The 70,938-nt window shown below is 47.3% G+C and overlaps 3 protein-coding genes across 6 annotated transcripts; 2 read left to right on the top strand and 1 right to left on the bottom strand.

The window, feature by feature from the left end:
• Positions 1–23,553: 23,553 nt before the first annotated feature.
• LOC125543931 (metal transporter Nramp4) lies at positions 23,554–53,909 on the bottom strand. 3 transcript variants are annotated; one of them, XM_048707434.2, is made up of 13 exons: positions 53,593–53,909; positions 53,122–53,200; positions 52,877–52,917; positions 52,713–52,791; positions 52,356–52,460; positions 39,709–39,818; positions 39,038–39,219; positions 37,638–37,707; positions 37,035–37,205; positions 36,689–36,793; positions 35,756–35,881; positions 35,574–35,669; positions 23,554–24,203 (listed from the first exon to the last, which is right to left on the bottom strand). In XM_048707434.2, the coding sequence occupies exons 1-13, from the start codon at positions 53,761–53,763 to the stop codon at positions 23,907–23,909; spliced, it is 1,632 nt and encodes a 543-aa protein (XP_048563391.1). In that variant the 5' UTR covers positions 53,764–53,909; the 3' UTR covers positions 23,554–23,906. The 3 variants fall into 3 exon arrangements, with proteins under 3 accessions (XP_048563391.1, XP_048563394.1, XP_048563392.1); XM_048707437.2 differs by lacking the exon at positions 37,035–37,205; XM_048707435.2 differs by lacking the exon at positions 52,356–52,460.
• Positions 40,344–49,630, top strand: LOC125543932 (uncharacterized). Of its 2 annotated transcripts, XM_087546913.1 has the most exons (6): positions 40,344–40,430; positions 40,503–40,664; positions 40,741–40,916; positions 41,022–41,120; positions 41,340–41,430; positions 41,560–41,641. In XM_087546913.1, the coding sequence occupies exons 2-5, from the start codon at positions 40,640–40,642 to the stop codon at positions 41,412–41,414; spliced, it is 375 nt and encodes a 124-aa protein (XP_087403039.1). In that variant the 5' UTR covers positions 40,344–40,430; positions 40,503–40,639; the 3' UTR covers positions 41,415–41,430; positions 41,560–41,641. The 2 variants fall into 2 exon arrangements, with proteins under 2 accessions (XP_087403039.1, XP_087403040.1); XM_087546914.1 differs by lacking the exon at positions 41,560–41,641 and adding an exon at positions 49,229–49,630 and having other exon boundaries at positions 40,360–40,664.
• A 168-nt stretch (positions 53,910–54,077) lies between the features above and the next one.
• On the top strand, positions 54,078–59,843 carry LOC147979448 (uncharacterized). The gene is made up of 12 exons (XM_087546915.1): positions 54,078–54,372; positions 55,153–55,381; positions 55,792–56,221; positions 56,389–56,556; positions 56,658–56,858; positions 56,951–57,818; positions 57,924–58,149; positions 58,318–58,492; positions 58,596–58,694; positions 58,790–58,924; positions 59,115–59,436; positions 59,750–59,843. The coding sequence occupies exons 6-11, from the start codon at positions 57,470–57,472 to the stop codon at positions 59,331–59,333; spliced, it is 1,203 nt and encodes a 400-aa protein (XP_087403041.1). The 5' UTR covers positions 54,078–54,372; positions 55,153–55,381; positions 55,792–56,221; positions 56,389–56,556; positions 56,658–56,858; positions 56,951–57,469; the 3' UTR covers positions 59,334–59,436; positions 59,750–59,843.
• The last annotated feature ends 11,095 nt before the right edge of the window (positions 59,844–70,938 follow it).

Raw genomic sequence — 70,938 nt, 5'->3', positions numbered from 1 at the left:
TTGCTATGCCTAATGCTTGTCACTAGGGCCCGAGTGCCATGATTTCAGATCTGAACCTATTATGTTTTCATGAATATATGTGAGTTCTTGATCCTATCTTGCAAGTCTATAGTCACCTACTATGTGTTATGATCCGGCAACCCCGAAGTGACAATAATCGGGACCACTCCCGGTGATGACCATAGTTTGAGGAGTTTATGTATTCACTATGTGCTAATGCTTTGTTCTGGTTCTCTATTAAAAGGAGGCCTTAATATCCCTTAGTTTCCAATAGGACCCCGCTGCCACGGGAGGGTAGGACAAAAGATGTCATGCAAGTTCTTTTCCATAAGCACGTATGACTATATACGGAATACATGCCTACATTACATTGATGAATTGGAGCTAGTTCTGTGTCACCCTATGTTATGACTGTTACATGATGAACCGCATCCGGCATAATTGTCCATCACTGATCCGGTGCCTACGAGTTTTCCATATACTGGTTTACGCTTATTTACTTTTCCGCTGCTACTGTTACAATCACTACAAAATACCAAAAATATTTACTTTTGCTTGCATTGCTATTTTGTTACTGTTACCACCACTATCATATTACTTTGCTACTAAACACTTTGCTGCAGATACTAAGTTTCCAGGTGTGGTTGAATTGACAACTCGATTGCTAATACTTGAGAATATTATTTGGCTCCCCTTGTGTCGAATCAATAAATTTGGGTTGAATACTCTACCCTCGAAAGCTGTTGCGATTCCCTACACTTGTGGGTTATCAAGCACTCCAGGTGACCCGTGTGTGAGTTCCATGGGGAGAACTGCTTCTGCCCCGTAAACGAGGGAGAAGGGTGTCTGACCGGTGTTTCTATTTGGCGTCGTTCTGATTGACCAAAGAACTGCCAGCAATTCATCAATCCAGCATCGTCCACACCTACGTAGCCTGTCGAAAGTCCTTGTCCAGAGGCCTCGCAATACTTTAGCATTTGCCCTCTCAGCCTGGCCGTTGCTCCGTGGATGTGCAACAGAAGCAAAACAGACCTTGCTGCCGAGGTCCTGGACGTACTGCATGAAGGCGTGGCTCGTGAACAGTGTGCTGTTGTCGGTGATGATTCTGTTTGGCACACCGAAACGGCAGACTAGCCCCTTGAAGAATTTGACGGCTGATTGTGCTGTCATCTTTCTCACTGTCTCCACCTCCGGCCACTTTGTGAACTTGTCGATTGCAGCATACAAGTACTCAAAGCCCCCGACAGCACGGGGAAAGGGTCCAGTATGTCAAGCCCCCAGACCGAGAATGGCCAAGAGAGAGGGATTGTTTGGAGCGCGTGAGCTGGTTGATGAAGCTTCTTCGAATGGAACTGACACGCTTCACACTTGGTTACTAGTGATGTTGCATCCTGGAGGGCAGTGGGCCAGAAGAAACCTTGCCAGAATGCCTTGCCGGCAAGGGCCCTTGACCCTATGTGGGAGCCACATATGCCTCCGTGTATCTTTGCCAACAACTCCAGTCCTTCCTCCCGGAGAATGCACTTCAATTTCACACTGTTTGGTATTTTTCTGTACAGGACGTCGTCGACGAACTGATACATGGCAGACCGACGGCCTACTTTCTCCTCTTCTTCCTGCTCCTTAGGGAGTTCCCCTGTTTGGAGGAATCGGACGGTATGTTGTGCCCATGCCGGAGCCGGAGGCTCGATGACAAGGACTAAAGGCACTTCCCCTACCATGGGAGTAGCTCTCTCTACAGCTAGGACTTGACGCCCCGTCGGAGTCGGTTGCCCCATGGCTGGCTCAGTGTCCATGGCAACATCCTTGCCGGTGGCTCCTGGGAGCTCGGCGGGAAAGTACTTGCCGGGGCCTGATTTCCTTCGCTTGTTCTACTTTGTTGATGGTTCAACAGATGGTTGAGTCAGCCGAAGCACAAAAGTACCTGGTTCCATAGGTAGTTTGAAGGTAGCGCGCTTCGATAGGTAGTCGGCGATGTCGTTCTCCACTCGGGGAACATGCTCCGCCTGTATACCGTCAAAGCGCTCCTCCAGCTTCCTCACCTCATCCATGTAGGCCTCCATCAATGGGCTTTGATAATCTTTGTTGACTTGCCTGACAACAAGCTGCGAATCACCCCTGACGATGAGCTTCTTGATCCCGAGGTCTGCCGCGATCCTAAGACCGGCAAGCAACCCCTCGTATTCAGCAGTGTTGTTTGTGGACATCTCCCTGGGAAAGTGCATCTGGATTACATACTTGAGGTGCTCTCCGGTGGGTGCGACGAGCAGCACACCAGCACCGGCACCTTGCAGCGAGAAAGCCCTGTCAAAGTACATAATCCAGTTGCGACTTGCCTCCTTGCCAGGGAGGGTGGTCTCCTGGATCTCTTCGCCTGGCGTTGAGGTCCACTCGGCAATGAACTCTGCCAAGACTCCGCTCTGTATTGTCGAAGTGCTTTCAAACTTCAAACCAAAGCTCGACACCTCCATGGCCCACTCCACAATCCTCCCGGTTGCGTCTGGGTTATGCAATATCCGTTGCAACGGGAGGCGGGTGACAACGGTGATCTTGTGTGCTTGGAAGTAATGACGCAGCTTCCTCGAGGCCATAAGGAGGTCGAAGAGCAATTTCTGCACACCGGAGTACCTTGATCTAGCCCCCTGCAAGAGGGAGCTGACAAAGTAAACCGGGTGCTGCATCATTTTCTTCTTCTACAGCACTTCGTCTGGTTGTGCAGGCCCTACCCCGCCAGCGTCGGACCCTGCCGGGGGCCTTGCCTCTTCGTCGACCTCCCTCTACGCCACTAGTGCGGCACTGACCACTTGGTTCGTTGCCGCCAGGTATAGCAGCAACGGTTCTTGTGGTTTGGGCGCAACCAGTATCAGTGTAGAGGAGAGGTATTTCTTCAAATCCTGCAGTGCTGCTTCGGCCTCTGGGGTCCATTCCATGGGGCCCGCCTTTTTCAATATTTTGAAAAAGGGAAGGGCATGCTCAGCAGACCTGGAGATGAATCTGCTCATGGCGGCAACGCAACCAATGAGCCGACGCACGTCCTTGATTCGCTTGGGTGCCCTAATCTGCTCAATAGCATTGATCTTGTCTGGATTCGCCTCGATCCCATGCTGTGACACAAAGAACCCGAGAAGTTTGCCAGACGGAACACCGAATACACACTTCTCAGGGTTCAACTTGAGGTTGATCTTGCGCAGATTCGCAAACGTCTCTTCCAAATCTTGTACAAGTGTCGCCTTGTCTTTGGTTTTGACCACTATGTCATCTATATAAGCTTCCATATTTCTATGTAGCTAGGGCTCAAAACCAATCTGGACTGCCCTCGCAAATGTCGAGCCAGCACTCTTCAACCCGAAAGGCATCCCTAAAAAGCAATACGTGCCACATGGGGTGATGAACGCTATCTTCTCTTCGTCTTCTCTCGCCATGAAGATTTGGTGGTACCCCGAGTAGGCATCAAGGAATGATAACAGATCACACCCGGCTGTGGAGTCAAAAATTTGGCCAATGCGCGACAACGGGAAAGGGTCCTTGGCACAAGCCTTATTGATATCTGTGTAATCAATACACAGCCTCCACTTCACATTCGCCTTGCACACCACCACGAATTGGCCAACCATGTCGGATGGAGTACTCCTCTCACCAAGCCTGCCGCTTCCAACTTCCTGATCTCCTCCGTAATGAACTCATGTCGTTCCAAAGCTTGCTTCCTGACCTTCTTCTTGATGGGTCGCGCACGAGGACAGACAGCAAGATGGTGCTCAATCACCTCCCTGGGAACGCCCGGGATGTCGGATGCTTGCCATGCAAACACGTCGACATTCACCCGCAGGAAGGTGATGAGCGCGCTTTCCTATTTGCTGTCTAGGGTGGAGCTTATGGTGAAAGCCCCTCCCGTGCCATCCTCCTCGACGGACACCCTCTTGGTCTCTGGTGCCGCAGCTCTGTATTTCTTGCTCTTGCCGGTGGAACTCTCTGGCACGTCCTCGATGGGAGCACAACACTCCGAAGAGGTGCGCTTGCTGGAGTGGGTGCGAGAGGTCTTGCTGGTCTTCTTCTCTGTCAGGGCTCCAGCGGCAGGAGCGGGTGCCTTGGCGGCAGTCACCGCAACTGCTTCCCGGTAGAGTTGGTCGGCGCAGATCAGTGCATCCTTCTTGTCGGAGGGGACGGTGATGATGGTCATCGGCCCCGGCATCTTCAGCGTATTGTAGGCGTAATGCGACGCCGCCATGAACTTGGCTAGTGCCGGGCGGCCGAGAATCCCGTTGTAGGGCAAGGGGATCTCAGCTACATCGAAAACAATCATCTCCGTCCTGTAGTTTAACTTGCCTCCAAACGTCACGCGCAGTGTGACCTACCCTTCGGCTGATGCTACCTCTTGAGCACTGCGTTGGTTTTCCCTTGAAGAGGAAAGGGTGGTGCAGTAAAGCAGCGTAAGTATTTCCCTCAGTTTTTGAGAACCAAGGTATCAATCCAGTAGGAGACCACGCGCGAGTCACCTCGTACCTACACAAACAAATAAGAACCTCGCAACCAACGCGATAAAGGGGTTGTCAATCCCTTCACAGCCACTTGCAAGAGTGAGATCTGATAGAGATGATAATAATAAGATGAGTATTTTTGGTATTTTTATGATATAGATTGAAAGTAAAGATTACAAAACAAAATAGATTGGAAACTTCTATGCTGGAAAATAGACCCGGGGGCCATAGGTTTCACTACTGACTTCTCTCAGGATAGCATAAGTATTATGGTGGGTGAACAAATTACTGTCGAGCAATTGATAGAAAAGCGAATAATTATGAGAATATCTAGGCATGATCATGTATATAGGCATCACATCTGAGACAAGTAGACCGAAACGATTCTGCATCTACTACTATTACTCCACACATCGACCGCTATCCAGCATGCATCTAGAGTATTAAGTTCATAAGAACAAAGTAACGCCTTAAGAAAGATGACATGATGTAGAGGGATAAACTCATGCAATATGATATTAACCCCATCTTTTTATCCTCGATGGCAACAATACAATACGTGTCGTTTCCCTTTCTGTCACTGGGATCGAGCACCGCAAGATTGAACCCAAAACTAAGCACTTCTCCCATTGCAAGAAAGATCAATCTAGTAGGCCAAACCAAACTGATAATTCAAAGAGACTTGCAAAGATAAACCAATCATACATAAAAGAATTCAGAGAAGATTCAAATTTTTTCATAGATAGACTTGATCATAAACCCACAATTCATCGGATCTCCACAAACACACCGCAAAAGAAGGTTACATCGAATAGATCTCCAAGAGAATCGAGGAGAACCTTGTATTGAGATCCAAAGAGAGAGAGGAAGCCATCTAGCTACCATCTATGGACCCAAAGGTCTGAGGTAAACTACTCACACATCATCGGAGGGGCCATGGAGTTGATGTAGAGGCCCTCCGTGATCAATGCCCCCTCCGATGGAGCTCCGGAAAAGGCCCCAAGATGGGATCTCTTGGGTACAGAAGGTTGCCGCGGTGGAAATAGGGTTTTGTGGTGCTCTTGGATGTTTGCGGGGTACGTGGATATATATAGGAGGAAGAAGTAGGTCGGTGGAGCAACGAGGGGCCCACGAGGGTGGAGGGCGCGCCCAGGGGGTGGACGCGCCCCCTGCCTCGTGGCCGCCTCATTAATTGCTTGATGTCCACTCCAAGTCCTCTGGATCATGTTTGTTCCAAAAATCATGTTCCCGAAGGTTTCATTCCGTTTGGACTCCGTTTGATATTCCTTTCCTACGAAACACTGAAATAGGCAAAAAACAGCAATTTGGGCTGGGCCTCCGGTTAATAGGTTAGTCCCAAAAATAATATAAAAGTGTAAAATAAAGCCCATTAACATCCAAAACAGATAATATAATAGCATGGAACAATCAAAAATTATAGATGCATTGGAGACGTATCAGCATTCCCAAGCTTAATTCCTGCTTGTCCTTGAGTAGGTAAATGATAAAAACAGAATTTTTGATATGGAATGCTTCCTAACATATTTCTTAATGTAATTTTTCTCTATTGTGGCATGGATGTTTAGATCCGAAAGATTCAAGATAAAAGTTTATTGTTGACATAAAAATAGTAATACTCCAAGTATGATAGTCAAGCAATTATGTCTTATCAAAATACCATAGCCAAAGAAAACTTATCCCTACAAAGTCATATAGTTTGGCCATGCTTCATTTTCATCACACAAAATGCTCTCATCATGCACAACCCCGATGACAAGCCAAGCAATTGTTTCATACTTAGTCTTTTCAAACTCTTTTAACTTTTACGCAATATATGAGTGTGAGCCATGGACATAGCACTATGGGTGGAATAGAATATGATGATTGAGGTTGTGTGAGAAGACAAAAAGGGAGAAAGTCTCACATTGATGTGGATAATCAATGGGCTATGGAGATGCCCACCGATTGATGTCAATGCAAGGAGTAGGGATTGCCATGCAACGGATGCACTAGATCTATAATTATATGAAAACTCATAATGAAACTAAGTGGGTGTGCATCCAACTCGCTTGCTCATGAAGACCTAGGGCATTTGAGGAAGCTCATCATTGGAATATACAAGCCAAGTTCTATAATGAAAAATTCCCACTAGTATATGGAAGTGACAAAATAAGAGACTCTCTATCATGAAGATCATGGTGCTACTTTGAAGCACAAGTGTGGAAAAAGGATAGTAACATTGTCCCTTCTCTCTTTTTCTCTGATTTATTATTATTATTAATTTATTTGGGCCTTCTTTCTTTTTTCTTTTTTTGCCTCTTTTCTTTCTTTTTTTGTCCGGAGTCTCATCCCGACTTGTGGGGGAATCATAGTCTCCATCATCCTTTCCTCACATGGGACAATGCTCTAATGATGATCATCACACTTTTATTTTCTTGCAACTCAAGAATTACAACTTGATACTTAGAACAAAATATGACTCTATGTGAATGCCTCCGGCGGTGTACCGGGATTGCGATGAATCAAGAGTGACATGTATGAAAAAATTATGAACGGTGGCTTTGCCACAAATACGATGTCAACTACATGATCATGCAAAGCAATATGACAATGATGATGCGTGTCATAATAAATGGAACGGTGGAAAGTTGCATGGCAATATATCTCAGAATGGCTATGGAAATGCCATAATAGGTAGGTACGGTGGCTGTTTTGAGGAAGATATAAGGAGGCTTATGTATGATAGAGCGTATCATATCATGAGGTTTGAATGCACCGGCGAAGTTTGCACCAACTCTCAAGGTGAGAAAGGACAATGCATGGTACCGAAGAGGCTAGCAATGCTGGAAGGGTGAGAGTGCGTATAATCCATGGACTCAAAATTAGTTATAAAGAACTCACATACTTATTGCAAAAATCTACAAGTCATCAAAACCAAGCACTACGCGCATGCTCCTAGGGGGATAGATTGGTAGGAAAAGACCATCGCTCGTCCCCGACCGCCACTCATAAGGAAAGCAATCAAAGAACACTCCATGCTTTAAATTTGTCACATAACGTTCACCATACGTGCATGCTACGGGACTTGCCAACTTCAACACAAGTATTCATCAATTTCACAATTACTCAACTAGCACACTTCTAATATTACCACCTTTATATCTCAAAACCATCTATCAAGCATCCAACTTCTCTTAGCATTTAAAATTTATAACCAAAGTGAATTACCATGTTGTTCTAAAGGACTCTCAGAATGATATAAGTGAAGCATGAGAGATCAATTATTTCTATAAAACAAAACCACCGCTGTGCTCTAAAATATATAAGCGAAGCACTAGAGCAAAAACTATATAGCTCAAAAGATATAAGTGAAGCACATAGAGTATTCTAATAAATTCCAATTCATGTGTGTCTCTCCCAAAAGGTGTGTACAGAAAGTATGATTGTGGTAAACTAGAAAGCAAAGACTCAAATCATACAAGATTCTCCAAGCAAAACAGATATCATCTGGCGAATAAAAATATAGCTCCAAGTAAAGTTACCGATAGACGAAGACGAAAGAGGGGATGCCTTCCGGGGCATCCCCAAGATTAGGCTTTTTGGTGTCCTTGAATTTTACCTTGGGTTACCTTGGGCATCCCCAAACTTAGGCTCTTGCCACTCCTTGTTCCATAATCCATCAAATCCTTACCCAAAACATGAAAACTTTACAACACAAAACTTAAAAGAAAATCTTCGTGAGCTCCGTTAGTAAAAGAAAACAAACCACCACATCAAGGTACTGTAATGAACTCATTCTTGATTTGTATTGGTGTTAAACCTACTGTGTTCCAACTTTTATATGGTTCATAAACTCTATTACTAGCCATAGATTCATCAAAATAAGCAAAGAACACACGAAAAACAGAATCTGTCAAAAACAGAACAGTCTGTAGTAATCTGTAGGTTTCTACCACTTCTGGAGCCCCAAAAATTCTAAAATAAATTGATGGACGTGAGGAATTTATCTATTAATCATCTTCAAAAATAATTAACTAAATAGCACTCTCCAATAAAAATTGGCAGCAATTCTCGTGAGCGCTAAAGTTTCTGTTTTTTACAGCAAGATCAAAAAGACTTTCCCCAAGTCTTTCCAACAGTTCTACTTGGCGCAAACACTAATTAAACACAAAAAACACAATCAAAACAGAGGCTAGATAAATTATTTATTACTAAACAGGAGCAAAAAGCAAGGAATAAAAATAAATTTGGGTTGCCTCCCAACAAGCGCTATCGTTTAACGCCCCTAGCTAGGCATAAAAGCGAAGATAGATCTAGGTATTGCCATCTTTGGTAGGCAATCCATAAGTGGCTCTCATAATAGATTCATATGGTAATTTAATTTTGTTTCTACGGAAGTGTTCCATGCCTTTCCTTAACAGAAATTGGAATTTAATATTCCCTTCCTTCATATCAATAATTGCACCAATCGTTCTAAGGAAAGGCCTACCAAGAATAATAGGACATGAAGGATTGCAATCTATATCAAGAACAATGAAATCTATGAACACATAATTCCTATTTGCAACAATAAGAACATCATTAATCTTTCCCATAGGTTTCTTAATAGTGGAATCCGCAAGGTGCAAGTTTAAAGAACAATCATCAAATTCATGGAAACCTAGCAAATCACACAAAGTTTTTAGAATCGTGGAAACACTAGCACCCAAGTCACACAAAGCATAGCACTCATGATCTTTAATTTTAATTTTAATTGTAGGTTCCCATTCATCATAAAGTTTTCTAGGGATAGAAACTTCCAACTCAAGTTTTTCTTCATAAGATTGCATCAAAGCATCAACGATATGTTTAGTAAAAGCTTTATTTTGACTATAAGCATGAGGAGAATTTAGCATGGATTGCAAAAAGAAAATACAATCTATCAAAGAGCAATTATCATAATTAAATTCATTGAAATCCAAGATAGTGGGTTCATTGCTATCTAAAGTTTTGACCTCTTCAATCCCACTTTTATCAACTTTTGCATCAAGATCTAAAAACTCCGAATTTTTGGGACGCCTTCTAACTAAAGTTGACTCATCTCCAGTCCCATCATTATTAAGATTCATATTGCAAAACAAGGATTTAATAGGGGACACATCAATAACTTTTAGATCTTGATCTTTATTGTCATGAAAACTAGAAGAACACGCTTGCACAAAGCAATCTTTCTTAGCACGCATCCTAGCGGTTCTTTCTTTGCACTCATCAATGGAAATTCTCATGGCTTTGAGAGACTCATTGATATCATGCTTAGGTGGGATAGATCTAAGTTTCAAAGAATCAACATCAAGAGAAATTTTATCCACGTTCCTAGCCAACTCATCAATCTTAAGCAAAAAAAATTCAATCAAAGCATTGAAACTCTTTTGAGAAGTAATAAATTCTTTAATACTAGATTCAAAATTAGAGGGCATCTTATTATAATTTCCATAAGAATTGTTGTAGGAATTACCATAATTATTAGAGAAATTACTAGGAAACGGCCTAGAATTAAAATTACCTCTATACGTGTTATTACCAAAATTGTTCCTACCAACAAAATTCACATCCATAGATTCAGTATTATTCGCAATCAAAGTAGACAAAGGCATATCATTAGGATCAGTAGGAGCACTCTTATTAGCAAACAATTTCATAAGTTCATTCATCTTTGCACTCAAATGTAACATCCCAAATTTTCAATTTGGAATGTTATACATTAGATCATCATGCATATCATATTTTATTTTTGCTTTTGGTTTTGATCCTAGAAAATCCTAAGCTACTCAAGGACCCACGGAGAGAGTTGGGGATTTCGTTATTTACATATTTGAGTTTTCTCAAATTGTGTAAACAGGATCATTTGATTTTATTTATTTTATCGTCAATTATTTCTATTACAAAAATATGAGAGAGGGAATAAAATGACTTTCCCAAAATATAGAAATATTGAGGATTTAATAAAAAAATCAAATAAGTTTTATTTCGGAGTTTTTCGGTATTTTATTTGAATTTAGGAAAAATGCGCGTTTTCCAAAGTTGTAGTTTGGGCCTAGATAAATGTTCACTTTATCGGGCTTGATTTTAGGAATCCGGCAAAAATTATTTCGCGATTTTTGGAGTCCGTTTAGTATTTCTTTTTATTTTTCTTCCGAGCGGAATTATTTTAAAAAAACGGAAACCGACTCTGGGCCGTACCCGAGCGGGACTCCGCCCGGGGCGCCTTTATAAGCCGCCACCCCGGGGGCCCGAGAAGTCAGCCCACCCCACCGAACCCTAACCCTAGCCCCAGCCCCACCGCCGCCGCCGACTCGCCGGAGTTCGCGCCTTTCGAGGTTCGCCGACGCGCCTCGATTTCCGTGCCGAAAAAAAGAGAGGAAAAAAAATTCCCTTCTCTGTTCGTCGTGCGTCTTTTTCGTCGGATTTTCCGCGGTTATTTTCTGATCGCGATTTCTGATCCGATTTTCGTTTTAGTATAACTTTTCGCTTGTTTATCGGAATCAGGCGATTCAAGCGCCTGGAGTTTCGTCTCGAAACCCTCTTTCCGAATAATCAACTTAAACAAGTTTTTGCTACTGTAAAATTTGACATAGATCCAGATTACTAGAACGAAGTTGTTTTCTTTCGCCGTTTGATTTCTTTTGCTTCGTTCGATTTGATTCTTTTTGCAAACCAGGGTTCTTAAGTTGAACTTTCTGGTTAGATCTTCGATTTGAGTTTTACCTATGTATTAGATGAGTACTTATTGTATGCTTGTTTGTTTGTCTGCGATAGAATACCCGGAGTGCGCCGCCTGTTACTTCGAATCTCTAGGTTTCGCGGATCATCAGCAAGGCAAGTAACACTTTGATCATACCTTTTCTACTACCCAGTTTTATTGCATTAGATCCACCCTCACACATTGCATGATTAGGATCTAATTAAATTGTGGGATGGGAAGTAGATGAGGTAGTACCTATTACTTGTTTATTATGAAACCTTTGGGAGTTACTTCTACGTTTGCTTATTATGCCATGCTATGCTAGTAGACGTGGATTGGGTGAGTGATATCCATGACAGATGTGAGTTTGATAATTTTAATGGTTTACTTAAGGTGGCAACTTAAATACACATCTAGGTGGATTGAGGCACCTGGTTTCTATCAGGACTTGCCTGTTTTTCTTTTGGACCGCCACCCAGGCTCAAAGGGATCATGAGATTATTCATACTAGAAACTTCCGTGTGCAGCCGCAAGCTATTATGGGCTCTAGCATAGTTGACTAAGTTGTGCAAACTCTTACGGTGGTAGACTAGCAGATGTAGGGGATGTAGGTGGTACGGTCTACCCGATCGTAAGGTGCTAGCGCTTCTGAAAGACTATGTCTCGGTCATCCGTCTTCTCAAACACCATGTAGTGCGAGAAAACAAACGGAGGCGGTCGAGTCTTGTGGGGAAAAGTGCGCAAACCTCTGCAGAGTGTAATAAACTAATCATGGTTAGCCGTGTCCCCGGTTGTGGACATCTTGAGTATCTAGTACCTGGATTATCATGTGAATCTCAACATGTTACTCTAAAGTTAAGTTTGATGGGTTTGTTTAATGATGATGCTTAATTGGGATTGAGAATGCTGTCAACCATTCTCAATGTTTAACAACCACCATAATAGTAATTAAATTTATTCCTTTGAAGTAGGGAAAAATTGGCTTTACGCAAAACTGTAACCATAGAGCTTTACACCAGCCAAATATGCATATAGTATAGCTGTTGCATTTCATTACTCTCTATGTGTTACCTTGCCAGCATATTCCATGTGCTGACCCGTTCTCGGGCTACAACGTTAATGTTGCAGACTTTTCAGACGACGATTAAGGAGTTTTAGGTCGTGGTTCTATACTCAGTGATGCCGTTGGAGTTGATGGACTCACTTATCTTCCAAGCCTTCCACTGTTATCGTTATTAGATGGCCTTAAGCCATATTTATTGTAATAAGTTCTCTTTTGAGACATTCGATGTAATAAGTGTGTGATTGCTACTCTGCTATAAATCCTCCGAGTACTGTGTGGTGTCAGCATTACTGATCTAGGGATGACACCGGAGCACAGAGATCAGACTGTTTGAGGTCACATCAATAACTTTTAGATCTTGATCTTTATTGTCATGAAAACTAGAAGAACACGCTTGCACAAAGCAATCTTTCTTAGCACGCATCCTAGCGGTTCTTTCTTTGCACTCATCAATGGAAATTCTCATGGCTTTGAGAGACTCATTGATATCATGCTTAGGTGGGATAGATCTAAGTTTCAAAGAATCAACATCAGGAGAAATTTTATCCACGTTCCTAGCCAACTCATCAATCTTAAGCAAAAAAAATTCAATCAAAGCATTGAAACTCTTTTGAGAAGTAATAAATTCTTTAATACTAGATTCAAAATTAGAGGGCATCTTATTATAATTTCCATAAGAATTGTTGTAGGAATTACCATAATTATTAGAGAAATTACTAGGAAACGGCCTAGAATTAAAATTACCTCTATACGCGTTATTACCAAAATTGTTCCTACCAACAAAATTCACATCCATAGATTCAGTATTATTCGCAATCAAAGTAGACAAAGGCATATCATTAGGATCAGTAGGAGCACTCTTATTAGCAAACAATTTCATAAGTTCATTCATCTTTGCACTCAAAACATTAGTCCCTTCAATTGCATGCACCTTTTTACTAGTAGATCTTTCAGTGTGCCATTGAGAATAACTAACCATAATATTATCTAGGAGTTTGGTAGCTTCTCCTAAAGTGATTTCCATAAAAGTGCCTCCCGCGGCCGAATCTAAAAGATTTCTAGAAGCAAAATTCAATCCGGCATAAAAAATTTGTATAATCATCCATAAATTCAAACCATGTGCAGGGCAATTATGTATCATTAATTTCATTCTCTCCCAAGATTGTGCAACATGTTCATGATCAAGTTGCTTAAAATTCATAATATCGTTTCTAAAAGAGATGATCTTAGCGGAGGAAAATACTTAGAGATAAAAGCATCTTTGCACTTCTTCCATGAATCAATACTATTTTTAGGCACAGACGAAAACCAAGCTTTAGCACGATCTCTAAGCGAAAACGGAAATAGCTTAAGTTTAACAATATCGTTGTCCACATCTTTCTTCTTTTGCATGTCACACGAATCAACAAAGTTGTTTAGATGGGTAGCGGCATCTTCACTAGGAAGGCCAGAAAAGGGATCTTTCATGACAAGATTCAGCAAAGCAGTATTAATTCACAAGATTCAGCATCGGTAAGAGGAGCAATCGGAGTGCTAATAAAATCATTATTGTTGGTATTGGCAAAGTCACACAATTTACTATTATCTTGAGCCATCGTGACAAGCAAGCAACCCAACACACAAGCAAACAAGAAACAGGCAAAAGAGGCAAACGAAAAAGAGGCGAACAGAAAAGAGTGGGAGAATAAAACGGTAAGGGTGAAGTGGGGGAGAGGAAAACGAGAGGCAAATGGCAAATAATGTAATGCGAAGGATAAGAGTTGTGATGGGTACTTGGTATGTCTTGACTTGGCATAGATCTCCCCGGCAACGGCGCCAGAAATCCTTCTTGCTACCTCTTGAGCACTGCGTTGGTTTTCCCTTGAAGAGGAAAGGGTGGTGCAGTAAAGCAGCGTAAGTATTTCCCTCAGTTTTTGAGAACCAAGGTATCAATCCAGTAGGAGACCACGCGCGAGTCACCTCATACCTACACAAACAAATAAGAACCTCGCAACCAATGCGATAAAGGGGTTGTCAATCCCTTCACGGCCACTTGCAAGAGTGAGATCTGATAGAGATGATAATAATAAGATAAGTATTTTTGGTATTTTTATGATATAGATTGAAAGTAAATATTGCAAAATAAAATAGATTGGAAACTTGTATGATGGAAAATAGACCCGGGGGCCATAGGTTTCACTAGTGGCTTCTCTCAAGATAGCATAAGTATTACGGTGGGTGAACAAATTACTGTCGAGCAATTGATAGAAAATCAAATAATTATGAGAATATCTAGGCATGATCATGTATATAGGCATCACGTCCGAGACAAGTAGACCGAAACGATTCTGCATCTACTACTATTACTCCACACATCAACCGCTATCCAGCATGCATCTAGAGTATTAAGTTCATAAGAACAGAGTAATGCCTTAAGCAAGATGACATGATGTAGAGGGATAAACTCATGCAATATGATATAAACCCCATCTTTTTATCCTCGATGGCAACAATACAATACGTGTCGTTTCCCTTTCTGTCACTGGGATCGAGCACCGCAAGATTGAACCCAAAGCTAAGCACTTCTCCCATTGCAAGAAAGATCAATCTAGTAGGCCAAACCAAACTGATAATTCGAAGAGACTTGCAAAGATAAACTAATCATACATAAAAGGATTCAGAGAAGATTCAAATTTGTTCATAGATAGACTTGATCATAAACCCGCAATTCATCAGATCTCGACAAACACACCGCAAAAGAAGGTTACATCGAATAGATCTCCAAGAGAATCGAGGAGAACCTTGTATTGAGATCCAAAGAGAGAGAAGAAGCCATCTAGCTACCAGCTATGGACCTGAAGGTCTGAGGTAAACTACTCACACATCATCGGAGGGGCCATGGAGTTGATGTAGAGGCCCTCCATGATCAATGCCCCCTCCGGCGGAGCTCCGGAAAAGGCCCCAAGATGGGATCTCTTGGGTACAGAAGGTTGAGGCGGTGGAAATAGGGTTTCGTGGTGCTCTTGGATGTTTGCGGGGTACGTGGATATATATAGGAGGAAGAAGTAGGTCGGTGGAGCAACAAGGGGCCCATGAGGGTGGAGGGCGCGCCCAGGGGGTGGGCGCGCCCCCCTACCTCGTGGCCACCTCGTTGATTGCTTGACATCCACTCCAAGTCCTCTGGATCATGTTTGTTCCAAAAATCACGTTCCCGAAGGTTTCATTCCGTTTGGACTCCGTTTGATATTCCTTTTGTACGAAACACTGAAATAGACAAAAAACAGCAATTTAGGCTGGGCCTCCGGTTAATAGTTTAGTCCCAAAAATAATATAAAAGTCTAAAATAAAGCCCATTAACATCCAAAATAGATAATATAATAGCATGGAACAATCAAAAATTATAGATACGTTGGAGACGTATCAGCTGACTCCTCCCCGGGTTGACCCCTTGAAACGTGCTCGTCTCTTCGAGGTCTCCATCAGGAATTTGCAGCCTTTTGATCACGATGGGCGAGATCAAGTTCAGACCAGCCCCGCCGTCAACTAGCATCTTCGTCACCTTGATGTTGCGTATTGTTGGGGAGACCAACAACGGCAAACACCCGACCGCAGTTGTGCGATCAGGGTGGTCCTCGACGTCGAAAATGATAGGCGTGTTGGACCATTTCAGTGGCCTCTGAGTATCTAGTGATGGTTCAGTTGCTGTGATCTCACGCACCCACTGCTTGAGCTGGTGCTGAGAAGTGTGCAACGAGGCGCCACCATCGACGTACATGGCCTCCATAGCCTTCTGGAACTCATGCTCGCCGGACTCGTCATCTTCGTCATGGTCATCATCTCCTTGCTTCTTGTCGCGGCCCCGAGCGGGCCTCTCTTGCTGATTATCCTTTCCGCGACGGCCTCCTTGGCCGCCACGCTTCTTGCCAGAACCCTCGGCACCATCCTGGCCCTTCTCCTTGTCCCGCCTCTCATACTCAGCTTTTTGCTTCTCAGCAAGCAGCTCGACTTGCCGGCAGTTCTGGAGGTCGTGGCCCTTGGTGCGGTGGATCTTGCAATATTGCTTGTCGGAGGCTCCCGGCTTGTCGGCAACCGCCAAGGCCCGGCAAGCGGCGCATCCAGCAATTTCCTTGCCAGGGTCGTCTGCCTTGACCTTCTTGGAAGCGTCGGTGTCCTCGGATCCCTCAACGGCAAGCATGGTCTTGCCCTTGCGCTTCCTGTTGCGGCGTCGGCCCTTCTTCGTCGGGGTGGCCGTGTCTTCGTCTGTGGAGTCGGTTTCCGCGCCGGCGTCCTCGCCGGGGTACTTCCTCCCATCTTCTGCTCGATCGCTCCTATCGGCCAGAACATAAAGTTCGGACACATCTTTGACCTTGTTCATTGCCAGCTCTTCACGCATCTTGCGGTTGCGCACATTCTGATGGAATGCGCTGATCACGGCGACAGGATGAACATCTAGGATGTTGTACTGCACTCGGCTGAACCTCTGTATGTACTTGCGTAGGGTTTCACCTTCCTTCTGAGGGATGATATGCAAATCGCTCGCCTGGCCATGAGCCTGGTGGCCTCCGGTAAAGGCGCCAACGAACTCATGGCACAAGTCTGACCAAGAAGAAATAGAATCCGCCGGCAAGTGCATCAGCCATGACATGACATTGGGTTTGAGTGCGAGCGGGAAGTAATTGGCAAGCACCTTGTCATCGCGGGCTCCAGCAGCTTGCATCGCAATGGTGTAGATGCTGAGGAACTATGATGGGTGGGTCTTGTCGTTCTACTTATCGCCAATGTCTTGCTTGAACGGGCGGTGGGAGGGCCACTGGAACTGCCGCAGCTCACGGGTAAAGGCCAGGCAACCCACCTCATAGGGTAGGTCGCCAGAGCCCCCCGGTGTTGGGTGGTCCATAGTAGGCCCCGCCCACCTATTTGACTGGTGGCGTGCATCGCGCCGGTGCTCGATGGTGGTTCGAGCGTCTTCACGGGGGCGCTCCCGAAGAACTTGGCGCTGATCGCGGTGGGTCCGTGGGTCGGACGACACTATGGAAATGTTATCACAAGCGTCGTCACGACGGATCGACACCCACGGTGGCTAGCGTGGAGGAGGAGAGTGCACTGTGGCCGCAGTGCCCCCGATCCTTCCACCACTGGCATGTGGCGGCTCGATGGAGCGCCGACCAGAGGGCCCCGCTGGTCGTGGCTCATCTTTGTTGGCAACGCCGACGAGGCTTCGGATGGTGGCTCTCCACTCATCGAGTTTTTCCGCAGCAGGAGGAAAGTCGAGGAGCAACTACACGTGCCAAAGCTTCTACTGGCGTGGGTGGTGGCGAAAGCTACGTGGACCGTGATGCGCTTCGACTTCTAACACGTTAGAAGGAGCTCTATCACGGCCTGGCGGCTGTACGCCGTTTTCGCCAGCACCGCGGCGCGCGTGCTGGCCTTCTACGTCCCGCGAATGATGCACATGACTCTTCCCACGATGGTGCCCAGGGTCACCAGTGTGGTGACGCTGCTCGTCGCGCACAACCTGGGAAGAGCGCGTCGGGGGCACCGGCGTAGGCGCCTCGAAAGTCGCCTCGCCACCCATGGGTGGCACGACGCCTCCCCTGGAGGGCCCCGCGCCGCCAGGGAGGCCTGGCTCCGTCTTTGGATTTGGTGGTGTGTGGCCCGTCGTCTCGTGCACGAACGACGCCGCTCGCCAGGCTTTGGCTGCTAGAGCGATGCGGGTGTTCGCGAGCCGCGTCTCGGCTTCCGTCCGTGACCGCCCCACCACTCGCCCGTACTAGTACGGGCCGTTCGGCCCTCGACGAACCGACCGCTATGATCGTCTTCTTCTTGGGAGCCATGGCGATGAAGAACTGCTAAACTAACTGCTAGACCGGATTCTCACAACTGCGCACCCCCTACCTGACGCGCCAGAGATGTCGGTGGGAAACAACACCTATGGGGTCACTGGGATCCCTTCTACGGTTGGCGTATGCGGGGTTGTGCAAAGAGCGGGTCTGGCGGTCAACACACAAATCGTTTACCCAAGTTCGGGCTGCGGAGATGTGTAAAACCCTAGTCCTGCTTTAATGTATATTTCGGTGTTCTTGTGTTCTTGAACTAGCTGCGGTGGCTCTCTAGTCCAAAAGATCCGAATCCCCCTCCAGTACGCCTCGGGCCTCCTTTTATAGACAAAAAGGGGTCGCCACAGTGGCACACAGGAGGTGGAAAGGTGTACAGGGGCTGAGTCTATCCCCTGGCATCGTCTGACAAACGCATTTAATGTGCTGCTGACGTGCCCCTCTTGCTTTATTGGGGACGGCAAAGAAGCTCGTCCCAGCTGTCGTTGCCTCGCCTGCCTCCGACGCGCGTCCAAGATGACGAGGCGTTGTAGCGCCACGTTGGCTGGCTGCTGGGCTGGCGCGGTGATGGAGCCTTCACGAAGATCTACATGCCACCACGCAGGTGCTTGTTGAGTTGGTGTAGAGGCCGCGCGCTGTCATGCAGATGCCTGCCCAGCTGGTCGAGCTGGCAGCTGTATGGGAGCGGCGGCGGAGTCTTGGAAGACGCGGGCCTGGCTGCGGCCCCGCAGGCGTCCTCGACAAGGGTCTTGCCGAGGGCCCGGCAAGGGTCTCGCTGCGGCACCGCGGTCGTCCCCGGCAAGGATCTTGCCGGGGGTCTCGTGGATTTCCTCGGCAAGGATCTCGCCAAGGATCGTCGTCTTCTAGTTCTCATCTGATCTTGTGTATCTATAATCTCTACAAAGATCTGCATGCCAGCACGGAGGTGCCTCCCGAGCCTTGGTTCCAATATGGTTGATGGTGTTGGAACCCCTTGGGCTCAAGGGTGGCGCGCCCTGCTAGTGTCAGGCAAGTTGCCCCGGTAAGGATCTTGCCAAGGCTGCGGAAGCCACCCCGGCAAGGGTCTTGCCGCGGGAGTCCACCTCGCCCTCTTGCTCTCTTTGCGTCTCTGGTCTTGGCATTGCTTTGGTCGTCTTGTGCTCCGACTTCCCTCCTCTGCCTTGCTTAGTGTAGCCGTGGGCGCGGCTCTAACTGCCCGTGCACAAGTAAAGGGGTGCAAAAGGGGAGCCCCTACTTTTGTACACCGACAGAGTACATCCAGATGTCTAAGAGCACACATGTGGAGATGCCATGCTAAGGTTTGCTATTATAGTGGTCAAGGTGTTTGGACCTCATTACTTGAGAGCACCAATTGCCGCAAACACCAAAAGCCTCATGACAATGTCTGAAGCAAGAGGGTGACCAGGTATCCCCGGATCTCTTGATTGCATGCACTGGAGATGGAAGAATTGCCCAAAATATTTACAAGGGCAATATCAGGGCCATGTTACCACCATCATTCTTGAACCTATTGGATCACATGATCTCTGGATTGGGCACACTTTGTTTGGCATGCCCGGGTCTCATAATGACATCAATGTGCTACACCGATCTCCATTGCTTGCTAGGTTGACTTAAGGACAAGCTCTTCCGTGCAACTATATTGTCAATGGGCATGACTACAAGATGGAATACTATCTAATTGACGGTATCCATCCTCATGGATGACCTTCGTCAAGACTATCTCCAAGCCAGTTGGTCAGAAAAGAACTCACTTTTCCCAAAGACATCAAGGAGCTAGAATGGATGTGGAGAGGGCATTTGGAGTGCTCCAAGCCCATTTTGCTGTTGTTTGTGGACCCGCTAAACAATGGGATCCATAGACCTTTTGGAAGGTGATGACATGTTGTGTGATCGTGCACAACATGATCATGGAGGATGAGGGTGAAGATGTCACCGGAGGTCTAGAATTCAAGAACATGTGCGGTCCTATCCAACTTCCAAATCAGAATCCGTCCATGTTTGATGATTTTGTCGAAAGCATTAACAAATTGTGGAGAGGGCATTTGGAGTGCTCCAAGCCCATTTTGCTATTGTCTGTGAACCCGCTAAACAATGGGAACCATAGACCTTTTGGGAGGTGATGACATGTTGTGTGATCATGCGCAACATGATCGTGGAGAATGAGGGTGAAGATGCCACCGGAGGTCTAGAATTCAAGAACATGTGTGATCCTATCCAACTTCCAAATTAGAATCCGTCCATGTTTGATGATTTTGTCGAAATGCATCAACAAATTCGGCATTGAGCAACTCATGAACAACTTAAGAAAGATCTAATCGAGCATCTGTGGATCCTAAAAGAGAACAAGTAGAACATATGTGCGAGTTGAATTCAAGATTGAACTATTTTATTTCAAAACCTAGTTGGATTCTAATATTTGCATTTGAACTACTGTCGCATTTTAATATTTTCACTCGAAGATTTGATATACTATTATTTTGAGTGTCGCGGACTTCAGAAAAAAACAGGGGCAGACGTTTAGGGGATAGGGTTGGATGGCCGGCTCCCATATCTATGTCCACAGACGAGTCCGGATCAGTCCACTGACAAATAGCGTCTTTGCTTTTACGATCGGCGTTGGAGATGCCTTAGCAACCAAATGAAGCCTCAACGTTCAAGTTTGTCCATCTTTAACGTTGGCTCCTTGCCATGTTAAAACTTTTGCCATATCATAATTTGCAGCTGGGTCTTATTGGTCAAGTAGTGTCAACTCATGCTTAGAGGAAGTATAGTAAGTGACATTAGGCAGGTTGTATTTCCTTGCCATGTTAAAACTTATGCCATATTGTAATTTGCAGTTGGGTCTTACATTAGGCAGGTTGTAAGAGCATCTATGATTTGGAAAATCAGCGCCCCCCCCCCTAACGCCCGCGGACGCATCCAAGCGTGACCTAGGAGAGCGTGGGATGGCCCCTCAAAATCCTTGTTGGATAACCAAACTGCTCATGTCAAAATTCTTTGCAAATCCATGCACGTTGATGTCGGTCGCATAGCACAAATTCATCACCAATTTAACAATGAAACAAAGCAAAATAAACCACAATTCAAACACGCCAAAATGAAATTCAACATTCGGGTCACGTCTGGCCAACATGATGAATCACTCGTCAGGCACTAACCGAGTAGCGTTTGCTGCTGCTATGGCCGCCTTCGCCCCTTTGTACTCCCTGCGCAGGTTGATCTCCTTCTTCATCGCCTTAAGCCACTTTAGGCGGTAGACTATTATCGGTCATGGGCGGGGTGGGTGGTGGGTTCCTTGTCGGCAGCAGGGCGGATGCGTGCGAGGCGGGCGGCCGCAGCGGAGGGGACACATCGATGTCGATGTTGACCACCTCCTTGGACAACTTCCACTGCATCTCGCGTTGGTGGGCATGCCGCTCCCTCCGGTCGACATTCTTCGCCTTCCAGCTGACTGCCACATGCAGGGCGGAAATGGACTCCGCTGAGGCATCATCCATCTTGGCGGTGGGGGACGGAGTACTCAGCGATGATATCTACGACGGCGGACAAGGATGGCGTCGCGTATGGGGGAGCAAGGGTGGAGGATGACGATGGCCCGGACACGGATAATAGATGACGGATGCGAGAGGAAGGCAGACGTTTTGGTGGACTTGGTCAATTTGGTGGAATTTGGGGTGGGTCCGGCCTGTCTGGTCCGGTGTGGTGGACGCACACGGGCGTGTTCGACCTCCCCATATCCGCCCCAGATATGGGTTGGATATGAGCGGCGTCGGTCAGCCCAGACGAATAGGTCCGGTTTGAAGGGGTCGACTGGTCACAACTTCGTGATAAGTCACTCACTGGGCCGTCCCTCGGACGTACATGGGCATTTGAGAAGCCGGGTTGTAGATGCTCTAAGAGATGCCACATCAGACTTGAGAGAAGAGAAGAGAAGCAGGCTATATATTTATAGTTGATGGTAACACGGGCTTCAACATCCTTCCTAAGAGAAAAATATGATTCACTTCACATGTAATGGGTTCAAATACAGTCGCAGATGCTTACATAGACTCATCCCTACACCCACCATGCTCCTATGAGCACCACAACTCCCTCACTAAACAAATGTCACCGTAAAGTCTGAAATAAATCAAAAAATGAGAGCATGAGTTCCAAGTCTAGAAGTTGAACGAATATCGTCGAAAGATCTGAAATAAATCCAAATAATACAAGTACCAGTGCCAAGTCTAGGGCTTGAACCCCGATGGATTGGCTCCACCAGCAGGAACCTAATAATCTGAACTACGTTCAGTTCCCTAATCCCTATGATTCATATATTAATGACATAGCACAAAATATGACTTATTCCCTCCATTCGAAAATACTTGTCATCAAAATGGATCAAAGAAAATGTATCTAGATGTATTTTAGTTCTGGATACATCCCATCTTATCCATTTTGATGACAAGTATTTTCGGACGGAGGGAGTACTATTATATGAGTAGGCTATTAGGTTGATTATAAGTAACATCACAACTCCATACAACGGGTTGATGGGCTATTATTAGATATATACTAGGTGGCCATATAGCTGCCGGTCCGTGCTATTTCAAAAATGCATTACATAAGATCAGTTTCAATTTCTTTAAAGAAAAACGAAAACGGCGAGAGGTTTTGAAATTATTCTGGTTGTTGTGATGTCTTTTTTTGCAATTAACTTTCTTCTGATGATCAATTCAACCTCTCATAGAAAAGATAGACCTTGGTTCTATTTCATCTCTTCAACCAAATTTAGTAATACCCCCGCAGAAAAAAACAAGTTTAGTACTCCCTCCTTCCCAAATATAAGGCGTGATTGACTTTGCACGGTCTTTGATGCACGACTTTGACCACTAATATATGTCAAAGTACCTAGATTGAACATGTATAAATGGCATCATCATATTTGTCTTGCAAAACAGCTTTTTTCATATACATGTATTTTAATTCTATAGATATACAATACGTGAAAATCATAGTCGAAGTTGTGCAATGAAGACCAAGAAAGTCAATTGACGCCTTATATTTTGGAAAGGAGGGAGTAAAAAGCACAACGGCCCTATTGTTCCGATTGAGAGAAGAACCTACAATTAGCTTTTCAAAAAAATTCCAAACAAACAATTTCAACAAAATCTTTCAATTTCTCATTTTATTATGTTCAACTTATGTATTCCTCTATCTTTAGAGTACATTGGATGTACAGAAATGGCTATAACAGAGTTTCTCTTATTCATATTAACAACTACTCTAGGGGAAATGTTTTTATGTGGTGCTAACATTTAATAACTATCTTTATAGCTCTAGAATGTTTCAGCTTATGTTCCTACCTATCTATTGTATGGATATACCAAGAGAGATCTACGGTCTAATGAGGCTACAATGAAATATTTACTCATGGGTGAGGCAAGCTCTTCTATTCTAGTGGCTATCTATCTAGTAAGTTTTCTGAAAAAACAGACCAGCTGGAAGGTAGCATTTCTCCACAATATAAATATTTCTGAAGAGACCATATAGCAGTTTTCAGTATACAATATATGCACAAGTAGGCCATTACAAGAAATACCTTATATTAGGTGCCTATTTGAACGTGCATGACAAACAATTGAGTAACTAAAAGACCAGTAAATGATTTCCCACTATATATGCCATCCATTGAGTGATGATATGCTATACATGAACTAGTTGATGCTTTGTTCATCGAAGAGTTACAAGGGACTTTTTGGATCGCACTAATTGCACCGAAAACGGCTTCATTCTTGAAGAAATCGAGATATTACCGTCTCCAAAACAAGGTCTGGATCCAATCTTTCAATCTAGCAATGTAGAGCCAAAACTTCATCCTTGTTGTCTTGTCTTGGCACCTCTGCCACTTCAATCTCACAAGAAACTGAACTGGAGGGGAGTACGGCATTAGTACTAACTTTTCTGAAAGCCAAGTAAATGACCGCTGCAATATAGGCCGCCATGAAAGGGAAGACGAGGGTGCTAATTATTGCTTTAGCAAATCTTGGTAGGTCACTATATACAAGCCAACTGACGAAGCTAGTACAAAAGAAATAAGTATTGATGCCGATGATCACCAACGACAGGATCCATGATATTCTCGTGATCTGCACAAATTTAAGGTGCAACAAGAACGAATAAATTCAAATCCATGTTGCAAAAGTTTATTTTAAAACAAATAGAAATAGCACAACCTAAACAAACGAATTATTTTATGGCATCATCGATGAATAAGAAAAGGGCCTTGTATGAATTTGCTGAAGGCATTGGTTTGTAGTCTCTCTTAGACGTGCTCTAGGGGTGAAACCCAAGATCCGACCCTCAGTGGTTGGACCCGACAACGGTGGAGCCTGCGCATCATTTCCTTTTCCAAGGCGTTGCTTTCGGAGAACCTTTCTTGTAGTTCATGTGCTTTCAGGTACGGTGGATGGTGATGCTGCTTATCTGTTGCAAGTCTTTGGCCGCGTCGTCTCTCTTTGTTTTTCCTCCTTAATCTTTCTGACTTTCTGCATCCTCAAAATCTTGATGGTCTTGATATTGTGTCATTCCGAAGGCCAGGTGTAATTTGACATCATTTTGATACGAAAATATTACTCCGAGGAGAATGAGAAACCAAGAGGCGATGGCGTTTGAATCGGGATCTGGCGACGACCCAGGCGACTGCCCCTCCGCCGCCCCGGCGCCCGCCGGCGAGCCCCCTAGCGTCGCCCTCCGCCCACCGACTCCTCTGGAGGCCTCGTCGCTGCCCATGCCGGCTCGCTGGGCCGTCCTCGCCGAGGATGCGGATCGGGCGGCTGGCCTCCCCATCCAACGCCGCGACCGCGCCCCACCTCCTCCCCGTAGCCTCCCGGTGCTAACCAGTGTGGATGGCGGCTCCGTCGCCGTCTCGCGGTCTCGCCGGAGCGCTCGGCCACCGAGCCCTGCTCGGCCGCCAGTGGGACAAGGCCCGTCCTTACAGAGGGGTGGGGGTCGCCGTCGCCACTCTTGGGGTGTGGCCGGCCATTCCGACATAGGCTCCGCCAGGTCGTTGTGGCGCTCCAACAGGATTCCCTTCCGCACATGCTCCGGCGCCGGCGTTGACCACCGGCTCCCCCATGCTGCTCCGGCCTGCCGTCGCCCACCGCTCCCCTTCCGTCTGTTCATCGCGTCGCTCTGTTCATCTAGCCTCCAAGTCCACACGTCCCTGCACCTGCGCCACCCGTGGTTGGCCCTGGCTCTGCCCCCATTGGCATCATCGGCAGCGGCAGCGCCCGCTCGGGAGGAGGTTTCCCCTCGGGATGGCTCCCATCTCCGCCCCTGGGCCGCGCGCATCTGGGCTGGCCCCGCATGTGCCCTTCGGCTGCGGCCGCTCGCCCCACGTGGGCCTTCGGGCATTGGGCCGGCCCACCCTGCCTAGGGTTTCCCAGGCCCAACCTCGACCTAGACCGCCGCCGTGGGGGAATCAATCTAGACCCCTTGGGGCTTTGTTGTCGCTCCCATCCTCATCGCGTCTCCAGTCCCCCTCGTCTGCTCTCGAACTCCCTCCCCTCTCCCCGAACAGCGCCGCCGCCGCCCCGATCCCTACCTCCTCTGGCCCCGCCCCCTCTGACAGCGGATCCCGTGATGACTCGGGAGTGGGAGGACGACTGCGCCCGCGGCAAGCGTCGCCTCGACGACTACCGCGACCCCCCGCGCCCTCTCTTGACGCTCTCCGGCACGAAGACGCCCTCTGTCGCCAGCTGTCCGCGTGGGACGGTCGTCGGTCGCCGCTCCCCCGACCAGCGCTTGTCTGGCCGCTCCGACCGCCGGGGCCGATCGCCCTCCCCCCTACCGCCTCAAGACTGGTGCGGGGCGCGCCGCCGTTCCCCCTCCCTGCCTCGCAGGCGCGACTGCAGCTTGTCCCTGGGCCGCACTAGTCGGACGTTGCCCCGCCGGTCCCAGCCCCTGCCATCCCCGGCTCCTCCGCGTCGCTACCAGCCGCCTCAGATCAACCCATAGCTCCCCCGGCGGCCGGCACAGGCAATGGCGCCGGTCCATCCCGAGGCCGTCAGGGCACGACAAAGAAGAAGAAAAGGCGGGGCCAGGGCTACGTCACCCGGAGCGCCAACATCACCCTCGCCCTCAACAAGCTCGTGGTGAACATCTCTGCGTTGATACGTGACCATAAGCCAGTAGCGACCCTTAACACGGCGTGGATCCTCATCTCCGGCCTGCCCAATATTGCAAGGTCGGAGCGAGTGATTCGCAACATGTCCAGGATCCTGGGCAAGGTGGTCATGGTGGATGAGCTCTTGCTCCGCAAGGAGGAGGAGGTCCGCGTCAAAGTCAAGGCCCTCGAGTCCTCCAAACTTCGCGCCACGGTCCGCGTGTTCTTCAACGACAAAGGCTTCGACCTCAAGATTGCACCTATGCCACCCAAACATGTGGGCTGCCCCCACTTCTCCGACGACTCGCACTTGGGTGGCGGTCCGGGTGGTGATGATGACTACCGTGGTCGCCATCGGCGCTCTCACCGCTCCGACGATGAGGAGGGCTCAGACAACTGCCGCTCCCCATCCCCTCCGCTTGATCCTCCGGCTCCCATGACTGCTCGGAGAGGAGCTTCAACCGGTCGTTCCCATGGGCTTATGCCCCTCTTCGGGGACCCGTCGGCCTCCCCCATGCCGAGTGCGCGCGACACCCTTGGGGCCGGCTCTCTGGTTCCGTTGGGCACTATTTCTCCTGCCGGTCCGGCCGACTCCTCCGGCACTTCCAGTGTAGGAATGCTTGTCCTTCCGATGACATCTCCGCGCTCCCCCACCTTGGACGCCGCTTTCCTCCACCTCCCCGACCCCGGTGACGGTCCTGATGCCTCCCCTCGGCTCCTCGCCACCGGTCCCATCGATGCTCCCAGCCCGGAGGACTCCCCCTGCCGCTGCTCTGGCCGCGGCCCCCCACTGCCCCGGCTCGAGCTGCTGGTGTGTGCTCCGCCGACTGGGGTGAGGACCGACGTGTCTCCTCCAGCCTAGTCTCGCCTGCCCACCACCCCCACCTCTCCCCTATCAGCCATGGGGAGTGGGGTGGCCTCTGTCCTGTCTATGCATGTGGCTGCGCCTCCCCACCCGCCACGGATTGCTGTCTACTCTAGGCGTGGGCACTCGACCTCGACTCCGGTAACGTCCTCATGGCGCAGCGCCTGGATCGATGCTGCTCGGCCGGCTGGCAGCCCTGCTCTGCCCATCCCGGAGCGGGCAGAGCTTTAGGCCGCGGCCCGCAACCTCGAGCCAGGTACCCCAGTCATCCCAGCTAGTTCTTCTACATGCCCGTTTTCTGCCTTGGAGTCGGCTCCGCTTGGGCACTTAGCTAAGGTCGCGGCCGACTCCGCTATAGTTTCCAGGGGGGGAGGTGACTCCCTCCTTAGTCCAGATCAAGGCAATCCGGGCCCGGGAAATCCTGGATTGAGGTTGGTTGAGGCTCGTGCTCGCATGGCCACGCCCCCTCCCCCCGTGGCCAATGGACCTCACACGTCCACCCAGTCAGATAGCCAAGCCCCGCAAGCGGCCCTGGAGATCCGTGGCCGCACCCGCTCCCGCACCGCCACCCTCCGTGCCCAAAGCACCTCACGTGTCCTGGGGTCAAGCGGCCCCCCGATGGCAGCTTAATGCGGACCCATTTTTGGAACATTCACGGTTTCGGCCAAGGCCGGCGCCGTCAACTCATCGAGTACAAGTGAGATGAGCGGATAGACATCGTGGCAATCCAAGAGACCATGCGCACAGAGTTCTCCTTGTCTCAGCTTGAGTGGCTGAGCACCCACATGTTTGCCTGACATTGTCTCCCTTGTAGTGGGATCACCGGGCACTCGGGTGGCATCCTGCTAGGTGTCAAGGATGCCAGCTTTGAGGTGGGTGGTATGGATAGGGGAGAGTTCTTTGTCAGAATGGAGTTATTCGAGCGTGCTCTCAACTTCAAGTGGGATATCATCATTGTCTATGGCCCCGCTAACCACCACCGATCTGCGTCCTTCCTTGATGAACTCAAGACGAAGGTGCCGGCCGCGTGCTTGCCGGTCGTAGTGGGTGGTGACTTCAACCTCCTCCGTTTTGTGGAGGATAAGAGCAACGATCTAGTAAACTTTCCTCGGATGTAGATGTTCAATGATTGCATCGCCGAGCTCGGTCTGCGGGAATTAGACAGGGTTGGTGCCAGATTCACCTAGACCAACCGCCAAGCAAACCCGACCCGCTCCGTTCTGGACCGCGTCTTGGTCTCGCCGGAGTGGGAGCATCGCTGCCCCCTTGCCTCCCTCTGTGCCATCACCCGGATTGGCTCGGACCATGTCCCTCTGCTCCTGTCTTCTCAGGATGATTGCCCACCCACTGCGCCTAGGTTTTGCTTCGAGACGTTGTTTCGCTGAGGCCGTTCGGGACTGCTGGATGGAGGCCCGGCTCGCCCCTCACCGGTCCATCTCGGCGGTGGATGATTGGCACTTCTGTGCCAAGCGCTCTCGTCAGTTTATGAAGGGTTGGGGCGCAAACCTCGGACGGGACCTATGGGATCGCAAGAAGGCCCTCCTCGCCTCCATCCAAGCGCTGGACCTCCAGGCTGACTCGGTGGGACTAGCCCCCAATGAGTGGTTGCTTCGTTATGACCTTGAGGATCAGCTCACGGTCATTTACACCGACGAGGCGTATTGGCGACTCTAGGGGACCCAAAAGTGGGTCCTCAAGGGTGACGCCAATACGGCCTATTTCCAGGTCATCGCCAATGGTCGTAGGAGGCGAAATAACATCCCCTTGCTTTGGGATGGGGAAACCCTCCTGCAGCGCCTGGCCGAGATCCGTGCTCATGTCGATGGCTTCTATAAAGCCCTTTTTTCCGCCCCCTAGGGGAGGCTTGGCCCTAGCTACGGACTTCTGGGTTGGTCCACAGTGCATCTTGCTCGCGGAAAATGCTGCCCTCACGGCTCCGTTCACTGAGGAGGAAGTCTGGGAGGCGATTAACGAAATGAATCCATCGTCCGCCCCTAGCCCCGACGATCTGCCGGTGAAGTTCTTCCAGACCTTCTGGACTGCCGTCAAGCCAGAGGTCATGGCCCTCTTTGAGGAGTTCTATGTGGGCCTTAACTACGGGATCATCACATTGATTCCCAAGGTGCCTGGAGCCTCGGACATTCGTCAGTTCCGGCCAATCACAGTGATCAATGTGATCTTCCGCATTCTGGCAAAGCGGTACGCCAATAGGGTGGCCCCTTTGGCTGACCACATCACCCACCCTGACCAGTCCGCCTTCATCCAAGGCCGGTATATTCTGGATGGGGTCCTTGTCTTCCATGAAGTTCTGCATGAGGTCTGGTCCAAAAACCTCAAAGCAGTCTTCCTGAAAATTGACTTCCACAAAGCCTACAACACGGTTAGCTGGTCCTTCCTTCGGGAAGTGTTGCTCAGGAAAGGGTTCGACGATCGTTGGGTCACCCGAGTCATGCAGATGGTGGCCTCTGGGCACACCGCGGTTAACATTAATGGGGAGATCGGGCCCTATTTCCCCACCTTATGTGGGGTTAGGCAGGGTGACCCCTTCTCTCCGTTTCTGTTCAACATGGTGGTTGACACCCTGGCGACGATCCTTGATAAGGCGAAGACCGTGGGCCACATCCACGGCATAGTCCTGCACCTAATGGAGGGAGGTGGTGTCTCCCTCCTCCAATATGCCGACGACACCATTATCATGGTGGAAGGCTCGACGACCGATATCTGAACCTGAAATTTCTGTTGTTGTGCTTCCAGCAGTTGTCACGTCTCAAAATAAACTTTGATAAGAGCGAGGTAATGGTTTTAGGCTATCCCCCTCCGAGAGCCAGAGTATTGCTAACCGACTCAACTGTCGGCTTGGTTCTTTCCCCACCACTGACCTAGGGATCCCCATTAGCGACTCTCGGCTCTCCGTGGCGGACCTGCGGCCCTCGGTGCTCAAGCTTCAGCACCGTATCGAGCCATGGCAGGGGCGATGGTTGTCTAAGGCGGCTCAGACGATCCTCATCAGCTCGTCCTTGTCCAGCCTCTTCCTGTTCATCATGAGTTTCTACAGCCTGCCCGAAATGTTGCACCATGAGATCGGTTCAGTCCAGGCGCGCTTTTACCGGGTCGGTGATGGTGATAAGCAGAAATACCATATCGTTCGTTGGACCGACATCTGCAAACCTAGGGACCAAGGCGGCATCGGCATCATGTCCTCCAAACACATGAACCCGGCACTCCTGATGAGGTGGCTCTGGCGCATTGCGAATGGCGAGGGTGGTCTGTGGTTGCAAATCATCTGAAACAAATACTTGTGCGGCCAACCTCTTGCCTTCTGCCTTAGGGCAGGGGGATCCCAGTTTTGGCAGTCCGTCATCCAGCTGCTCCCGGTTCTCCGCATCGGGACCTCCATCACGGTCGGCTCTAGGACAACCACTCTGTTTTGGTTCGACTGGTGGACAGGGGACTCCCCCTTCACTGCCTGGTTCCCGGATCTCTTCTCCATTGCGGTGGAGTCTAGGATCTCCGTCGAGATGGCCCTTATTGACTTAGGGCGTCTCGCATTCCGGTGGCCATTTGGGCCCCCAGAAATTGCCGCCTGGCATGAGCTCCTGGAGGCCGTTGCGCTTCACGAGCCTAATCTGGCGCAGCCTCATGACCGCTTATCCTAGCGCCTAGAGCCCTCGGGCCGATTCTCCACGAAGTTCCTATACCAGGCCATCGCCCCCACCCCAGGCCTGGCGCTCCTCAAGTTGATCTTGGCTATCCGTGTGCCCCTCAGGATCAGGATCTTCCTATCGCAATGGATCTGTTGTCGGCTTCCCTCCGGCGCAGAGGTGTTAAAATGGAATGGCCCGGGCGATGGGATGTGTCCCCTAGTGGGACTGAGTAAACCTTGAATCACATTTTCTTCTCATGCGTCTCCGCCCAGTTCCTCTGGAGCTGCCTCTGTGAGGTAGTCAGGGGTAGTTGGTGCAACACCAACTTCCCGGACCTCCTCACCGAGGTCCAGGCATCTACCCCGTCGGGCCGCCACATTAGGTGACTGCTCATTGGGGTCCTTGCTTGGACGCTCTGGATCGTGCGTAATAAGCTTGTCATCCAGTAAGTGCCTCTTCGACGTGCCACTGACGCAGTATTCAAAATGTGTGGTTATTTGCAGCTCTGGCGGCCGCTTAGCCGCCACCAGGACTGGGACGCCATCAACATCATCATTGCTGACCTTCGCGCGATGGCTCTTCGCTTGGCGCCGCCACCTGAGCCGGATTAGCTTCTAGCTGCGGTGTAACAACCTTTGTTTTCGTTTTCAGGGCTTGTTGAGTTGTGCCCTCAGCAGAACCCTCTTTACTCTATGTTGTGCGACTTTCTGTGTGTGTGGGGGGGTGAACCTCTGTGATACTTTGTGGCTGTGGTGGTTTGCTTTATTTATAAAGCGGGGCGAAAGCCTTTTGGGTAAAATATTACTCTCTGTTGAACAAAATGCATGTGCTGGAACCGATTCCTAGTTTCCTGGTAAACGACTACTTTGATATGTAGCATCTTGTATGCCATCTTGTTTGTGTTTAGGTAGTCACAAGCAACATGACATCTGATTGAGATCCAAATGTTTAGCAAAATGAGATTTGTTTTGACGTATGGACACAAGATACATAACTTTAAAGTTAAATTCGACCTTCAAATAAGAAAATGAACACAAAGTATGCCATCAATAAGACTTTTCTTGTGATTGTCACTACCTATTATTCACATCGGAGCTTGTCTACTCTTACTTTCTGTATGTTTCATGGTCCAACCAAGATTCGGAATTACATGTGAGGGCAGATGTATGTAGTCTTAATATTCAATTTCTTGGCTCTCTTCGACGAATTCTTCTTGGGGACTATGGACCTCGGGCGGCTTAACTATGGGGTCATCACACTCATCCCCAAAGTCCCGGACGCAGCTGACATCCGCCAGTTCCGACCTATCACCGTGATCAATGTGATATTCCGGATCCGGGCCAAAGGGTACGCCAATAGGGTGACCCTTTTAGCTGACACCATCACCCATCCCAATCAATCGGCCTTCATTCAGGGGCGATTCATTTTGGATGAGGTGTTGGTCTTCCACGAGGTCCTTCATGAAGTCCGCTCCAAACACCACCGGGCGGTCTTCCTGAAGCTTGACTTCCATAAAGCCTATGACACGGTTCATTGGCCCTTCCTTCGAGAAGTTTTGATCCGCAAGGGCTTCGATGACCGCTGGGTGACCCAAGTTATGCAGCTCGTCTCCTGCGGCCGGACCGCTGTTAACATTAACGATGAGATTGGTCCCTTCTTCCCCACGCTTTGTGGGGTCCGACAAGGCGACCCATTCTCCCCATTCTTGTTTAACATGGTGGTGGACGCCCTTGCGGCCATCCTAGACAAGGCCAAGTTGGCGGGCCATATCCACGGCGTGGTTCCCCACCTAGTAGGAGGGGGAGGGGTTTCCCTCCTACAATATGCCGACGACACCATAATAATGGTCGAGGGCTCCGCGTCCGATATTGCCAACCTGAAGTTTCTCCTCCTATGCTTCCAACAGATGTCAGGGCTCACTATCAACTTTGACAAAAGCGAAGTGATGGTTCTGGGATACACACCGGACGAGGCCCTGGGCATTGCTGACCGGCTTAATTGCCGCCTGGGTACTTTCCCCACGACATATTTGGGGATACCCATTAGTGACTCGCGACTCACCGTGGCGGACCTCCGCCCAACCGTGACCCGGATGCAACACCGGGTTGAGCCCTGGAAGGGGCGGTGGCTCTCGAAGGCGACGAGGGTAATGCTCATCAACTCCTCGCTTGCCAGCCTCCTCTGGTTCCTCATGAGCTTCTACAGCTTGCATGAGATGCTCCATCAGGAGATCGCCAAGGACCAGTCCAAGTTTTTCTGGGCAGGCGAGGGAGACAAGCAGAAGTACCATATGGTGAGCTGGCCGGACATTTGCAAACCCAAGGACCAGGGCGGTCTTGGGATCATGTCTTCTCGGCGCATGAACATCGCTCTCCTGACCTGTTGGCTCTGGCGTATCGCCAACGAGGAGGGCGGCCTCTGGCTCACCATCCTCTGAAATAAGTACCTTCGGGGCCAGCCTCTTGCTTTTTGCCAGCGCTCGGGTAGATCCTAGTTCTGGCAGGCGGTGATCCAGCTTCTCCCCGTGCTCCGTATTGGCACCTCCATCTCTGTGGGCTCCGGGTCCTCAACCCTGTTTTGGTTCAACCGCTGGCTAGGGGACTCCCCCTTGGCCGCCCGCTTCCCAGGCCTTTTTGCCATTGCGGCTGACCCTTGGATCTCCGTCGAGACGGCCCTTATTGACTTAGGGTGTCTCGCCTTCCGGCGCCCCTTTGGCCCCCTTGAGGTGGATGAGTGGGACTCCCTTCTCCAGGATATCGCTCTCCTGCCGATGGACGTTGAGGGCGCCCCGGACTCCATCTCTTGGCGTCTGGAGCCCTCTGGCCGCTTCTCCACGAAATCTCTCTATGCGGCCATTGCCCCTTCGCTGGACCCTGAGCCTTTTAGCCTGATTTGGGACATTCGCCTCCCCCTCAAGATCAGGATATTCCTGTGGCAGTGGATCCGGGGATGCCTCCCCTCTGGGGTTGAAGTCCGCAAGCGCAATGGCCCCGGCGACGGGATGTGTCCCCTATGCGACACGGTGGAGGATTCAAACCACATTTTCTTCTCCTGCTCCACAGCCCAGTTCCTGTGGTCCTGCTTCCGAGAGACGGTCGGCGGACAGTGGTGCAATACCAACTTCCCCGACTTACTCGCTGAGATACACCCCCCCCCCTCGCTACCGCCATATTAGATGGTTGTGCATCAGGGTCCTCGCCTGGACGCTATGGACCATTCGCAACAAACTTGTTATTCAAAAAGTGCCTCTGCGACGTGCGACTGACGCGATCTTCAAAATGTGTGGCTATTTGCAGCTCTGGCGGCCGCTTAGCCGCCCATAGGACCGGGACGTCATCAACACCCCGACCTTCGATCGATGGCCTTCCGCTTGGCGCCTCTACTTCCGCCACCTCCACCGGAGCCTGACTAGACCTGCTCCTCGTGTTGCAGGATCTATGTGTGTTCTTTGTTTCTAGGGCTTGTTGAGTTGTGCCCTCAGCATTAACCCCTCTCACCTTTTATTTGTGTGTAAGACCTATGTGTGTGGATGTTTGAACCTTGTTGGATGTTTGGCTCGGTGGTTTGCTTTATATATAAAGCGGGGTGAAAGCCTTTTTCGGTAAACTTCATCTGACCATTTTACTAAAAACCATGTACCATATGATTGCATCTATACATAGAAACAGGAGACAGAGCACACACCGCCAAACTATGAATACTTAAAAATATATATATTTTATAAGAAATATTAGATTTATATCTCTAAATTAAAAAAATGCAAAAGTACTACCCTGTTAAAAAAATATACTTATCGTTGGTAACGGCAACCAACAGAGGTTAGTTGCAATGGGCAACCAAAAGCATCACAACTTCACATCCTTGAGGCACCGTAGTTCCCCTACTCGAACCCTCGCGCCATCACGGCTACATCACCGAGAAAAAACCGCTCAAACAAAAAAGAGCTCGAACCATGCATCGTGGGGGACGAATTTCGTCGTTCAGTCTACACCAACCACCGCAAGTGTACGTCGCGCTCAGTGAATTTTTCTCCAGTTACTCGCACCCATCTAATCATCTAGATGCCGCCAACCTCCTAAACATAATCCGCCATTGGCTGCGCGGAACATGACTATCCGCGGGCATGAACCGGATTGGCATAGATCATGGTGCGGGCGGCCAACGACAATAATAGGACAAGTGACAGTGTCTAGGCGGTTGGTGGCATCAATATGAGTAGATGGGTGCAACTAATGGAAAACTTCTCAGTGCACGCGATGTACGCTTGTGGCGATCAGTGTAGATTGAACGACGAAATTCGTCCTCCATGATGCATGCTTCAATCCCCTTTTTGTCTGAATGCATTCTTCTCATCGATGCAATCCTGATGCCGCAAGGGGGAGCTACGGTGCGTCAGGGGTGTGCAATTGTGACAGGGGGTATGTCGTTTCGGGGTATACAAACTTTTCGTTACCCTTTGCAACAAAATAATCCTTGCTAGACCTTGATGATCGAGCAAGTTAGATGTCGACACCCCGTGCGCGCCGGGGGGGGGGGGGGGGGGATGACCTTGCCACTGCCCCCTCCCTGCTCAGGGCGTAGATGGTTCAGATCTTAGGATGCCTACGTAGGCCCACACTCTACACTTGAGTAAGCTCATGGAGAAACTCGGAATGTTTCTCATGTTACACAAGGGAATAGTCCTCGATGAGTTGATTCTCCCATTTCATCGAAGGACAGTTGAGAGATAATACTATGAAATTATTAGGTTGTACAATACTAAAATATATATCAATTTTTATGTTATTCTCACCTCACAAGTTATTATGTATCATGGTAATAACCATAGTATGAGTGAGCTTACCCATGTTGAGTTCTTGTATGGTCCTATCATTGAGCAACAACTACTGAATTTGAGGAGAGGAACGAGAGCAAATGGCAGCACAAATGACAATATGACCTGCAGCACACAAATAAATCGTCATTAAACATGCGCATAGCCTGTATACTCATTTACTTTATGGTGCATTGAGATGGAAAGGTGACCGCTGCTATATTGATAAGTTGACGAACTCGTAAAGCACCACCAATGCCGCAAATTATCAAAGTAGGCACCATGGTGAGACAAGGAGCAAAAAGGTATATGATGAATACCCTCATCCCTGAGAATCCCTGTGAATGTTCATGTTAGATAAATTATACCGAGGGGCATTGGGCGAGGGAATCATGTACAAAAAACACTGTATGTACTTTTAATGCAAAACTAGGGCTTGAACGTTATTCTAAATTTTGAAATATTTAATAGATGATTTTTTAATATAAAAAATGGAAAATGTAATTTAATAATGAGCAAGCATGGGACATGGATTTTTGGAACATGCTCCATGTGCGCCTATTATGAATAGTAAAATCAGAAAAAATAGACTATTCTGTTGTTTTTTTTTGTAACATACATGATCGATTGTTCTACTCACATGTGAAGTTTCATGAAGAAATGACATCCGTGGTATTCTAGGCAAAAATAATAATAATATCGGTGCTATAAAAAGGACTATGTTTGAAGTAATTTGGAGATCAGATTTCATTTTCTTCGCTAAGAATACGACGTGTGTCATTTCCTTGCAAAACTTCATATATGAATAGAACCGTCAACTAAGTTTGATTAGCTAAATTTTTTGAATTGTCTGATTTTTTTTATTTTTAGATTTTACTATTAATAATGGGTGCGCGTGGAACCATGTGCACCATTGTATTTCCCGTAAGTATGTTAGTAATGTGACTTATATAAGTTTTCCCCTTTAGCATGTATGGTAATAAAATTTCTAGTCTGCGAGAATTAGTGCTGGCATATAAGTTTTCCCCTTTACTCCCTTATAATAAGTTCAATTTTAGAATAACATTGTATTATGTAATATAAATTAAACGTGCACAACACGAATTTGTGAGTCCAATAAAATGTTAACAATGTTACAACTTTACCTGCATAATGTATTGCCCAGAGTAGGTGGTAACCACTGCACAGCTTTGTCCAGAAGCTAATAATGCCAAACCATAAAAAATTGATCTTGACCGTCCCAAAATATTCTATAAAATAAAAATGATTTCAACTGAGAGTATACATGATAATTTACTTCTATGAATTTTTATGTACATAATATGTATGGTCTATTCTTTATGGTGAATCCTACTCCCTCCGATCCATAATAAGTGTTGCAGTTTTGAACAAGTGTTCAAGACTGCGACACTTATTATGGATCGGAGGGAGTATTATACTTCTGAAATGTAAGGCGAATGACCTCCCAATTATGTTTGGGGAAATATTAACCTTGAATAGTACGGATGCTGACTTTAAAGTGAGACTGCTGCATGTGTTCGTATCATCCAGTGAAAGATTATCAGCACATATAGTTCCAGAGAGTGATACAATGGCAACATTTATGACGAGCGCAAGAAACAAAGCGAATGCATTCTCTAGCAAGAAGAACACAGATGCATCCTGCAAAAAATTTACTAAAATTATATCTGCTGGTACTTCTGCAACTAGAACCAAAGAAGTGGGTACCATAGATCTAGCAATAGCTGCAAATACTATGACCTTGTTATATATATGTTGTACAATCATGTCAGCTTTAATGCATGGTGTAATTAGCTTATGTTTGTGTAGATCTTTTCCCCCCTTTTGGCTTCTTTTATTTCCAAAAATCTTGGCGATTCGTACACTTTGCTAGCCTAGTATTTTGTGGTTTACTACAGATACTATTTCAAATGTTGCATGTTTCTTGAAAGCAATAAGATATTAATCACTATGGCCAACTGCATTTAAGGGCTATATTGTGTATGGGGACATATAGTATTGTAAGCACATAGAAAAAGGAAGTCTAAGTAGAATATTCAAAATAGAACAAAAATACTAAATTTGGATATTTACCTTAACTGCTTCAGAGGATGATGGTAATTTTCTTGATGAAACAAGAGAAGAATGTAGGAAGAGATTGTGCCTAGTATTTCAAAAACAATTGAAATTAGTGGAAGCTATTTCTTTTTAGTTTACACACTAGACAAAACCCCCTATGCTTTTTGGTGATAAAAGTTCATTTGTGGAATAGGGACTGAAAGTTTTCAACCAATCATCAACAACAACAACAACAACAAAGCCTTTAGTCCCAAACAAGTTGGGGTAGGCTAGAGGTGAAACCCATAAGATCTCGCAACCAACTCATGGCTCTGGCACATGGATAGCAAGCTTCCACGCACCCCTGTCCATAGCTAGCTCTTTGGTGATACTCCAATCCTTCAGGTCTCTCTTAACGGACTCCTCCCATGTCAAATTCGGTCTACCCCGCCCTCTTGACATTCTCCGCACGCTTTAGCCGTCCGCTATGCGCTGGAGCTTCTGGAGGCCTGCGCTGAATATGCCCAAACCATCTCAGACGATGTTGGACAAGCTTCTCTTCAATTGGTGCTACCCCAACTCTATCTCGTATATCATCATTCCGGACTCGATCCTTCCTCGTGTGGCCACACATCCATCTCAACATACGCATCTCCGCCACACCTAACTGTTGAACATGTCGCCTTTTAGTCGGCCAACACTCCGCGCCATACAACATTGCGGGTCGAACCGCCGTCCTGTAGAACTTGCCTTTTAGCTTTTGTGGCACTCTCTTGTCACAGAGAATGCCAGAAGCTTGGCGCCACTTCATCCATCCGGCTTTGATTCGATGGTTCACATCTTCATCAATACCCCCATCCTCCTGCAACATTGACCCCACATACCGAAAGGTGTCCTTCCGAGGTACCACCTGGCCATCAAGGCTAACCTCCTCCTCCTCACACCTGGTAGTACTGAAACCGCACATCATGTACTCGGTCTTAGTTCTACTAAGCCTAAACCCTTTCGATTCCAAGGTTTGTCTCCATAACTCTAACTTCCTATTTACCCCCGTCCGACTATCGTCAACTAGCACCACATCATCCGCAAAGAGCATACACCATGGGATATCTCCTTGTATATCCCTTGTGACCTCATCCATCATCCAAGAGTATAAAATAACCTTAGTGGATAGTCTTGTTAATAGGTGCAAGAGTGAACGAGAATATTTATGTAGCCGGAAACAATGATGTACAACTGAATAGCTGATTTGTAACCATAAATACCAAATCGACTAGTTTCTCATGTGCCCTTAATTTATTATCAGCATGCAATTCGCAAACATAGAATGTCTATCAGGAATAAATATTGCAAATACATGTTCTTATTTATATTTCCATAAGAATACAGTGTTCATGTTGATGACCAACGAAGCAACAAATATGTGCCATACTTACGGTACAACAAGGGCACTGATCAGTGCGACTGCATCTGAGATAGCATAGTGTCCTTTAAGTCTTGGGATAAATAACCCTTCAATTAACTCATTCATTGGAGGATTGACATGGCTCAGCTCTATAAAGAAGCAAGAGGCCATGATGAGCATAAACACTGCAATCATGAACTCCAATTTCCGGACCTTAAGAGAAAAGGGACTTTATAAATATCACTGCATTTATTAACATCATATATACGAAACAATGAATGTGTTCTTGCTATCTTAGGTATTGTTACATAGGAAGTCTCTTGCAAGCAGTGAAGGATCTAGCACAATGGGCCAGGGTGGGCCATTAGTGAAGATAACCATCAAAAAAATTATTTATTAGTTTTTTCTATGATATAAAGGCTAATGGGAAATCCCAGCTCGTAAGTGTCTCATCTACGAAATTTCAGCTCCTGGTACTAAATAGTCCAAAGTGGATCTAGCACATCCTTTGTAACCCTAACAACCTTTGTATCTATTCCATGTACAGCTGTGTATAAACAGAGATCAAGGTCTCTGATGATTTCTCACAGCAAAACTTTCTCAGTTATTACTGTTATACTTATGAAAGGGACGAGATTTTGGTTACTGCAAGTTCCAAAAATATTTTTCCCTTCTGTTTTATAGCGGGATGAAATGTCTTACCCCATAGCTTTGTAATCCGAGAAGCAGTATAACAGTTGCTGCACAAATCAGTACACCAGCCCAGAAAGGAAGATCAAGCACCATGTTGTATGCTAAAGCAGTTCCAAGAACTGTATAAACATAATGAAAAATAATAATAAGACCTAAGTATATATCAAAGTAAAATAACTGATAAAGCATTCAATTTTTCAACTATGTACTCCAGCAAAAGTTACCATCCCCGTCCTAAACACTACAAAAAACGGACACTAATGACGTGCGGAAATTATGTCATTTTACACAACTAAGCTGGATTATAGGTAATTTGGACTGACGTATACACATCCTATATACTCCCTCCGTAAACTAATATAAGAGCATTTAGAACACTACTTTAGTGATCTAAACGCTCTTATATTAGTTTACAGAGGAGTACTTAAGAAGTTCACCCCCACTACTTGGTTTATCTCAACATGCAGCATAGACACATCAGCATCCAGTTACGTGACACCTCATGCAGTCCCACATAGCTGACCTCTTCAGGTCTCACCACATGCAGACCATCCACGTATTTGCCAGCTCAGAAAAATATTTAGTTTTCTTTTATGATAATCACCGATTGATTACTTACTCCTTGCTCCACGCGGCCAACCATAATTTAGTCCCAGCGTTTTGGTGTCCCTATCTCTCCCTAATTTACTCTCCCACTAATTGATTTGCCGTGGCTCTCTTTATCTTCCACGGTAGGTCATCATCTCCCCAATAAACTCTCCTGCCAATTGATTTTTCATGGATCTCTTTATCTTCTACGGCAGATTATCTCCATCCTTCCACCAAACAAACACAACCTGGAGATGCAGACCTTGAGGCCCTGCGCCATGGAGAGGATGGTCAACATGGTTACTTGACGAAGTGGCCCTCCACAAGCCCAAACCTGAAGAACCTGCACAGGATGGCAGCACCATCTTCATCTGCAGGTACGTTGAGCCCTTGCCTGGGAACAGCCGCGGCCCCGTCTGGAACGCCGTTAACTTGAACGACGCCGTGTTGCAGAACGTGCAGTCATCGCCGATCCACCGCTCAGGCCAGAATCTGGCTGTCTTGGGGCCCAGTTGTACTCCATCCGCCCCATGGAGTTGGGCAGTAATTCATCATCCACCGACACGTATCTTGGTGTCGTCCGGGAAGACCTTTCCTTCGATGGCGCCGTTGACCTCGCCTACGAGCCGGTAACTAATCGTTTACCTTAATCCCTAATTAAATATCTAAAATTTACCTCGAGGGGCTGTTAATTTCGCTTCCTGCATGTATGTTTCCTCTCATACAAGTTATAGTATTGGCGAAATTTGGAGTTCCTACAAGTTATTAAGTATTGGGCGAAATTTGGAGTTCCTTATGTGCCTCCCACGCTCACGCCATCCGATTCATGTCAGGTTGTTTCTGGTTCCTCCATGGCTCCATTCATAATCCTTCTCTACTATCGTACTAACTGTGAGGTTATCCTACATGGTTTGCTGATTGTTTTGTGGCCAGGCACATAAATGAATGATTGTTTGTATTATTTGTTATCCCAATGATGCATGGCAATTGGTTGTTCTTTTGGATTGCTATCAAATTGTGCTATCTAATATAGTACTCATGTTGCTTTGTAGGGAGGTTCTTACCAAATGTCTCCACACAAGCTTTGTGGATTGGAACTAGGAGTGCAAATTAGTTTTCTCTATTAAGGATTTGATAGTGAAGGTGGTCCTATAACCTATTTCCACTTGACTTTAAAAAATTTTGAAGGCGCCCTTGCTGATTTTATTAATGCTTCCTGCTCAAGTAGCAAGTGATTGATATGTTGCTCACTTAGATCATCGTATCTTGCAGGCACCTTCTTCTTTCTTCTTTTAATTGCAATATAAATTGGATCTCTCAATTGTGAAATGCCATCTTCTCTACTTATCCTCTACAGGCACAATTGTACTGTTTTGTGTCCAATCTCAGTATGCCATTTGAATTTTGTATAGCTTGCATAGTCCCAGATTCATTAGCTCATTCCAATATTTTTTAATAGCTTACATATTATCATTTGCATGACTAAGTATGAGGGCACTATCATCCCTTCCTTCCAAGTATTGGCCGCTACTATTTGCATTAGCTTTGCCCCAGAACATATCCCTTATTGCACTTTGACAGAGCAAGTACAGAGATCTCATTAATGGTCAGTTATACATTATTGTAGATGTTCTTTGATTTACAAAGACAAGGACCTCCTACTATTGATGCTTCCTAAGCATCGTTTCTACCATTTGTTATCTCATATTATGTTGATGAGTAGATACAATTATCTGTTGTAACACCTATGTCTACACTTGCTGGCATTTGCTTATGTAACACCTACCTGGCTATATATTGTAGGACTTATATACTAAAATGCAGAAGATTGATTTACAACAAGAGTCACAAACAATACACAATAAGTATCTCAAAAACTACAATTTGTAGATAACCTTTCATGTTGTCTCCATTTTAGAATCTCGGTTCTTGATGTGTATATATAGCATTGGTTTATATGTAAATCAGATGAGATAATTATGCCATGCCACTATATTTAATAAAAACATCACATAATACACATTCTGCTATCTTTATAATTATACTCCAAGAATTGTGTTCATTTCAGCTATTTCATCTTAAGATCATATATCTACTACTACAACAACAACAACAACAACAAAGCCTTTAGTCCCAAACAAGTTGGGGTAGGCTAGAGGTGAAAACCATAAGATCTCGCAACCAACTCATGGCTCTGGCACATGGATAGCAAGCTTCCACGCACCCCTGTCCATAGCTAGCTCTTTGGTGATACTCCAATCCTTCAGGTCTCTCTTAACGGACTCCTCCCATGTCAAATTCGGTCTACCCCGCCCTCTCTTGACATTCTCCGCACGCTTTAGCCGTCCACTATGCACCAGAGCTTCTGGAGGCCTGCGCTGAATATGCCCAAACCATCTCAGACGATGTTGGACAAGCTTCTCTTCAATTGGTGCTACCCCAACTCTATCTCGTATATCATCATTCCGGACTCGATCCTTCCTCGTGTGGCCACACATCCATCTCAACATACGCATCTCCGCCACACCTAACTGTTGAACATGTCGCCTTTTAGTCGGCCAACACTCAGCGCCATACAACATTGCGGGTCGAACCGCCGTCCTGTAGAACTTGCCTTTTAGCTTTTGTGGCACTCTCTTGTCACAGAGAATGCCAGAAGCTCGGCGCCACTTCATCCATCCGGCTTTGATTCGATGGTTCACATCTTCATCAATACCCCCATCCTCTTGCAGCATTGACCCCAAATACCAAAAGGTGTCCTTCTGAGGTACCACCTGGCCATCAAGGCTAACCTCCTCCTCACACCTAGTAGTACTGAAACCGCACATCATGTACTCGGTTTTAGTTCTACTAAGCCTAAACCCTTTCGATTCCAAGGTTTGTCTCCATAACTCTAACTTCCTATTTACCCCCGTCCGACTATCGTCAACTAGCACCACATCATCCGCAAAGAGCATACACCATGGGATATCTCCTTGTATATCCCTTGTGACCTCATCCATCACCAATGCAGAAAAGATAAGGGCTCAAAGATGACCCCTGATGCAGTCCTATCTTAATCGGGAAGTCATCAGTGTCGACATCACTTGTTCGAACACTTGTCACAACATTATCGTACATGTCCTTGATGAGGGTAATGTACTTTGCTGGGACTTTGTGTTTCTCCAAGGCCCACCACATGACATTCTGCGGTATCTTATCATAGGCCTTCTCCAAGTCAATGAACACCATATGCAAGTCCTTCTTTTGCTCCCTATATCTCTCCATAAGTTGTCGTACCAAGAAAATGGCTTCCATGGTCGACCTCCCAGGCATGAAACCAAACTGATTTTTGGTCACGCTTGTCATTCTTCTTAAGCGGTGCTCAATGACTCTCTCCCATAGCTTCATTGTATGGCTCATCAGCTTAATTCCACGGTAATTAGTACAACTCTGAACATCCCCCTTGTTCTTGAAGATTGGTACTAATATACTCCGTCTCCATTCTTCTGGCATCTTGTTTGCCCGAAAAATGAGGTTGAAAAGCTTGGTTAGCCATACTATCGCTATGTCCCCGAGACCTTTCCACACCTCAATGGGGATACAATCAGGGCCCATCGCCTTGCCTCCTTTCATCCTTTTTAAAGCCTCCTTGACCTCAGACTCCTGGATTCGCCGCACAAAACGCATGCTGGTCTCATCAAAGGAGTCGTCCAGTTCAATGGTAGAACTCTCATTCTCCCTATTGAACAGCTTGTCGAAGTACTCCCGCCATCTATGCTTAATCTCCTCGTCCTTCACCAAGAGTTGGCCTGCTCCGTCCTTGATGCATTTGACTTGGCCAATATCCCTCGTTTGGCCATCTTATAGATGTCCCTTTCACCTTCCTTCGTGCCTAACCGTTGGTAGAGGTCCTCATATGCCCGACCCCTTGCTTCACCAACAGCTCACTTTGCGGCCTTCTTCGCCATCTTGTACTTCTCTATGTTGTCTGGACTCCTATCCAGGTATAGGCGTTTGAAGCAATCTTTCTTCTCTTTAATCGCCTTCTGGACATCATCATTCCACCACCAGGTATCCTTATCTTCGCTTCTCCTTCCCCTGGACACTCCAAGCTCCTCCGAGGCCACCTTACGAATGCAAGTCGCCATCTTCGTCCACACATTGTTCGCATCTCCTCCTTCCTCCCAAGGGCCCTCCTTAATGACCCTTTCCTTGAACGCTAGAGCTACCTCCCCCTTGAGCTTCCACCACTTCGTTCTAGCGACTTTGGCACGCTTATCCCGCTGGACACGAATCCGAAAGCGGAAGTCAGCAACCACCGGCTTATGCTGGGGTACAACACTCTCTCCAGGTATCACCTTACAGTCTAGGCACGCACGCCTATCTTCTCTTCTCGAGAGGATGAAATCAATCTGGCTAGAGTGTTGGCCACTACTAAAAGTCACCAGATGTGATTCTCTCTTTCTAAAGAGGGTGTTAGCTACAATCATGTTGTAGGCTAGAGCAAAGCTTAAGACATCTTCTCCTTCTTGATTCCTGATGCCATAGCCAAAGCCCCCGTGTGCCCCTTCAAAACCTGTGTTAGATGTACCCACGTGGCCATTGAGGTCTCCTCCTATGAAGAGCTTCTCACCAATCGGTACACTCCTAACCATGTCTTCCAGGCCTTCCCAGAACTCCCTCTTGGTGTTCTCAGTGTGGCCTACTTGCGGGGCATACGCGCTGATAACATTGAGAACCAAGTCCTCAACTACCAGCTTGACCAGGATAATCCGGTCCCCACGTCTCTTGACGTCTACCACTCCATACTTGAGGCTCTTGTTGATCAAGATGCCTACGCCATTTCTGTTTGCAGCCGTCCCTGTGTACCACAGCTTGAAGCCGGTATCCTCCACCTCCTTCGCCTTCTGTCCTCTCCATTTGGTTTCTTGGACGCAAAGGATATCAACACCTCTCCTCACCGCTGCATCAACTAGCTCCCGAAGCTTCCCTGTCAGAGACCCTACGTTCCAGCTACCTAAGCGAATCCTCCTAAGATCATATATCTACTGTGCAAACAAAATTATTCAATTTATGTATTATCACATTCATAGGACTAAGAGTTCCCGCAGCAACGCGCGGGGCATTATCTAGTGTTTACCTGACCTTGATAATCTCACCCTATTCATCTTACGGAACCAGCTGCTGGGGGGGGGGGGATCTAAACAAATCAAAGTTTAATTGTTTGCGGACGGCCTGAAAAGCGTCGTCCACATCCCAGATAGGGATGTGCGAAAAAATACTTCATGGGCGGCTTGTCTGCGGACTTGTGAGCCCACATCGGACTCACCCGAAGTTGGAGTGGCAAGATGCAGCGATGGAGCATGACGTCAGCTTGATCTTCTTGTCTGCCAGAAACTGGATCTTCTGCTGCAACAAGGTCACGTCATCGAAGTTGCCCCAGTCGATACCCTTCCTCTTCCAGGAAACCAGCCTCCTCGAAGGGTCAGCCAAGAAGGCTGGGACTTCGGCCTTACCACCGGCGACTGGCTCGATGACGTAGAACCAGTCACGTTACCACTCCTTGATGGTTTCGACAAAGGTTCCTTTGAACCAGGTGGCCTTCTGGTTGTTGTTGATCATGGCCACCCGCACTCCACGATCTTGTAGCCACTGGACTTCGGCTTAATGCCGAAGGTTTTCAGCCACAGCCCGAAGTAAGGCTCGACGCGGAGGAAGGCCTCGCAAACGATTAAGAAGGATGCGAGGTGGAGGATGGAGTTTGGGGCCAGATGGTGGAAATCCAGCCCATAATAGTAGAGGGTCCCGTGCACAAAGGGGTGCAACGGGAACCCCATACCTCCGATGAGGTGGGGAACGAAAACGACCCTCTCCCACGGCTTGGGGGTGGGTGCTCGCTGGTCCTTCTCCGGTGGCCGGGTCGGAACGTTGGTGGGGATGTACCGCGCACTCCGCAGCTCCAGGATGGTGCCATCCATGACGGTGGAGCCAGCCCGGTGCCCCTTCAAGGTGGCGTCGGCCATGGCCGGAAAGGGAAGCTGTGGACGTGAGAGAGGCGAGTGGATTGAGGATTGGATCTGGGCGCTGGAGCTCAGGAGGCAGTAGGCAAGGGACGAATGGAAGCGTGGATTGTCAAGGGCTCCCTTTTCACTCTTATAGGCCTGTGAAAGGCCAAGAGTCCCCTTACTACGCCGTTAAAATCGCAATGCCTCAATACAGAAACGCCATTATGCGCGTGGGGTGAAACAAAATCTTGATGATACCCCAAAATACGAGGACGATCTCTGTTTTGATAAGACGTGCCAATGAAAAATCGCCTCGGGCCGCGAATCGAGCAAGGAGTTACCGACCCACTTTGCTATAAGAAGTGATGCTTCAGAAAAAGTTGTCAAGCTACGGGCACCATTCACACCTAGGTGGATGGCCTTCGAGGCTAAGTTAGCTCGCGTCCTCGGATGCTAGGGGGATTGGCTAACACATGGTTGAAGAGTTGTTCCCTTTGGGAATTAATCTGGTTAGAGCCTGTTGGCGGGAGAGGATCTCATACCGAAATTATTTGAAGGAATTAACCTGTCAAGCCGAAGACTCTGGAGCCGAAATCACGTGTCTGATGTTATCCTTGGCATTGAAGACCAGTTCGGGGGCTACTGACGGTGTCCTGGACTAGGGGGTACCGACCTAGTCGACCCACAGTCCATGAGCCCCACCATTTCTCTAGAAGGACTCCAAAAGCCTCATATCTCAGCGTAATGAAGAAGGATTCTACCAAAGACTTGAAGTGTACTCCAAGACATGCAACAGCTTGGCAGCGCATGTAACCCTAGATTGACAACCGACCATGTGTAATCCTAGGTACCCCCAGTGTCTATATAAACTGGGAGGTCTTGTCCATAGGGGGAGGATCACAATTGCAACCACCTAGCCTTAGGGTTAGAACATTACTTACAATCTTGAGGTAGATCACGCCTGTACAGCTGTACTCGATACATTATCATCAATATAATCAAGCAGGACGTAGGGTATTACCTCTTCGAGAGGGCCTGAACCTGGGTAAATACTGTCTCCTTCGTCCCCTGTTATCCATAGATCCGAGATCCACAACTCGGGACTCCCTACCCCGAGGTATGTCGGTTTCAGTACCAACACAGGAGATTTTGGGCTTTCACCCGGGCCACAGAGGTCGAGGGCAAGGGAAGGATCACAACGCGCCTTCAGGAAGGGTAGCAATGCCCGAAACATTGCCGACATCGTGGCCACCGTCGCCAGCCAAGAGATACCCACAATCCAAATCCAAAGCCCCCCATCGCCCCACACTGCAGCAACAGCAACACCCGGAAGTCGTTGTCATCTTGGGCTAGCAGGGCAAGTGTGGAACTAGAGCAAAGGACACCGTCTTCGGATCGATGCATCGGGCCACCGGGGAAGCCCCATCACCGAGCCCCACGTCCGCCGCCATCTTGCTGCTCGAACAGCCAAGGAGGGCTGCCCCCAGCATCCGCATCGGCCACCCGCCACCGAGAGGGAGGCACGTTCATCGACTAAGGCCGTCACCTCAGATCTGCACACGCCACGCATAGCCTGTCCGCCCCCACACGCCCACGGAGAGGAGAGGAGACCCCATGCAGCACGTGCGAGCCACCGCACCTGGCAGACCCGTCACCGCTCAGCCCCGCAGCCATCGCGCGCCATGCCGGCCGGGCCTACGCTAGTTCTCGTGGCCCGTGTGCCGCCAAACCAAGCAAAAGGGAGAGAAGCCCCCCCGCCCCCCGCCGCCGCCAGTGCCACGCGGTCTTAGCCCGACGACTGTTGCCTGCGGAGGCGAGGGGCTAGAGAAGAGGGAGAGGGTGCCCGGTGGCTAGGGTTGAGCCCTCGGGTCACCGCAGGGGGCACCACTATTCATCCTCATCGCGGACGTGCTCGGGGCCATGTTTTGTATGGCGGAGGAATGCCACATATTTTAGCCTCTCGATAAATTCTGCGTGTGGCACCGCCTCGTGGGCTTGGATTCCGTCAGCTGGCAGGGAGTCGGCGCCTGGGGGAGATCAACTCGGTGATCATCATCGGCCTTGGCTTGAGTTCATCTGGATCGAGTGAAACAAACGTGTCTTGGAAAACATTTGTTCTCACCCGTGTTGTGCAGGTGGTGGCCAGACTCGTGCAAAATTAGCGTTGTGGGTTCTAGCACAATGTTGATGCCGTGAGTTACATGGCAAATAGTTGGTTGGGGAGAGACCACGCCGGGCATATGACGGTCCAACATCGATTCTGCCAAGAACTTGACAGTGAGCTGTCAGTATGGTGCCTGGATGGATCCGTTGCCCTTGGTTTCCTTGGCCGTCTAGAATGGACATTGGAACATTGTGTTCCGACGCACTTTTGGGCAGGCAGAGACTGTAGAGTCGGCTAGATTGCGGGCTACCCTCCCGCCAATGCTATTAGATTATCCGGATACCGTGTCCTGGAGTATTTCCCCTTTCGAGGTATTCTCTATGAGCTCGGTCTATCGGGCTTTATGTCGTGCGCCCATTCTTCCATGGACTAAGCCTTTGTGGAAGGCCTCGTTGCCCCTAAAGATCAAGATCTTTGTGTGGCAACTGTTGTGAGACCGCCTGCCCTCTGGGACGGAGGTGCTTAAGCGGCACTGGCCGGGCAATGGCTTATGCCCCTTGTGTGGCGTCCCGAAGACCGGGTACCACATCCTGCTCTCGTGCACTGCAGCACGTGTCTCTAGAGTTTCGCCCGCGAGGCTCTGGGGCCTGATTGCGAGGCCCTAGACCTTGGGGAGTTTCTTGAAGCCGGGGCTAACCAGGCCGGGCGAAAATGCCGCCTATCCTATTCCTAGCTTATATTTGCAGCGATGTCATGGACTTTATGGACGACGCGTAATAAAATGGTGATTGAGCGGGTCTTTCAACGGCAGGCCTCTGACTAGTTCTTCTAATTCCTTGCTTTTTTGCAGCACTGGCACCCGCTCACTAGATAGCGGGACCACGTCTGTCTTGGGCTCATGCTGGATGCGCGCTGACTACCACGCGATGGCTCGCTTCTCCATAGTGCCAATATGCCTACTGCCACTAGGTGGCTTTTTTCTTATTTCTTTTATGCTTTCTTTGGGCATGATTTTGTTGTTGCCCTAGCCAGCCATACGTGTTGCTTTGTCACTATGTATTGGGATGTTTGCTTTATCTACAAAGCGGGGCGAGCCTATTTCGAGAAGAGCACAAGGTAGCCTGAGCTGAGCTGAATCCATTGCTAGCATATGGTGTCGGGGACGGTGGATGCCGCTGCCGGACCAAATGGACTACACGCCATATTTCATAGTCCTACTACAGTAGTACCCTGATTCTTGGAAGAGGATTTGTGACTCTCGAGTGCCACACAACCCTATATGAATATAGAATTAAAAGACATATTAGGAAAGAAGACAAAAAATTCATATGCGTGGAAAATAACTAGATGTAACGTATGTCCAACCATAATTCCTGTGCCGCGGATACCACAGGCACCCATTCCCCACAAAAATGAACACAGGTGTACCATGGGCGCTCATGTTTCATATCCCAAAAATTTAGAATTTTTTGAAATTTCCTAATATTTTTTAATGCATTTTCATATAGGGGTGTGTGTACCCGGGTGCTCCAACGCATTTCCCCCTTATTCTTCTGCTACCTTGCTCGTCTAGCAGTAATACAATGGGTCTAAAGCTGCACTGATTTCTCTAGTAACATGATTCAAATTTTCTACTTAGGGCAACTCCAACCGATCCCCTATCCGGCGTTAGAGGAGGATAATTTCGGCTTTTCTCCTCTAACGTGCACCTAGCCGATCCCCATTAACCGTTAGCAGAGGATAAATTATACTCCGGCGCCTATCCCACCCCTATTTTTACTCCGCCGCTACCGCACAAAACATAACTCTTGGGCCTCTCCCTCACCACTACCTCTTCGCCGACCCCCGCTGCTATCGCGTTGCCTCCCTTGGCCCTTGCCGCCCATCTGCCCGAAACCAAGCCCGTTCGTCCACCGTCGCCGGAATCAGGTGAAACGCCACCGCCTCGCCATAACCGATTCGTCGGATTGATTCGTTTTTTCTTCCTCTTTGGCGGGCGCCGCTCCAGGCCTTGATTCCGCGCCGCTGCAGGTCATTTTCACGCTTCGCCACCCACCGGTTTGTCCGAAATGACGGCGGCTGGCCAGTGCATCACCACCGCACCGCAAGTGTTCGACGAATTGCCTAGGTGAGTTTTTTTGCTCGTTTCTTTTTTAACCGAGCCATAGCCGTTTGAATTGTAGATGAAGAGGTTGAGGGAGATGGTCTTCGAAGACTCGTCGTCATCCGAAGAGGAAGAAGACGACGAAGACTTTGAAACCCTTTTAGGCATGATTTTCAATGATGATATTCGGCGCCCTAGGAGGGGATCGCGGTTTGGCCGCATGCACATCAAACGTGATAGAGCAGAGGGTCATGCCAAGATCATGAGGGACTATTTTACTTCGAAGCCAACCTATCCAGGGAAGTACTTTCGTCGGCACTTTCGGACGCACAGAAGTCTTTTTCTAACGATTGCAAAAGCCGTTGAGAAGTATGATGACTGGTTCAAGCTCCGGAGAAATGCAAGTGGAGAGATGAGTGCAAATCCTCTAACGAAGTGTGTTGCGGTTGTTCGAGTCTTGGCATATGGGTGTTCAGCCGATGCCGTTGGCGACTATGTCCGCATTGCTGAAGACACAATCTTGGAGGCTGTTCGAAGGTTCACTAAAGCAGTGATCGATGTTTTTGGACCCGAGTACTTGAGAGCACCCACCGAGGAAGACACCCAGAGGCTGATGACCGAGAGTGAAGAAAGAGGATGGCCAGGGATGCTTGGATCACTTGACTGTATGCACTGGACATGGAAAAATTGTCCTGCAGAGTGGAAGGGTCAGTACAAAGGCCACTGCAACGATCCAACGATCATTCTTGAGGCAGTTGCATCGAAGGATCTTTGGATATGGCATTCATTCTTTGGTTTGTCTGGCTCTCACAATGACTTGAATGTGCTGTCAAGATCAGCACTGTTTTCTAGGCTTATTACAAGAGATGCTCCTGCTTGCAACTACTCGGTCAATGGGCACAACTACTCGATGGATTACTACCTTGCGGATAGCAACTATCCACCATGGGCTGCATTAGTCAAAACAATTCCGCGTCCAAAAGGTAACAAAAATATTCACTTTACCCAATGTCAAGAGGCTGCTAGGAAAGATGTGGAGAGAGCCTTAGGTGTGCTCCAGAAGCGCTTTGCAATTGTTCGTGGCCCTGCCAAGTACTGGAGCTTCAAGGTTCTATGGTAGATCATGACTTGTTGCATCATATTGCATAACATGATCATCGAAGACGAGAGGGAGATGCCTGAGAACTTTCGGTACATCATCAACGGGACTCCGATTGAACCAGAGTATGATCCAAATAGGATCCTGACATTCCTTGAAGAGCATCGCAAGATCGAGAACCGACAAGTTCATGCTCAGCTCCAAGATGATATTATTGAACATCACTGGCAATGTCATAGCGCTTCCTAGTTGTTCTGTCACATGTTATTTGCTACATTGGACCATTCGACGTGTTTAAATTTGAATAATTCGGTTTGTAAACTTTGCATTTGGTTTGTAAACTATATTCGTGATTTGGTTGAACATTCAGTTTCTATACGTGTGCTAATATGTAGTTGCAATGTATACTAGAATTGCAAAAGTTTAGAAAAAACAAAAATTACTCCGTTATATATAGGGGATCGGTTAGGTCCTGCCAAAACTTAGTGGAGTAAAAATACTCCAGTAAGGGTTTACTCGGCCGGATCCTCCTTTATTAGGGTCGGTTAGAGTTGCCCTTATGCTATAGTTTACCTATCCCTTTCACGTGAGTACCTACCGTGTGGATTGAATGCAAAAGGGGGAATATCGCTTTCGAACTATCGCCTAACAATTACTCCTATAAGTCAACATAAACCGATGAGCTTAATAAACTGAAAATGAGGGGGCAGTAAGTAAATATAATTTTACAAGTTAAAAAACAGAAGGAAAAACTAGGAACACTAAATTCAATACCTCCTGGTATAGTGGCAGCAATCACACCTAGCTCGGCGAAAAACCATAGGCCGTACCTGACAGGCTTGGGGTATTCACTCATACACAGCTCCGCGAGGTGCCTTCCTAAAGTAGATTATGTGAAAATATATGCTAAGCTTCATACTAAATACTCCCTCCGTTCCTAAATACTTGTCTTTCTAGGCATTTCAACAAGTGACTACATACGGAGCAAAATGAGTGAATCTACACTCTAAAATATGTCTACATACATCCGTATGTAGTAGTCATTTGAAATGTCTAGAAAGACAAGTATTTAGGAACGGAGGGAGTACAAAACAGTATAATTTTGCATCAAGAGCACATTGACTATCTCACCTGTAACGATGCCAAGCTTTGCTGCCAACGACTGAATAATCAACACAAAGATGAACCCTAATAAGAGTACCCATAATAACTGAAAGAAATTACAATGTTCAGGCCCCAGTTATTCCAGCACGACGGGTGAAATAGTTTTAACATTTTGGATAATTTATTTATACCTCATATCTGTGACTGTATCCAGCCTGCAAATCAGTTTGCACTGTTGGTTTTGCAAAGTTTAAACTGTCAGAATGCAATAAACAAACAATGGAAAGGAAATATACAGTAGTGTTTTCATATTGTTTAGTGGCGATGAATTACATCTGTTCATCATCTTTTTAGCAAGATAAGTTGGCATAAACATGAGAACATTTTAAAGTCCAATGGAGAGACGACGGAAGGAGACAAGGCTGGTTGGGCTTACAGTTGCTAGGATCCAGGTAAGCCATGGAGATGAGAAATCCTGGTCCAACGTATGCTAGAAATCTCTTCCACCTAGGCCCCTGCTCAATAGTACAAGTGAACGCAAAGTTTAGTTTATTTTGTGTACTGCATCACTAACGTCTAAATTCAATTCCACCTGAAACATTCGGCAGAGTTTCCATGTTGTTGATCGTTGCTTTATATATAGAACGGGGCGAAAGCCTTTTCGGTATAAAAAAACTAACGACTCAAATTCGCAAAACCGAAGGCCTTCTGCCTATCGTCAAATGAGACTACACAAAAATGAATAAACTATCCGTCAGAGAACTAATTGATCACTAATTAGCGCGCCTCTGCCAGCAAGAAAAACATTACAAATCCAAAGGAATTATCCATCAGATAATAACTAAAGAAAATCACTAATTATCCGTCAGAGAAACCGCATAGGGGAGCGATGGGGAGCGAACAGTACCTGGACGTGGACGCCGCCGGCCGCATCATCGCCTTGTTGCCCAGAAGAAGCGACCGTCGACGCTGCCGCTGCCTCCATCTCTATCACGTCGCCGTCGGCGATGGCCACGGCCCTCCCATTCCCGTCCTGCTGCTGCCCTCGGTCCCTTCCGATGCTTCCCCTCTCTTCCATTTCTCTTCTCGTCTTCTCGGATGCACTCCGTGTGCTAACATAGGCTTGACTTTGACTTTTCTCATCGAGGCTGGCTTTGTATCCATTCCAATCCCAGATGCAAGCTGCACTCAAGGTCAACTCTCCGTTTTGTTTACACAAAGATGTACATATATAATGCGATATGGATGAATTCGGTGGGCACGCATCTAAGATCAAGGTCGTCTCTCGGGCAGGCAGCTCCTCTAGTCTAGTATAATGCCGTGATCGCTGTTGTTTCGGACATGGAAAACGTTTAACTTAATCCGGATGATTTCTGGCGAAAGAAAACCGCCTCGCGCGCCGTCCGATCGGGACAGATCGAACGCTTCTGGTTGCGCGTGGAACGCGAGTGGACCAGGTCGTACCTGAGCTCCCACCTGAGCAATAATTGCAACATCCCGATCTCGCATCTGTGTCTGCTTCTCTCGGCCTTCTTCCCTTTCCTTCTCCGTGCGCGTCGGACGAGATTCAGACTGGATGCGACGATCTTCTCGGGTGCAAGGTGGGCAGGCGGCGGCGCCGAAGGTTGCAGGGAGGGAAGTCCCTCGCGCAGACCCAACAGAAGCGATGGACTGCTCCTCCGGCGAAGTAAGCAATCGAAGCCCCTCCATTTTTCCTCTCCATAGTGTTGCGTTAGGGTTCATAGAGGGGATTTTTGGAGGTTTTTTGGTTCTGGGGCATGATGGTGGTTGATTGAGCTCATGTGTCGTTGGATCTGTTGTGGGGGGAGGGGGTGGGAGGTGTGTGATTTGTGCGGTGAGGCTCGTCCGGATCTGCTGCGAGGGTGGGTTGATGGAGTGAGAGCTGATACATTTGCATCAGTAGGGGGGCGATGTTGGTGTTTCTTCGTGCTTCATAGGAAACATCAATATGGTTGATGGAGTTTGGGTGGGATGGATTTTGGAGGGTGTTTTTAGGTTTCGTGCTGCTGTCAGTGTGCCAAAGACAGGTGAGGGGGTGGGTTCAGGGGTGGTGCTACTGTCAAGAAATGGTGTAACTTTTTGTAGTTATGATTCAATGCAGCAACATCACACTACATAGTAGTTTTAATTCTTTTCATGTATATACAACATCTAATTTAGCATGCTTTTTTTAGATCATGGTTCAGAGATCATTTCATAGGTTATGATAGTAGATGGATAGTAGGCTGTTATGCCAGGCATTTATTCAGAACATGCTTCCATGATGAAGATTGATAGGTTTGAGTTTTTTTGTTCGGTCATGAGATGCAGTGATGTGTGCAACTGATGCATTTTGGTGTGTGTTTGAGCAACTGAATGCAGTGTTGTGCATTTTTTTGATGTTGTTGCTGATGTTTCATAGCAAATTTTGTTATCTAATGATTTTCCTTTTTTACTTTTTCCACAGCGATCCTCCAATGGATGATGAAGCACCTACTAATGGGTCTTTTGCTTCACGATTTTCTGCGTCTCGTTTACATTCGATTGGGAAAACGCTCTTGAAATCATGATGATAAGTGGGTAGTTATAAATGGGGGTTATTTCGGTTCTCTGCTCAATATTGGATCTTTCTCCGTCCCAGCTGATTTCATGGATTGGTTGATCATGAAAATTGATCCTGAAAGGAGCATGTTCAGGTACACCCTTGTTTTTGTTTTCATGGTTTTTTGTTGGCAAGTGTGTTATTTTTGATTCAGCAACACCATAGTCTAAATTGTTTGAGCTAGCAACATCATAGTTTACTTTGTTTTCAGTGCAACGGCATGAATGCTCTACATTGTTTGAGTTAGCAAATTACGACATTTTCTGATTTGTTGTGTAATAGTTACATTTTTGTGTATTTTTTTCATCTTCAGTGCACACGACAGGATTTTGAGTAGTGTTTTTAGTTCTGTTGCTTCTGTAACTGAACTTTGTGTAATAGTGCAGCAGAGCCATATGGATCTTGCATTAGTTTAGTGCAGCAGAGCTTCTGTATGTCACTATTTTGCATTGGGTTGATCTCACAACTATTTTTTTGTTAAACTTCTTTGTTTATGTTTTTCAGCCATAAATTGAAGACTATACATTTTACAAGAGACATGGTGCCCAAAAATTTTAACATCCCATGCGGGAGCAGGCCAGTGGAGGTGCTGAAGAGGAACGAGCCACACGAGCTGCGCAACATTTACTGATCTGGGAGCAGGGCTCCAATCAACCGTTGCATCAGTGTGCTTTGTGAGGCGAGCAACAACGATGTTGTTACCATTCAGAGGTCTTGGGTTTTACTTTCACTTGGTCTTGTGCTAACCCCTGGCACTGGGAATATGATACCGATAGAGTACCTTCCTAGCTTGATGGATATCGATAAGTTGAATGAGTTTTCTTGGGATGAGCATGTATTGGGTGTTGCTATGAGAGAGGTGAAGAAGTACCAACAAAAGAGGAAGTCTGGACTAGGTGGGTTCTGGATTGGAGGGTGTCTACCAATGTTTGCGGTATGCCCATTTTTACTTTTTACACTTTATTTTTTGTTGTGAAAGTTCATTTTTATCTTCTTCTTTTTTTGATGTGTTCCCCATATCTGACTTTTGCATTTAGGCCATGTACAATAGTATTTTCAGCTCCTTTCTTTCTTGATGCTTCAAAATCATCAATAATGCAGGTAATATACATGGACTTCTTGGACATTCCTAGGACTCTGGCTGGTCTGCACACATTCAATCGGACTCTTCCTAGGGCATGCTTTGTCAGCACTGATGACTTCAAAATCGTTGCAGAACTTGATAGAAACAAGCTTTCCCTCCACAAGGTTGAATTTGGGAAACGCAATGTAAGATGACATCCATCTTTTCTTGGTTACACATGTTTCAATCCTTTCTTTGTTTACGCCCTGTTATTTCCACGATTCAATCTTTTCTTGGTTGTTTGCAGCTTCACCTTTTGTCAAACACCCCATATGCAACAGAGGGATCCCACATCAATGTTGATTGTTAGAAGAAACCGCATGGGTTAGCAGCTCCTCCCCCCGATGCAACAAGAGCACACAACACGGACGATAATGACTTAGGCGGCGATGTATGCGGCTCACTAGATGAGTAGCTGCACCCACTGCCTTCAAGTGCAGACTTGGAGGTGCATATTTCCCACTCATCATCACTTCTTTTCTGTCTATTTCTTTTTCTTCTTGTTTCCAGGACCTCATTGTGTTTTATGCTTTGGAGCAGATCCCGGAGCATATGCAACAAATATATGAGAAGCACAAGAATCTGCATGAAGTGGGGTTGAAGAGCACTCTGAATTCTGTTGGGAAGGTTTTTCAGTCATTGTTCTGTAAGAGGGTGGGGGAGCTTTTGGTTGAAGTTCATTCGAGCAAGTCAAGGAGGAAGGAGGATAAGGGCGGAGGAGATGTAACATTCGTTGCAGGTGGAAGCAACACAGCATCCGCGCCTAATACCAGTGCCTCCGCTCAACAACCTGAAGTGGAAAGGCAAGTGTCAGCTGGCCCCAGGACTCCTAGCTTCGAAGGTGCTGGTGATACCGTGTTGAAACAAGGGCAGAGTTGCGCTCAAGTCGGCAAGGGGCCTTTAGACTTGGGAAAGGAGGTTGAATAGGAGGTTGCACAGCAGGATGTTTCAATAGAGGTTGATGCAGCAGCAAGTCCACGTGTCAACCATGGCAAGGATGCTGAGGGCGTTGCTGCCAATGATGGCACAGTTATCCTATCACAGGGCACACTGAAAGCAATGGAAGCCGCTGCAATGGAATGGGATGATGGCCCATCGTGTGACCTTTTTCCAGTTGGGAGCGAAGACTACGAGTGGTTTGACCAGGAAGTGCCACCTAAATCTTCAAAGATCCCATATGCAGTTGCCACTCCCTCTGCTGCGATGCACTCGGATTCAGCGGGGCCTACATTTGACAAAACGCCAGAGGCAGCTAGGGCTAATGTGAATAAGATTGCACATCCAATTGCAACAGACATCTCTTCTTCTCCTTTTGACAGCGATCCAAAAGTTTCCACCTCAAATGAGATCAACAAGCCTATCTTTGATGCATCTCCTGTTGTCACCGCAGCAACTGTTGGGTCTTTAGGTGTGTTTTACATGCTATTTCTTCCTCTTTTTTTTCTTGTTTCTTCGGTTTGAAGCTTCATATCTAACCTTTATTTTTCTTTTTTGTTATGTGTCTTGATGCAAGGTAATTCAACTATCTCTGGATTTGGAACACCAAATGTTGATTCCAGCAGTGGGCCAAGTTGTGCTTCGAAGAAGGCTGTCAAGAAGAAGAAAAGGGCTGCCCAGTCACCTGATGGGGTTCTGAAGATGAAGAAGATCAAGATTGATGCAACCGGGGACGCTTTACATCAGCAGTATGTTATGAACAGATACAAGTTAAGGAAACCAAAGGAAGGCGAATCTCTGTGAGTGTTTTGGCTTTTTCTTTTTTCTTTTTTTCATAACATGCTCATGGAGATTTCATAGTTGTTTATGTTTCTGATTCAAACTATATTTTTTGGTTTGATGTGAAAACTTCTCTCTCCATCATATACTGTAGCTAATGCATCACTTTTTATGTATTGAATATGCAACCCTGCTTTCATTGAAATAGATGGCTTCCACACCTCCCTTCAGAATTTCCATGCCTCGCTAAAGCCACGAGCCGAGATTGACAATGAGGTCATGACTCTCTACCTCAAAACTTTCAACATGGAGCAAAGTTGCAGCAGGAAGAAGCCGAAGAAGTTTGCATTCTCAGTTTTTATGAGTGTTAGTGGACATATTCCATAGCATCTTCTCAATTTTCATATATCATTTCTTTTTGCATCATCATTTTTACTTTCTTTTTCCGTTGTTGTTTCTGGGTTTTCAGGGTCAACTGGCTGCTGAGCCCGAAGTTTTTGATCCTAAACTGTGTGAAAGGAAGTTTAGGATGGCCTGTGAGAGCAGCAACATATCAAGTTGCGATCTAGTATGATATTTCTTTTCTCTGTTTAGTTTACATATTGTTATTTCATTTCTTTTTGTCGCAGCTTTTTTGTAACCTCACAGTTGTTCCATTTGCAGCTTTTCTTTATAGTTGTCCAGAAGAGGCACTGGGCTGTAGTTGTTGCAAACTTGGCAATGAAGCAATTCAACATTTTCAACCCAATAAAGAACAGCAAAGATGTGCAACTGCTGCACAAGGCAACTAGCAATATGGTAAGGAATTATATGCTCATGTTGTTTTATCAACAATGTCCCCCTCCCCCCTGGAATACTTATGGATCATTTTTTTATCAACAATTTCTTCTCTTCTTCTTTTCCTCTTTCTTCTCCTCTTGTCTAGCCTTATTCTTGTGTGCATCCTCTCGTTGCTCAAGCAGAGTCTTCCTCCTCCTCTCCTTTTCAGTTGGTCGACCTTTTTTGGAACACGCGCTGGGTTTTGAAGCATGGCGCCCGGTTGTGCAGCAGGCGGATCAGCCGTTTGTTCATGTCGTGGAGCCGGGTTGGTGGCTTGACCTTGTTGCTTTGTTGGATTGGCTTTTTGTCGCTGCCGACTTGGCACCTTTTGAGTTTCTACTGGTTGCTGCGGCATTTGCTGTTGATGTTCTTCCTGCTGCTCTGGTAGTTCCCCTCTTTTTGCTGCATCTATAACAGGCTCAAGCTGATTTGCTGCATCATTTAGCAGGTTGTATGCAAAGTCATTGCTGCAAGCTTGTGAGGCCAACCAAGTAAGTTTCCTGCAGAGTGAGTTGTACTTGAGGGTATTGTTCGATGGGAGTCCAAAATCCAGAAGCTGGTTGCCTGTTGGTGTTGTTGCTTTTTCAGACCACCTCTCTAGCAAATAGCGTTGTGGGATGGTCTGCACATTTAGATGAGTCATCACTCTAATGATGTGTGCACATATAATTCCATTCATCTCAAAACAACTGCAACTGCACTCAAACTTCTCATCTGACATCTCAACATTTACTTTAAATATTTTTGGGTCCTCATAGTAATTTGAGAAAAGTTCAAAGTTCATGCTTCCATTGTGAATTGCAGGGACCTGGTTGATTACATATCCCGTCGATGCAATCACTTCTGATTGAAACTTGCCAAAAACTGCCCGGGTGTAGAAGTTCACTACCTGACGCTCAATGTTGTATCTCGAGTAAAGAGGTGCCGTTGTTGCTTCACCAATGAAAGCCTGGTTGTCCTCACGATCTAGCATTGTCTCCTGGAGCACCTCATACTGCTGCACAAATTTCCAAACCGACTCTTGAGGATTGATGAATGTCTTGAAGTAAGAGTTGAGGCCCTCCGACCTACCTGTAGTGCTTGTGAAGGGGAAGAAGCATTTCCGGATGTATGTTGGAGCCCAGGTATGCCGAGTCCGCCACATGTTGCAAATGTGTCTATTATCTTCCAATTCAAAGCAATGTATCATGTGCTTCCAGTTCTCCTCAAACTCATCAACCATGTCCGGATCGTTGATGCATGTGTAGAAAGCTTGTTCAAAAACTTCATCCCTGCTGAGTATTCTACCCAACTTCTCCCTCGCTTTCCGCTGGACATGCCATTTGCAACATCTATGCACTGTATTTGGTAAGGCTTCAGAAATGGCTGTTTCCATTGCCTTGTCCTGGTCTGTCATGATGTTCAATGGGTGTTCATTGTTCATCGCAATCAAAAAATGCTGGAACACCCACTTGAAAGTTTCAATCTGTTCATTCGGAAGCAAAGCACACCCCAGCAAAATTGTCTGCAAATGGTTGTTGACGCCGACAATCGGAGCAAACGACATGTTATACCTATTTGTGCAAAAGGTGGTGTCAAAGAAGATGCAATCTTTGTACTTAGGGTACAATGCCCTTGTCCTCCCATCAACCCAAAATAGCCCCATGACAGAGTTTGTTTCCTCATCAACTGTTTTTGCAAAGTAGAATTCAGGATTCTCATCTTGCCGCCTCTCAAAGTATGCAACTGTCATGTCCATGCCCCGGAGATTTATGGTTTGCCGCAGCTTGGACCGAACATTTGTAACATCCCTCTTGACATATGGCAGTATCCTCCGGTCCCCACCACGAACCCTCCCAAGCATTCCCATGCATTATGATGTGGAGAAGTTAACATCATGCATTGTCAATATGAGATCCAAATTTTCTTGCAGAATGTTGCGGTGTGAGCGGTAGAACCGTACACGCTCTGGCTGTGGCATCAGAGGGTGTGTATGCTCTGCAAAAAAAATATGAAACAACCCATTTATCACCCCTCAGCCCAACTATTAAGTGTGCTTTGCAATCATGATGCACCAATCTATTTTTCTGACGCTTGTTTGCGACATCCATTTCAAACCAAGACTCTTTGCTAGATGAGTGTTGTTCCGTTGAGATTGCTTCCGAAGCACTGCTAGTATCGGCCTTATTCTCTGGCTTCCCGGCATGGACTGTAACACCCCGGATATGATTTTCCTAATATGTAATCCAACTCTTGCCGTTTTCGGCGTTAAGTTATTTTATTTTCTCGGGTTCGGGTTTTTGTCTCCGTGTGTTGTTGTCTTTGTCATGCATCTCATATCATGTCATCATGTGCATTGCATTTGCATACGTGTTCATCTCATGCATTCGAGCATTTTCCCCGTTGTCCGTTTTGCATTCCGGCGCTCCGTTCTCCTCCGGTGGTCATTTCTAACTTTTCTTTCGTGTGTGGGGATTAAACATTTCTGGATTGGACCGAGACTTGCCAAGCGGCCTTGGTTTACTACCGGTAGACCGCCTGTCAAGTTTCGTACCATTTGGACTTCGTTTGATGCTCCAACGGTTAACCGAGGGACCGAAAAGGCCTCGTGTGCGTTGCAGCCCAACACCCATCCAAGTTGGCCCAAAACCCACCAAAACCCTCTCCATCATCTAGAGCGTTCGATCACGATCGCGTGGCCGAAAACCGCACCTCATTTGGACTCTCCTAGCTCCTCCTATGCCTATATATAGACCCCCTCCTCAAAATTCGCGGATTCCCTCGCCCAAAACCCTAGATCCACCCTCTCCGCGCGGCCGGACACGTCCGCCGGCCGCCGGACACGTCCGCCGCGACCACCCATGGGCCGCCACGTGTCGCCGCCGCCTCCACCAACCGCGCCGGCCCGGAGAGCCCGCGCGCGACCCTCCCGGCCCGGGTTGCTCCCGCCGCCGCCCGGGGCTTTCCTCCTTCCTCTCGGCGCCGCCTCACCGCCGCACTCGCCGGCCGGCGCCGCAGGTTGCCGCCACGCTGCCGCAAGCTCACGCCGCCGGCCCCTCGCTCCGGACGTCGCCCCGCCGCCCCGGTCGCCGAGCCCGCTCCGGCGAGCTCCGTCCGGCGGGTCGCCTCCTCACTGTCCGGATCCGGCCGCCCCGACATCTCCGACGAGCACGTCCACTCCGGCGAACAGGAACTCCGATGATCCTCAGGATCCGTGCCGGCTGGATCTAGATCCAGATCTCAGGGTTGACTTTTTGCCCGAAACCCTAATATTTTGCCCTTGTTCATCGCATCGTAACTCCGCATCCGTAGCTCCGTTTTGGGCATATAGCATATCAAAATGTTCGTCTCAGAGAGCACATCATTTCATATCATTGCATCATTTTCATTTGAGTTCATCTTGATGCCCGAAATGCTGTTGGAAGAGTGCTATTTGAGATAATTGTCAGATCTGCTGCTCCAATTAGATATTTGTCATTTTTGCCATGATTATTGTGTGCATGATATGCCCCTGAGCTCTACATGTGTTTTGTTATATGTTTTGCCATCTATTCAGAGGTGTAACCCATGTATTTTTGTGATGTGTGTGGTGACTAGCACAACCTTGCAAAGTGGTACATTCGTTAATGCTGATTTCAGGGGCTTAGCAATTCCACTAAGTCCTTGGACTGTTTATCTCATTATGCCATATGTTCATGTTGTTTCCTAGTGATCCGTGCCTCTTTTGAGGATGATCAGTAAGGATGTTTTGCTAATCTTGTAGCGCTCTATCCATACATATCTTTGTTTGCAATTATGGAGCACCCTAGCTTGAGTCAATCGAGCTCTACTTTTGCTATTTCGTGAATCTGGGCAGATTGTCTACTTGTTAGCGATTTTGCCGAGGATGTTGTAGTTGATCCTTGCATGCTATGTTATTGTTCTTGCCATGTCTAGCTTGTATAATGTGTATTCTTGATGGGTGTATGCTTAGATTGTCATGACTTGCTCTGTAGTGAGTGCATCGAGCTCGTAAACATGCCTACTTGATATCTGATTTGCATGCTCCAGTTTTTCACCAAGTCTGAGAACTGATTATGTTTTTGCCATGTTCACATGCTTGAAAATGTATTTTCTGATCCCTTTTGGCTCATGGTCACTAAGGTACTTTTGTAAGCTCTTTGAGTATCTCCATGCTAGGCTTTGCTTTGTCATGTTCAGGTCCTGTAGCATATAGTTTTCATGCTCCAAAGTGTGCTACCTGATCTGAAATTCCAGACAAGTGTTAATTTCACTAAGTCTGAAATCTGTTTGTCAAATGCATTTTTGCCATGCTTGTTTGAACCTGTTAATGGATGAATTGGTCGTAGCTCAGTGTTCATCTTTTGTTAAGCATCATGAATGGATCCCTGCCATGTATTTTGTTGCCATGTTTGGGTGCTGTAGCATGTTCACCTTGTTGCATTTAGATGGCTACTTGCTGTATATCGCAGAACGGTGTCATATTTGAATCGCTTGCCTTTTCCAAACCGTAACTCCGATTCCGGTGATTTTTATATCGTTTTCAAGCGATTTCATCCCACCTTTCCAGTGGCACACTTGGATTTCCAAGTTGAGGCCAGGATCATTCATTCCTTGTCAAATCTTGCATATGCATCACATATCGCATCCCGCATAGCATACCATCTTTGCATCATATTGTTTGAGCTTTGCACGTGGTTGATTGTGTCCTTGTTGCTTGTTTGTCTTTTTTGGGTAGAGCCGGGAGACAAGTTTGCTAACGAGGAGCCCGTTGAGTTTGCTTTCGAGGATCCAGTCAACTCTGACAACTTTGCAGGCAAGATGATCGTACCCTCGAAATCACTACTATCTTTGCTTTGCTAGATGCTCGCTCTTTTTCTATGCCTATGCTACGATGCCTACCATTTGCTTATCATGCCTCCCAAATTGCCATGTCAAACCTCTAACCCACCATGTCCTAGCAAACCGTTGATTGACTATGTTACCACTTTGCTCAGCCCCTCTTATAGCGTTGCTAGTTGCAGGTGAAGATTGGAGACCGTTCCTTGTTGGAACATTATTTTACTTGTTGGGATATCATTATATTGCCTTGTTATCTTAATGCATCTATATACTTGGTAAAGGGTGGAAGGCTCGGCCTCTCGCCTTGTGTTTTGTTCCACTCTTGCCGCCCTAGTTTCCGTCATATCGGTGTTATGTTCCCGGATTTTGCGTTCCTTACGCGGTTGGGTTACAATGGGAACCCCTTGATAGTTCGCCTTGATTAAAGCTTTTCCAGCAATGCCCAACCTTGGTTTTACCATTTGCCACCTAGCCTCTTTTTCCCTTGGGTTTCCGGAGCCCGAGGGTCATCTTGTTTTAAACCCCCCCCTCCCCGGGCCAGTGCTCCTCTGAGTGTTGGTCCACCTGTCAGCTGCCGGTGGCCACCAGGGGAAACTTTGGGCTGGCCTACCCGTACCTAAGACAATCTGAGTGTGCCCTGAGAACGAGATATGTGCAGTTCCTATCGGGATTTGCTGAGTCCCTGTGGCTCACAGATTACTTCCAAACCAGACGCAGGGCCTGAGGATTCCGTTCCAGATGACGTGCTTGAGCTCAAGTGGGAGTTCGACGAGGACTCACGCTGATACTACGTGTCTTTCCCTGATGATCAGTAGTGGTGCCCAGTTGGGGTGATCGGGACCTTGTCGCATGTTGGGTTGTTCTTTTATTTTGGCGCCGTAGTCGGGCCATGAGTGTTTGAATGTTGTAATGCTATTTATGTACTTTGATTGACGTGGCGAGTGTAAGCCAACTATGTTTCTCCCCTTTTATTATCTATATTACATGGGATGTTGTGAAGATTTCCTAACTTGCCACATTGCTTTCAATGCGGTCATGCCTCTAAGTCGTGCCTCGACACGTGGGAGCTATAGCCGCATCGAGGGCGTTACAAGTTGGTAATCAGAGCCTTCCCCGACCTTAGGAGCCCCCACTGTTTGATCGTTTTTAGCAGCCGTTGTTGAGTCTAGAAAAATGTTTTGAGTCTTTTAGGAATTATATATCGGAGAGTTTAGGAATTCTTTTTACTCCCCGGTCTCCTCATCGCTCTGGTAAGGCATCCTGACGTAGTGTTTTGACTCTTCTCTTCTCAAATTTCACTAAAAAAATTTAGGATCACGCGGGTATCTTGGAATCGTCCCGATGGTTTTGTGACTTGAACATTGTTCTTGGTGCCTCCTATCTTTAGGGGTTGTGGCAGTGTCCCGGGGAGTTGAGCTCCGAGGTGTTGTCGTCACTATTTTATCGTTGCAGTTCTGGAATACCTGAGTTTAGTACGCCGACATCGAAAATCTCTTTTATGCAGTTCGTTGGTGAGATAACCTCGACGCCACCCAGTACTGGGGCGGGAGTTCGGGAGTATCGCCATAACTTGTATAACGGATGCTTTTCGAAGGTTGAGGTAGATGGTTTCCGAAGTTTTTCTCGGTTATGTGTTGAAGGATGGATACAGCTGGATGTAGGATTTGCTAGATTTGGATGAGATATTATGCTTCCCATGTATCCCCAACACCTGATTGCATAACCGGAAAGGTTCGGGAGTTTCATAGGTGAGAATTCTTGTAGCTCTAGTTCTTCTTCCACGGATATTTGGTTTGAGATTGGGATTTCTTACCGAGTATTTGTTCTTGATCCGTACCTTGTTGATTTATTCCTCTACCTAAATTCTAAGTGGCTTCTCAATTTATGGATATGTGACCATTTCAAGTGGAATGCATTCGTTCATTTTGTTCGGATGTGAAGACTTTATGTTGCAATTTTCATTCCGTTGGATTCAGCTTCATCTTATCTGAAAATGTGCTAACGGTTGTCACCCTCTTTAGGATGGATCCCGCTAAGAGCACCAATCAGAATCAGAATCAGAATCAGAATCAGGATCCGCCACCACCTCCACCTCCTCCGGAGGCATGGCAAGCTGTGATGGCCGCAACCAATGCAAACACGCAGTTGATCATGCAAATTCTTCAAGAGCGCAATCAAGCGAACCAAGGCAACAATAAGAATCACTTTGCTACACTCAACCAGTTCCTTGCTAACGGGCCAAAGACTTTCAGCAATTGTGTTGAGGCAACTGATGCTGACGATTGGCTCGTGGATCTGTGCAAGCATTTCGAGTCCAGTAACGTCAGGCCTGAGGACTTTGTCAAGTTCGCTTCCTTCCAACTCAAAGACCAAGCTGCAGAATGGTTCCAGCAGTATAAGGATTCCAGAGGAGGCCGTGAGATTACCTGGGATGAATTCCGTCAAGATTTCAAAGCTCATTATTCCTCAGAGCATGGTTGAAAGCAAGCGTGAGGAATTCCGCATCCTGAAGCAAGGCTCTTTGTCTGTCTATGACTACAACAAGTTGTTCCAGAAGCTCGCCCGCTTTGCTAAGCAGGACGTCCCTGATGATAAGAGCATGATATACTAGTTCAAGGGTGGTCTTAGAGAAGAAATCCAGCTAGCTCTTGTTCTCTTTGAGCCCTTGAGGTACGATGAGTTCTACAACATGGCATTGAAGCAAGAGGCTGCTCAACTGAGGTGTGATGCTTCCAAGAAGCGAGTCTGAGATGCTACTCCTTCTTCCTCTACTCAAGTGGCCAAGCAGCAGAAGTATTGGCTTCCTCCTCCTCCGTTCCGTCAGCCGTATCAGAAGAGCAAAGGTGGCAGTGGATCTTCCCACCCACCCAACCCTGGCTTTCAGAACAAGACTTCGTCTCAAGCTCCAAGATCGAGTGCTCCGTATCACCGTCCGCTTTCAGAGGTCACGTGCAACAAGTGCCAACAGAAGGGTCACTATGCCAACAAGTGCTTCAATCAGAGGCGTCTCCCTCCTCCTCCTCCTCCTGTGAGATCGGCAAGTACAGCTGTGGTCAAGCATAACCCCAAGCACGCCAAGGTTAACTTGATGAATGCAGCTCAGGCAGAGGACTCGTCAGATGTCATCATGGGTAACCTTCCTGTTAACGATATTCCTGCAAGAGTTCTTTTTGACACGGGTGCATCGCATTGTTTCATCTCGAGACCGTTTACATCTAAGCATGGTTTGGCTTTGCAAATTTTGCCTAGTCCATTAGTAGTTGTCTCTCCCGGTAGGCGCATGCATGCTAACTCCATTGCTCCGGATGTTACTATCACTTTGGGTGACTACAAATTTCTATCTTCTCCAACGGTTCTTGGTGACTCGGATATTGATCTTATTCTCGGAATGGATTGGCTTTCTAAGCACAAGGCGCATCTTGATTGTGCAGCCAGGCAGATTCAATTGACTCATTCATCTGAGGATGTAATTGTTTTTGTCGCTCGTGATGATACCATCCGTCTGTTTTCTCTCAATGAGAAGGGTGAACTGGATGCTATCTTGCAAATTCCAGTCGTTTGCGAATATCAAGACGTCTTTCCAGAAGAGCTTCCAGGAATGCCTCCGCACCGGCCAGTTGAATTCGTCATCGATCTTGAGCCTGGTACGGAACCAGTGTGCAAGCGTCCTTACAAGCTCGGACCTGAAGAGTTGAAGGAGCTGAAGAAGCAACTCGATATTCAAGAGAGAATGGGTCTCATCCGGCCTAGTTCTTCTCCGTGGGGTTGTGGTGTTCTTTTTGTGAAGAAGAAGGATGGAACGGACCGACTTTGTGTTCATTACCGTCCATTGAACAAGAAGACCATCAAGAACAAATACCCACTTCCCAACATCAACGAGCTGTTCGAACAACTCAAAGGTTCCCAAGTATTCTCCAAGATTGATCTCCGTATGGGTTATCATCAGATTCGAATATGTGAACAAGATATTCCCAAGACGGCTTTCAGGACAAGCTATGGTTCATATGAATACACTGTCATGTCTTTTGGCGTCGTCAATGCTCCTCCGACGTTCTCTCGCATGATGAACTTCATCTTCAATGCCTACAACAATGACTTCGTTTTGGTCTATCTTGACGACATTCTGGTCTTTTCGAAGAACAAGGAAGATCATGCCAAGCACTTGCGTTTGGTACTCGATAAGCTCAGGGAACACCAGTTCTACGCCAAGTTCTCCAAGTGCGAATTTTGGCTCGATGAGGTTCTTTATCTTGGGCATATCATCTCTGCCAAGGGCATTGCGGTGAATCTTGAGAAGGTGTCTGCAATTGTGAATTGGGAACCACCTCAAAATGTGAAGCAACTCCGTAGCTTCCTCGGTCTCGCAAGCAACTGTCGAAGATTCGTTGAAAACTTTTCTAAGATCGCGAAGCCTCTCTCAAATCTTCTCCAGAAGCACGTCAAGTACGTTTGGTCTCCGGAATGTGACATCGCTTTCAACACTTTGAAAGAGAAATTGGTCACCGCTCCAGTTCTGACTCCGCCTGATGAATCCAAACCGTACGAGGTCTTTTGTGATGCCTCTCTCCAAGGTCTTGGCACAGTGTTGATGCAAGAGAAGCAAGTTGTGGCTTATACCTCTCGCCAGTTGAAGCCCAATGAGAAGAACTACCCCACTCATGACCTCGAGTTGGCGGCAGTTGTGCATGCTCTTTTGACTTGGAGACATCTCTTATTGGGAAGAAAAGTGGACATTTTCACTGACCACAAGAGTCTCAAGTACATCTTCACTCAGCCTAATCTCAACCTCAGGTAAACTCGATGGGTCGAAATGATTCAAGAGTATAATCTGAGTATCGAGTATACTCCAGGCAAGGCCAATGTGATTGCTGACGCATTGAGCAGGAAGGCTTACTGCAATAGTCTGATTCTCAAGCCTTATCAACCCGAGCTTTGTGAAGCTTTCCGCAAACTTAATTTGCAAGTTGTTCCTCAAGGTTTCCTCGCCAACCTTCAAGTCTCTCCTACCTTGGAAGACCAGATTTGCCAAGCCCAGCTTCTTGATGCTATGGTGAAGAAGGTGAAGATTGGGATTGCCAAGAGTCAACCCAAGTACAAGTGCTACCGCCTTGATGACAAGGATACTCTCTTCTTCGAGGATCGTATTGTTGTGCAAAAGGTGACCTTCGTAAAGTGATCATGAACGAGGCTCACAATTCTCTCCTCTCCATCCACCCTGGGAGCACGAAGATGTATCAGGACCTCAAGCAGGCTTATTGGTGGACTCGAATGAAGTGCGGATTGCTCAGTTCGTGAACGAATGTGATGTCTGCAGAAGAGTGAAGGAAGAACACCAAAGGCCAGCGGGTCTCGTCCAACCTCTTACCATTCCAGAATGGAAGTTTGACCACATTGAGATGGACTTCGTTACTGGGTTTCCAAAGTCCAAACGCGGCAATGATGCTATATTCGTTGTCATCGACAAACTCACCAAAGTGGCTCACTTTCTACCTATCAAAGAGTCAATCACTGCAGCTCAATTGGCGGAACTCTATACCTCTCGAATTGTCTCTCTGCACGGTATTCCACAAGTGATCTCTTCAGACCGTGGCAGCATCTTTACCTCCATGTTTTGGGATTCTTTTCAGAAGGCCATGGGCACCAACATCCGCTTTAGCACAGCTTTCCATCCTCAAACTAGCAGCCAAGTCGAGCGTGTCAACCAGATTCTTGAAGATATGCTCAGGGCTTGTGTGATCTCCTTCGGCATGAAGTGGGAGGATTGTCTTCCATATGCTGAATTCTCCTACAACAACAGTTTTCAAGCAAGTTCGGGCAAGGCCCCATTCGAAATTCTGTATGGCAGGAAGTGCCGTACCCCTCTCAACTGGTCTGAAACCGGTGAACGTCAGCTTTTGGGTAATGACTTAATCACAGAGGCAGAGGAAATGTGCAAAGTCATTCGAGATAACCTCAAAGCAGCCCAATCACGCCAGAAGAGCTACTATGATAGTAAGCACCGTGATTTGGCTTTCAAGATCGGAGATCATGTTTACCTCCGCATCTCTCCTATGAAAGGTACTCGCCGCTTTGGTATCAAAGGGAAGCTTGCCCCTAGATACGTGGGACCTTTCAAGATCGTCAGCAAGAGAGGCGATCTTGCCTATCAACTCGAGCTTCCTTCAAACTTTGCAAATGTTCATGACGTGTTCCATGTCTCTCAGCTTCAAAAGTGCTTCAAGACTCCTGACCGCACCGTCAACTTCGAGGACATTGAGCTCCAAGAAGATCTCTCTTATCGTGAGCACCCTGTTGCTATTCTTGAAGAGACTGAACGCAAAACTCGCAACAAGTCAATCAAATTCCTCAAAGTCAAGTGGTCACACCATTCCGACCGTGAAGCCACCTGGGAACGCGAGGATCACCTCCGTTCTGAGTACCCGGCGTTCTTTCAGTCCTAGATCTCGAGACGAGATCCTTTCATAGTGGTGGAGTGTTGTAACACCCCGGATATGATTTTCCTAATATGTAATCCAACTCTTGCCGTTTCCGGCGTTAAGTTATTTTATTTTCTCGGGTTCGGGTTTTTGTCTCCATGGTGTTGTTGTCTTTGTCATGCATCTCATATCATGTCATCATGTGCATTGCATTTGCATACGTGTTCATCTCATGCATTCGAGCATTTTCCCCGTTGTCCGTTTTGCATTCCGGCGCTCCGTTCTCCTCCGGTGGTCATTTCTACCTTTTCTTTCCTGTGTGGGGATTAAACATTTCCGGATTGGGACGATACTTGCCAACCGGCCTTGGTTTACTACCGGTAGACCGCCTGTCAAGTTTCGTACCATTTGGACTTCGTTTGATGCTCCAACGGTTAATCGAGGGACCGAAAAGGCCTCGTGTGTGTTGCAGCCCAACACCCCTCCAAGTTGTCCCAAAACCCTCTCCATCATCTAGAGCGTTCGATCATGATCGCATGGCCGAAAACCGCACCTCATTTGGACTCTCCTAGCTCCTCCTATGCCTATATATAGACCACCTCCTCAAAATTCGCGGATCCCCTCGCCCGAAACCCTAGATCTACCCTCTCTGCGTGGCCGGACACGTCCGCCGCGACCACCCACGGGCCGCCACGTGTCGACGCCGCCTCCACCAACCGCGCCGGCCCGGAGAGCCCGCGCGCGGCCCTCCCGGCC

The sequence above is a fragment of the Triticum urartu genome, chromosome 3A (genome assembly GCF_056163025.1).
Source record: "Triticum urartu cultivar PI428250 chromosome 3A, HENAU_Tu73, whole genome shotgun sequence".
Classification (NCBI taxonomy): domain Eukaryota; kingdom Viridiplantae; phylum Streptophyta; class Magnoliopsida; order Poales; family Poaceae; genus Triticum; species Triticum urartu.
Note: the sequence above shows the minus strand (reverse complement) of the source record. Positions and strands in the feature narration are given on the sequence as shown.

Excerpts from the sequence above, each read along its gene's own strand:
- LOC125543932 (XM_087546914.1), top strand. The coding sequence starts at position 40,640 with ATGGCAGCACCATCTTCATCTGCAG. Across the intron at positions 40,665-40,740 it reads AGCACCATCTTCATCTGCAG|AACGTGCAGTCATCGCCGAT; the intron begins GTACGTTGAGCC and ends GCCGTGTTGCAG. Across the intron at positions 41,121-41,339 it reads CGCCATCCGATTCATGTCAG|GGAGGTTCTTACCAAATGTC; the intron begins GTTGTTTCTGGT and ends GTTGCTTTGTAG.
- LOC125543931 (XM_048707434.2), bottom strand. The coding sequence starts at position 53,763 with ATGGAAGAGAGGGGAAGCATCGGAAGGGACCGAGGGCAGCAGCAGGAC. Across the intron at positions 52,918-53,121 it reads TTACCTGGATCCTAGCAACT|TGCAAACTGATTTGCAGGCT; the intron begins GTAAGCCCAACC and ends CAAAACCAACAG. Across the intron at positions 37,206-37,637 it reads CATCCTCTGAAGCAGTTAAG|GATGCATCTGTGTTCTTCTT; the intron begins GTAAATATCCAA and ends AATTTTTTGCAG.
- LOC147979448 (XM_087546915.1), top strand. The coding sequence starts at position 57,470 with ATGGAAGCCGCTGCAATGGAATGGGATGATGGCCCATCGTGTGACCTT. Across the intron at positions 57,819-57,923 it reads AGCAACTGTTGGGTCTTTAG|GTAATTCAACTATCTCTGGA; the intron begins GTGTGTTTTACA and ends TCTTGATGCAAG. Across the intron at positions 58,925-59,114 it reads ACAAGGCAACTAGCAATATG|TTGGTCGACCTTTTTTGGAA; the intron begins GTAAGGAATTAT and ends TCTCCTTTTCAG.